The sequence below is a fragment of the Plectrocnemia conspersa genome, unplaced genomic scaffold (assembly GCF_051122295.1).
Source record: "Plectrocnemia conspersa isolate PC_06_02 unplaced genomic scaffold, ASM5112229v1 ptg000012l, whole genome shotgun sequence".
Classification (NCBI taxonomy): domain Eukaryota; kingdom Metazoa; phylum Arthropoda; class Insecta; order Trichoptera; family Polycentropodidae; genus Plectrocnemia; species Plectrocnemia conspersa.
Genome location: NW_028277176.1, coordinates 28,380,280 through 28,452,368, shown reverse-complemented (window position 1 = coordinate 28,452,368; position 72,089 = coordinate 28,380,280). Strand labels below are relative to the sequence as shown.

Genomic DNA, 72,089 nt, shown 5'->3' with positions numbered 1-72,089 from the left:
CTAATAAATAAAAAAAATTATAATTTTTTAATATTTCTGAAACGAGCCTGATTTATTCATTCGTTAGGCATTCTTCGGTTTGACTCGGTCCAACTTTCGAAACCTATGTAATGAGATTAAGCGCAGATTCAGATTTTCAGTTTTAAAATAAAAATACAACTTTTTTTAAAAGGACATAATAAAAAAAACATATTCAATCGCGTTTTAGAATCTGATATTCAATATTTTATCAAGGGAAAAAATTGTTTAAATATAATGATCCAGATTTATGATCGGTAACCAAAGTATTGACGTATTGTCTAGTGCGCATCCTTATAATTCGGGATGGTTTTGTTATTAGGTGGTCCATGAAATATTTTAAGTTATTAACGCAACTGTTTGGTCACGACTTTTCCTTTCCATTGTTGTGAAAATACTGTGTGTAACCTAACTTTCTAAACTTGTTTTCGTTTGTTCGAAATGTTCGTTACAATGATTTTTAAATTATATTTAATAAATTGTGAAGGTGGTTTAAGCTCCAATCGTATTATAATTAGCGAAAAATGAATTATTTACGAAAGCCATCTGCACAATAGTGAGATAAAAAAGTAGGCAATAAATATGTTATGACCCACAAATTACTTTTATTAATTGTCAAGAAATCGACAAAACACACACATGTATGCTTCTCGACCAACAACATGGTTTCCGTAAATCTCGATCCACTGTCACTAATCTAGTGGTTTTGTCTAACTATGTTTCAAAATCATTGGACTCTGGTGTACAAGTGGACGTCATATACACAGACTTTGAAAAAGCATTTGATAAAGTTAACCATGCTTTACTTGTAAAAAAGTTATCTAATTTTGGGTTTTCTGAAGATCTCATAAATCTATTATCAAATTACTTGACCAATAGATATCAATTCGTCAAGTATAATAACTCTTTTTCAGAACGATATAAGACCCCTGCTGGAGTACCTCAAGGATCCAATTTGGGTCCATTGTTGTTTTTATTGTTCATTAATGACATAGAAACAGCAATAGAGCATTCAGATTTTTTATTATATGCAGATGACTTGAAAATTTACAAGAAAATGCATTCGATTTCTGATTCCCTCGACCTACAGGAGGATCTCAACTCTATATGGAAATGGGCTTGCTATAACCAATTGCCTTTCAGTGTAAAGAAATGTCACACAATTTCATTTTCAAGGTCGTTAACGCCGGCAAAATATTCATACCATCTAGGCGGATATTTTCTGGAAAGGTTTTCTTCAACTAAGGATTTAGGAGTGACTTTCGAAGAACGTTGGAAATTTAGCCAGCACATTGCAGAGACTCATAGCAAATCCTTAAAAATGCTCGGTTTTATCTTGAGAAATGCGCGTTACTTCAGGAATACTTTAGTATTGCGCACTCTTTATGATACTCTAGTCCGCAGCATACTAGAAACTAGCTCCATCATTTGGATTCCAGCGTAATGAATCAATGTAATGAATTGAAGCTGGAAAAAGTACAACGTAAATTTCTTCGATATTTATACTTGAAGGAATACGGGTATTATCCGTTCTTGTTTCCCAGTGCTTTTATTTTGGGAGCCCTGTGATACGTTTTTTTGTCGACTCGCAGAAGTGTTTATGTAATTAAACACTTCTGGAAATTGCTCAAGGGCATCGTAGACAATCCTTCAGTGCTCGAGCAGCTTCAAATGTGGGCTCCTGAAGGTGGATATAGTTCTCGGTCGCGTCCACTATTCTTGCCTGTTAAGTGTAGAACTGGAGCACTTGCCAACTCTTCTCTGGCCAAGGCCATTTATCTGCTCAATTCTGTCCATAGTAATATTGACATTTTCTCTTGCACTTATGGAGTTTTGGTTCAATTCGTATGGGACAATGCACACCTGTTGAGGTGATTTGTGTCTGTTGTTTTGTCTTGTTTATATTTGTATGTATTATGATGTATTAGTACTTTTGACTATCGTGACGCATTAGGTTTGCCTGTCAGGTCACGATGGTTATAATTTTAATAAATAAATAAATAAATAATAAATAAATAACTGCGACATCTGATCCCCGCACCAGGCAATTTAAAAGGTCCAATTCTTTTTCACAACAAATCGCTACTACACATCGCACGATTCGCGCTTTTAAATTTAATGCAATATGGCCTTATCCACAATATTCAGAAAATGTTTACCAATATATTTAAATATTCTCTTACAGTGTAAGGCCACTGAATTTTATTAACTTCAAAACTTTAAGCCAGCAGAATAAATCAACTTATAATTAATTGAAATTATTATTGTCAGTTTTTTATAAGATTAGTGTACTGAAACTTTCCAGTCATAATTTATTTACCTAATCACCTGGTTTTCACACAATATACAAAACAATTGCACAACTGCAGTAGACTCGCGCATTAAAGTTAAACTCGATACCATTACGCTCGTATGACGTTACCCACATAACCGACAAACATCGGTTGGAATTGTTAGAATAACCTGAAGCACGTTTTCGCGTTTAGGGACCCGGACGATAGTTTAGCTTCCAACCGGATTATCTTTATGCAGCAACTTCCTTCCCGTCACTCTCATTTATATTCCTTTGCGAGACGACCTGCGTACCCCCGAAGTTTTCGCCCTTGATATCACGTTATCTCCAGTTTTACGGTGTTACGCTTAAACTCCTGCCAGGATTTACGCCTAAGCCGGCGCAAAGTTTCGGTTTTACCCGCCGAAGTCGACTTTGGGAATAAAGATCCGCGAATAGTCATAAACTCTTCTTATCTATTATAAGCGCCTGAAATCGAGGCGTTTCGATGCCGGAGCTTAGAGATTTTATTTTTGTTTTCTAAGGACTAATACAACCTGTATACCTTTTTATAACTTTAGAAATTAACCAGTTATTTGTATCCTTTGTTTTAATTATATTTTACATAGACATCTTAGGTAAATAAAAAATGACAAAATTGCATGAGATTACTAGAATTTATAAAATAAATTTATTGAATTATTTAGTAATATCAACTATAAGTTGTAGAAGTTGATGACTAACATCTAAAAGAGTTTGGTTCAGATCTCAATTGAACTTTAGTGTTTTCAATCATGTCTGCAGATTAAAATCAGTGATTATTTTTATCATTATAATTCTTGTTGACCATCATATACTTCATTAGCTTTTTCTAATCTTACGGATGAATATAGTAATATATAAATATTCTTATAAGGTGCATAGAGAAAATTACATTAAAAAATAATAAATAATATTTATCAACATTATATAGCGGCAATCATAAACTAAATAAATGTACTAACAAAATAAAAATGTCCTCTGGATGATAATTATATCACTCATTAATGAACTTAGCACAGCAAATTCTAAAAAATATGGCAGATAGTCGCAAAAGCCGAAATACAAACAGTGTATTTAAGTGAGAATAATAAAATTTAGAGACCCTTCAAAAATATCTTGTAAAAAATCGTTGATATACTTAGAGGCAGACGCAATCCCTAATTTGTTGCAAATCCAATTTTTATCCTCTTGCTCAGATTTGTCTCAATTTTCAAAAAATCCAATCGAAAAATAACAATTTTCACGCGGATCATCCCCTATAAATCACAATCGCTAAGATTTAAAATTCCATTATGACGCGCACCCTTATATATATATTCATATACATATGTACGATTATTTTTTTATCTCGGAGTAAAATACTCACTCCTCGAAGGCTGTTTACACAGGCATGTTTATTTACGAAGAATCAATAGAGGGATGTTTAAATAGAAAACTTCCGCTCGGGAGGGCAAATAAACGGATTTCATCCCCCTTTCAATTAGGTATTTTATTTTGAACGTTTGAAATATTATGCAAACAAAACGCGCATTTGTCGAATCGGTGCTCGTTTGTGCTGCCATCATCCCCCGGCATGGGGATGAATTTTTCAACCCTTTTATGTGTTGAAAATATTCCACTTCATTAGTTTTTTAAATTTTTTATAATTCAATGCGTTTTTAAATTTGTTTTGCGTAGAAACCACTACCCCTAATTTGTATCCTGAATAATGTGTAAAAGTATTACTTATCTGCTACAACAAGTTTAAATGATAAAACGATAGTACTATTATTTTAAAACAGAATACAAAAATGGGTGTTAATATTTATATGTAGTAGATAGTCGTACATATTTCTTTTTATGGTATTTTATAAATATGTAAATCATTTTTATAATAAATAGAGAAAAAAATCTATATACTTTTCTGTAATAAGGAATACTTGGAGCTAGCTCTGCTTTATTCGGTGTAAATAAAAATCAATACAATATTTAAAAGATACAGAGACAGTAAATTGGTAAATCTTTAGAGGGAAAATATAATTGTCCATCTCATATAATTTTCAAGATCGCATATTAACTGTAACGCTGCCATTATAAAATCACTTCCTACTAATAATAAACAAGAGTTTAGCCTGAACTCGAATCCAGTGGAGCTCACGCAAAATCGACATAGACAACAACTAAACAATCTTGAAAAAAACAGTGTCTTTCATTTCAATCGTCAGCTCTGGTTTAGCCAAGCAATCATCTTAAAACACTAAGAGCTGAATCTTTGAGACATCAGTACAAATAAGAGTTTGGCATGTCTATAAAGTCTAGAACATCCTTGAGTTATAGTTTTAGTTATAGATTTTATCACTAATATCTAAATTTATTATTGTTTTTTTATAAATGTGAGTGTATGTATGCAAAAATAATTAAATATTTTTATTATAAAAATTTAGTAAATTTTTAATATATTTTTATAAGAGACCATATTTTTACCCACGCAATATTTTATTTGGAAAGTTAAAATCACGTTTTTATAATACATAATATTCGAGCAGTTTCTGAATATTTATAATTTATTTTTTTATAATTAAATATATATTCTATTCATTAATATTTTATTATACATATATAATTATTATAGAAAACCGAGTTTATCCATCTTTAAAAAAACATTTAATACAATTTTTATACACAAATTTATTAAATTATATGTCATTGAGATCCTTTTATTATTACTTACTTAAATACACCTACATTTTCTGTCCAGGTATGTGATAAATTATACAACATATTTGTACATTAATCATCAGTTTTTTCCGGCATCTAACTGGCTTCAAAAGTCACATAAAATGCATACCTTCTAGCCAGGCTGCTAAAACGCCGTTTTTTTACAATATTAAATACATTTTACATATGTATTTTCAGTACAAAGAATATTAAATATGGACAAAATGTTATTTATAATCCAATCTTACTATGAGTAATTTTAAAAAAATTCAGCTCTATGGAAACCACAAAAATACCTAAATATTAATATTTAAATATATTTATTATTTTTCCAGCTTTGTGGAAATAAGTATTAAAAAAAACGACTTTTGTTCTGACACAATAAAAAATCATATCAATAAAAATCGCTTTAAATTAACTTTCATTCACATAATGTATCATAAAAACTTTTACGATCTGCAAGTTCTTTGCTCTTTCTAAAATGCTGTGTACTTTTTTAAGCTTTCTAGACGTACACAAAATAATAACGAATCAAAAGTCTATTTGGATGCTAAATACGTATGTTTCTGAAAAATGCAATCCTTAGCGTTTCTTGTAAAGGATTTTTTCGATTGTAGCAAAATTTCGCTCGTTTTTTCTTCGCCGAAGCGGAAAATTCACCAAACAAATCTGTTTTACGTCGCCGGTGAAGGAAAAATAAATTTGTTTTTCGCTATGAAAATTTCACTTCACTTGAGCGAAATTAATAAATAATAAAACACAAATATTCAAATGGCAATTTCGCAATTTTGTGGGAATTGTTTCAAACATTTCTCAGCGGAATTGTGTATATTAAATATGAAAATTTATAAAATATATAATAATCCTTAAATATTTAATTTATTTAAGTTAAAATGAAATATTGAAGTACATACTTAGATTTTTTTAAATGATTAACATATAATGAGAAAATATTTCTGCATTAATCAAAATTCGTTTCGTAACTTTTGTATTTTTAATGTATAATATACAACCTGTTTAGCGTGTGATGATTACCGTATTATATTATTTAATAACCACTTTTTACTGTATAAATACTTAAATAAAATCAAGGTAGCATATTTTTCAACCAGTGTCGCCTCTCTGTAACTCGACTTACTAATTCTCAAGTTTCTAAACTTCGTATCAAAGCCTTCAATACGCATAATTAACAACAAGTTAGTTTTTATTAGCCTTTTTTAACTTCATTGTTACTTTCGAGTCTGACCGATCGAACAAAATACAATTCCATTTAAGAAGTCGCATCGAATTGATTTCCCAGAGCAATAGTTAAATTTATCGACTCACAATACTTTCGGATTGTAGTCGTACAACTATTGCTTATTCTGTTTGCAGTCGACGTAGAATGTGTTCTTTGCTATAAACATAAAATTGTCTTACATCGAACAATACGTCTGTTGTTTTCATTTTGTGTGTATATAGTTTGCTTATACAATTCTGGCGAGATATACAGAATTTAATATATAAACATTTCATAATTTTAAACTCTAAAATTGCATTGCATAGTTTGATTGTGTTCCATCTACGAAACTGACTGAAAGCCGCAAATTAAGTAACTTATCAACTCAGAAATCTGTCTGAAGTTGTATGAATTTGCCAAAGCTAGTTACACTACAGTGATTAAATGTTCTATTTTGAACGCAATCATTTTAATAGATCTTCAAATAAGATTAAAATTGTATAATTGTATATTGCTTTACTTTGTAACAGCTGGTAATAATAGCGACGCAAATCAAACATGCAAAGCATCTATAACCTGCCCTTTCATTTAATGGTCGTATGTCAAAGTTTAACGTACATATGTATATATATATATATATATATATATATATATATATATATATATATATATATATATATATATATATATATATATATATATATATATATATATATATATATATATATATATATATATATATATATATATATATATATATATATATATATATATATATATATATATATATATATATATATATATATATATATATATATATATATATATATATATATATATATATATATATATATATATATATATAGTATATCTTGCAAGAATATTCTTTAAATATTGACATAAACTTCACTCGTTAGAAAAAATGTGACTACAGAAAATAATACGTATCTAGTTTCAACCATTATTATTCAATAATTTGTTTTTCTATTGTATAAGAGATTAATGAAACAATCAAAGTCTCATAATGGTTATGACAATAAAATTATTTTTTTAGTTTATACACAGATGGGTCCTAAGTTTTTGCACTTTTAAAAATTCAATAAAAGAAAACTACATGTCGTATTTTAATGAATGTTTATTTTACTGTGTAATCGATAGTGAGCACGAAACAGACGCTGAACAATCACATATGAATCACTGTTTTTATAAAACTATTTTAAGCGCTTTGTTCCCTCGTGAAGAGATCCATTGCAACCAAATTTCCAAGGAATAAACTCCCGCGCGCACCTCCTTCGCGCAGTTTTCTCTCAGAAACGGTTTAGAAAGTGCAAAACTTAGGACTCACAATAGAACTTTTAAGGTATTAATTTTTAAAAGTCGACTATAGGAAAAATGCATTAAGCGCATATAATAACTAATGACATTGTCCATTAAGAAATTATTATATAGTATTTCTTACGCTGCGTCGTAAGATCTTAGAGTCGTTATAAAAATAAGCTCTTACCGTTTTAAGATGTGTAGTCTGTGTCGTTTTGGCTAAAGCTCCACAGGACTTTAAAGCTCAGGCTAAGCTCTTGCTCATTTCTAATAAAAAATAACTTACAATGGAAGCGTTACTGCTTATATTCGATCGTGAAAATGTGGCGAGAACTACTGGAAGATTTTTAATAAAACTGACGTCACTGTTTTCATATTTTATTTTTTACTTAAGGTCTTTTAACTTGGTATTCTAACAAAAAATCAAACATATTTTTATCGTTTTTAATCTTCGTTACTATCTATGGTTCTAGGTTTTCATTTATAACTCCAATTTGTTATTATGTTTGTAATCTTTGCTCTCGCACAGAAATGAAGATGTTTCTTTTAAAAAAGCCCAAAATTTGGTGCCTGGATATTTCTAATAAACCCACTCTAGTTTTGTGGTGATGGTTAATTGGATCAGCATCATAAAAATGTACCGTTCCAATTGTGAACACCTTTGTCCATCCACAGTTGCATCAGCCTCCAAGATTCGAGCCCCCGCCTTCGTATTTACATCGCAAAATAGAAGCGCAAGAACGGAGCAACTTTGCCAGTTCCGCCCGGGGCAAACGCCTTTTGTACTCAGCTGTTGCGACTCTTGTGTGACGCCCTTTTTATGGACAAACTTGCCACTGTACGCTGTTTTCCCCCTCAGTGTGACTTTCTAGAGAAAGCCGCATGAAAGCATATGAAATTCTATTGCCCCATACCTTACTTACATTTTATTTATAAAATCGTTACAATTTAATTATTAAAATAATTTTTAATAAGAATATGAAACAATAAATCAAACTTTTTTGTCATAATTGTTCAGAATATTTTGTGTCCAGCAATATTATGTTCAACTGTGTGTTACTTGCTCGAAATTGCTCTCTGAAGATAATTCTGCATATTAAGTGACTCTGTATCGTTATATTGGAGGCAATATGAAATCAATTAATAATTAAAGCAACTGAATGCGAAATGGTAAATTATTATTTTTATATCATATGAATCTATGAAATTGCTTATTGTGTGAAACAAGCAAAAGTGTCTAAAGGAAGTGATTCAGTATAGATATTTTCCGCTTAAAAAATAATAGTTTATCGTCACTTCCAGTTTTCGATTGTCTGACTAATATGATAATTTTGAGCGAAGCCAGATTATTTGTTATTGACTGATACGTATATTTGTATACATTATTCATATATATGCGTAACGGTGCTTTAAAATCAGCGAAATTTGGCAACGTTATCATTCTATGAAATGTGAATCCGGGGATTCGTGATACCTGTTCGGCAAAAATATGCATAAATCTATCTTTTTTCAACAAGTTTAATTTTACACTGACAATAAAACTCTTTTAGCGGCTTATTTTATCGCAACGATTACGAGTGATCGCGCTACAATAATTAAATTTAATTAATTAAAAACAATCTTTCTTTGTCCATTATGATTTTAAAATAAAAACATGTTTTTGTCGACTTTTGTGTCGATTAGCTTAAGTGTGAATTATCTTCGAAGCTATTTGCTTCAAATATTTATATAATTATTAAAATAATATTGCAAGCTTATGATCCATATTATGTTTTTTTAAATTGATTTAATTTTAATATTATCTTGCTTTAGAATATATATATAATAATTCACTGCGAAAGTAAAGTTGTTAATCGCTAAAGCTTTTTATTATTTTTTGCAATGTTGATTTGGATAGACGAGCATAAAAAACTTTTTTAATTATATATATAAATCTTGTTTATTGCACAGCAAATTCTATTAAAAGCTATTTTTAGTTGAAAATTTGTTTGCATAAATTTGAAGCCGCGATATACGAGTGGTATTAGTCTACGACTATTGACCTGAATAACCTGGGCTTAATCTCATATGAAGCTTAGTGTTTTTATCATATCTAGGAGATTGAAATTAATAATTATTATATAATTATAATTCCGATCGATAATCACACACGAACTTTACCTAGATATATATTAGGTAAGTCATATATATTAGGTATTGGAAGTTCTCTAATAGTGAGCAAATTTCAGAAGTTTTTAAACAATCTTCCTTACATTCAGGTACTTCTACAAATACTTTACATGCCGATTTTTTATTGCTTTGTCAACTAGAACTAACAAAAATCAATAAGACGACTGTGTATAAAAACAATATAATATATAATATAGTCGGTTAAATTATTTTTTAAAATACGGGCAGCAAATCATTTTTTTTAACAATAAAGGAGCATAATAACATAAACTTTGGAACCACTCTTTTAAATAATAACAGTTAATCTTATTATTTGATTTTAACATGTTTAATTTTGTTTTTGATTTAGCCTTTTAGTTTGTTCTGAACCATATTTCATGAGAGTGCAATCGCAGATATTTTTGATTAATTGCCCGGGTTATATTTTTAATAAAACATATTTGACTACAATTTCATTTAAAACTTTTATACATTACACACACCCATACATGAAAGTTTGTATATAAAATTTGCGCATATTAAAAACGTATACCCGCCGCGATTTCGCGATTTATTGCAAATTCCTTTGCTAGGAAGATGGGTGCAGATGTGCAGACGGCAGGTATTTGCGCCTGCTGTCAGCTGCGGTGCGGTCTCTCAGGACACCCTATCCCGGTTCTTATCCCCGTGAAAAGCTGGTGTGTCTCCCATCGTGAATCCCGTGTGCAGAACGTAACCAGAATAACAAAGTCGAAATTCGCGAGCCGATAAAGCGACGCGTCTCTTCTGCGGCTTTGCATCGAAAAATCTGCTGTAAAAAGACCAAACAATTTCATCCGACCCTCAAGGATCCCTTGCACATGTTTGCATCCTTGGCTTATGGGATTTGCAAAATAAATCTAGGTGTATTGCGATGCAAATTGCTTTACCTTTGCATTTATTGTATATGTTTAGGAATTAATTAATTTTTACATTATTATTTTTTTATCTGTAAAAAAATATTTATAAGATTCCGAGGACAGCTTTTTCCAGTTGGCCACTCAATGATCATTTATTATTTCGATACAATTAAGATTCATAGTATTTCATTAAGTGACATGCATTTTTTTAGCCAAATTCAAGATAGGGGCAAATGCCTCAACCTGCCTTCTCTTCCATAAATGAATTGTTTAGAGTTCACGTCAAAATCAATAAAATCGTGCCATTGTTGTTTAAACTCTCGGTTATCTAACGTTCATATTATGACTTTTTAGTTAAATAAAGCATATTTAAACCGAATTTTGGATAATAGGAGAACGCAAAAAACAATTATTCCTTCTCAGAAGTCAAAAATCCACGTCAAAAGCAATAAAATTGTGCCGTCGCCGTTGCTGTGGGAACGCTCGTTTCCACTGCAACGGCGCCGACACGATTTTATTGCTGTTGACGTGAATTTTTAACTTCTTAGAAGTGATAATTGTTTTTGCGCTCTTCTATTGACTAAAATTTGGTTTTAAAATACTTTGATCAGCCCATTTATATTAGAAGTCCATAGTAATATCGGTAAGGATAGCTATCATATCTCTAAAACATAGTGTAATATCGTAATACAAACAAATTACGGAGCAATATGTGAGATGCGATGGCTATCTACTTACACTTCCGCTTATTTTTCTCTGAGGGATGAGTTGGCTTAGTTTGTAGTTTGGATTTGTCCTAATGAAATTTCAAAAAATTTTATTAATTTTAGAACTTTCATTACGTTAGGTTTGGATTTGAATAGCAAATTTACGTTTCGCAACTGTCAAATTGAGTTTCATAGCCATTTTAGCGCAGCAAATAATTTTCAGTTAAATTATATTTTTGCAAGTAAAAATATGTATTTGATGGTGAAAATGTATTTGGACTTCACTAGTGAAAATATAACTTCACTGAAAATTGCATGTAAATAAATAATGATAATTATGTAAATGTGTGTATATGTATATCTACCAGAGAAAGTGTATTCAAATATGATTTTACTAAAATGAATTAAAAAAAATATTTTCGGGATAGATTCGAGACTTTTAGTGGTTGTTTTTTTAACATTTTGTTTTCATTAAGATTCATAGTATTTCAATAAATAATATGAATTTTTGGCCAAATTTAAGATGCCTCCCCCAAATTACGTCTCTGAAGAATCCAACGTATACAATGTAGTCGTTATTGATCCATTTGAATAACCGATTTAGAATATGCCAGGGATTTTTATTATGCAAGAAACAGTTTACACTAATCCATTTTGGTTAACGGAGCCATTTTCTTAGAACAATGGCCGCGTATCTCATGCAAACTCGCACGCTTTCACGTTTTTTTCTCGAACGTAGACGTCTGGTAAAAAAGTTTTTTTGCCGATTCCACCCGGGCAAAAAGACATCTTTTCGCCCGGGGCTAACTCGAAAATAATGAGCAGGCAGAGTGCGCGCGTATAAAGCCGGTACGTGGCAGAACGTTTGACTAATATCGGGGCATATTTTTTCCTCTCTCCCGGCCAATTCTTGTGTGTGAACGAGGCAAAAAGGCTTTATGTCTTGCGGAGCGCTTCTATTGTCGAGTAAGCGCTCTATCAAAACTTTGTCCCTTTTTTCGCGGACCCCTCCTAAGCGATTTTTTATGAACGCGACCGTAATTTCGACATTATCCCACTGTACTACCCACACCCCTATGTATATACTTTTACGTGCGCGACGATAATAAAACGCGGGCCCAGTCGAAACGAAAATGTGTCGTTTTCATAAGTAATAACCACCCTGTGTATATTTGAAAACTTGCATATCTATATATTATTACCTATACACTTACGTGCCAACATATGTTACAGATCTTCAAAGAGTCCAGTACATAAGATGTGTCTTTCAAATATTGTACCATATTTCATTCATTCAGCAAACAAATCAGGTTGATTATATTATGCTAACCTCTGTATTCTAATGTTAATCTTTGTTGATTCTGCGTAGCTTCGCTTGCTGCTTGTTCAGCTAAACTCTCGTTTATGTTCTGAGTGAAGTTTTTGACCAAAGTACTTAAAGGAAGTGATTCTTTATGGCAATGTTCTGACAAAGGCTCTCAATTACTTATTGTTTTTGACTATTCAGATATTGAATAAAAAATGAATGAAGTATTTTCGAATATTTAAATACATTCGTAATTTACCCAAAAAATATATTTTAATTAATCATTTATTACCTTCATATTTATTAATCTTTTTGAGATTTATAAAATAAGCATACCACAATATTGTGCGAATTAATGATCAGTAAGGACGTCAAAAGAAAAACGTTTAATTTATTATTACATACTTATGGCATCATTCATTTCAGATTTTTAAAATCAGCAGAATTAATATCAGCTGCAATTGAATTTTTCGATTTTTATGCCCATGCTGGTGTGAATTTTATTTGCTTATATTACTTATTGCGACAGACTATGATATGCGAGATTTTTCTCCGAGAAGTGGTGGAGAAGCTGGCGCAGGGATGATGTCCGTGGTAGATTCCTAGAGTTCTGTTTGCTATTGTGGAGGTTGATCTCTCTTTTTTGCGATGCTCGTATGGTTGGCTTCATCTCTCTCTGGTGCAAGCTCCCATGACACTATCTCTTTGAGTGTCTGCCGGAGTCTGACAAGTGACTGCCCTCTCTTCATCCAGGCTTAAGTATTCAAATACCGACCACGTACACAAATTAAATCAGCAAAATTGATTAAATTTATTGTGTCCATAAATATGAGAGGTTTTAAATAAATTATTTTTTTTAAATTATAAATCTTATCGATTTTTTTTCAATTCATAATAAAGTAAACATTCAGACAACTCATATCTTAAAAATAAATGCGTTGCAAACATTGCTCAAATCTGGACCTTAAATTTGTGTAAAAAATAAATATTAACTCGCTGACACATTGCACGTGAAATGGCAGTCATTTGTTTTCCAATATGATCCTTAAATTAGACTGTCGTAGCTACTTTGTTGTTGTAAAACTGACTATTTATTCAGTTTTACAACAGCATTAACTATTTTTTAATTATAACGGCACAGTCCACTGCGGAATTTTACCACTATTCTTACGGTTAATGCAGTTTTACAACGTTCGCGTGAGGCAATCCAAAAAAGATGGCTAAAATTGTGAGCAAATAACTCCATTGTAGTAATTTTTGTTCAAAAACTACACCGTCGTGATTAACTAAATATACCCCTGCAACTTTTCTCTATTCCCGTAGATAAAAAAACATTGATATGACTCGTTTTACAACAATAGAGGAGATTCAAACAATATTTCAGAATGAGTTTGCTAATTTAATAATGATTGGCAACCGCTTTAATCAATTGTGAATGTGTGTCATCATCACAACTTGTAACTATCAAATTGCGAGGCTGAACAAATTGTCATAAATTGGATCAGAGATCGCACAAGCATTTGCTAGTCGAAAATTATGTTGAATAATTGCATTTGTATTGTTCGCAAAACGCACCATTCCTAATTTAAATATGAAATCCTTTAACCAATTCTTTTTTTTTTTGCTTCGATGCTTTACTTATAAATCGATATATACGTTTCAGCAAAATATAAATCATTTGCAAATTTCATACATTCGAGTGGGTGTATTGTTGAAAGCATGGGCGAAATTGCGAGCCTCGAGTGTAACCAGTGTATAAAGCCGTGTCAAAATATTTCCGTGTCGAGGGCTCAGTATCAATACATACATTCCATATACGTATTTCAGCAAAATCAACATTTTTTTATTCTCCATCACTCCACAAAGCTCCAATCCATCAATATGTAATATGGAGGATTTAAATTTTAAGCCGAATTTCACTCATTCGTTGTATGTAGAGCTTTTCATCTGTCGCTGCCGTTATGAATAGGCACTAAAAAATACGTGAATGATTTAGCGATGTTTAATACCTCGTCAGAAACATGGTTGATTTATGTACGTGTGGTTGATTGAAATTGTGACACTTTAAAAGGGCTTTCGATTTTTTTCGTGACAGGCGTGTCGCACAATGCTAAGACGTTCCTTGTTGTAAATAATATTTTATATTTTGAGTTATATTTTGTGACGAAATTACCTGCAAAACGCTTATTTATTTTATGGAACATAACTTGGCATAATTTCGTATTACGACTCGTTCGTTGAAATCTTTATGGCTTTTGGGAGGTGGCTGTAAAAATCCTTTCACATAAATATGAAATTTGAATTTCACATACTTGCAAGTTTATATATATTACATTATGTTAATTATCAACAAATGGCTCACAACAAATGATATTTGTTACTAGTATTCGTTAAATCAACAATGAAGAATACATAAAAGAAGTAAACAATAATTAAAATATGTATATTTATATACATATTTTAAAAATTATTAAAAATATCTTCTCTTAATATTTACCTGATAATTAGTCGTGTTTTCTTTGCTGCTCAGTGTTGCTATATAGTAAATTTCCGGTCCAGGTCAAAATTAATAAAATCGTGCCCCCACACGATTTTATTGCTTTTTATAAATATATTCTTACTATGATTATTTCCATAGTTGGGTTAAAAATATTCGATATTTTTTATAAATCATTATCAGATTATTTCTACGATCCCAGTAAGAACATTTTGGCTGAAGAAACTTCCACTAAATATTGAGAATCACTTTCTAAAGCATGTAGAGATTGTCTCTATACCAGGGCAGACCAATCTTTTTGTAGTTGTGATCTATTTCTTTCCATAAAAAATCTTTCCAATCTGCCAACATGCCAACATGCAGGGGAGAAATAATAATATATAATTTAACGTTAAAATGTTTATTAAACATTTCAGTAGAAAATATAATCATATAAAAATGTATTATATTTTTTTGTATATTGCAATAATACTATGTGTTGTTTTTTGGCCATCAAGACGCATTAAGATAACCTTTTAAATCTCTATGGTCTTAATTTAATTTTAATAAATAAAAATAAATGTATTATAACCTGCATTTATTTTTATGATTAATTAAAAATAATAAATAGCAATTTAATTTAAAAATAAGACAAATATAAACCTAATTTTAAAATATTTCAAGTCTTTCATTACATATTTTTATAGTGTATGTTCTCTTTCACGTCACATTTATTTATTGAGAAGTCAATTTGTCTGGTCGTATAGAATTTTTGCTTGTGTGGAATTTTTCAATGTATACTTTGTACGAAAAGAGTGGCAAGTTCCAGTTAGGCTTGGGCAAAATGAGATAATGTCATTCGATGTTCCGCCACGTGGCTAATCCAATTAGCCTTACATTATATTCGCGACGCGACCAAACGGAAAGATTATTTGTCCCACAATTTGCCTTTCAGCTTGGCCAGTGGACAATGAAAAAATAAAATGTCCACTGAGTTGACAGGACGATTAAATGACCGACTGTTATTACTGTCGCCGTGAAAATTATTACAAAGTTGAATAGGTTGCATATTCAAATGTATAATATTCGATAGCGGTGCGAGCGTAGAAGCTGTGGAAGCGACGCTTCTTCTGCGTATACGCTGCTTTACTTTTTGTTCGAAATTATATAATATACCATTTTATAAATCTTAACATCAGTATGCACTTTTAAATAAACTAAATTATGAATTACACATTTTAATTATATAGTCTAGTACAGCCTATATTTAGTTAGTAACAAAAAATAACACTGCACTAATTTCAAATGAACTTTGTTTTAATAAACATACATTTTACGCAAAATTTTCAAATGCGTTTTTTATTTAAATATATCTATCGAGACTTACTTATTGCTAATGCTTAATATTGTGCGGACTATTTGGGTAATAAGTACTGAATGGAGATGAAAATGTACAAATAATAGAAAGAACTTCGTGTATGCAATACACTTCGCTAGCCATCCCTATCATAAAAAAGCCGCAGCGGCACGGTTATTTCTCTGTTATACAACATAACTAGGAATATTTTGAAACAACCATCCGCATACATTCCGATCGATACTCATCATTCGCAATTATGCTATTTTTATTTACATTTAACTACTAATAATGATCACCATACGCGTCTGAGAAAGGCGCTGCTGTATAGCAGTGCCTTTCTCAGACGCGTATGGTGAGATACTTTTCCTTTCTCTAGCTTGCGTGTTAAGTGATGAGAGTGAGTGAGAGATAAGGACATGCGGAATGCATGTAACGCAAGCCCTTATCTCTCAATAACTTTTAACACACGAGCTAACGAAAGAGAAAGTATCTCACAATACGCACGTTGTTGTGATACGATTCGATGAGTTCTCGCAAAAAGTTGTGCGTCACTAAATATTTCATCGAACTACTAAAAGTTTCTGTTGACAATAAAATATTCTCGAGGAATTTGATTTTCGGGCTTAATGTCAGCTACGAGGAGCTGTTTTTATTCGTATCATTTTTTTTATATTATAATAATACAATGTATTGTATTTCACCATAGTGACGCATTGGGATAACCTGGTCACAATGTTTTTAATTTAATTTAAGTAAATCAATTAATATATATGTTCTTTATCTACGTTTAAGTATGATAAAACAAAACCCAACTAATGTCCAATAATTGCGGTCAAGGTGATCTATAATCTTGAGGGATGATAAAGGAAATGTGATTATGCCTCTCATCCTATGTTTTCTGGCAGATTCGCATCGTTCCATGATTGATTGTCAAACAAAAGGAAACGAAGGTTTGACACTTGACGCTTTCCCTCTTGGCCAAACGGGTATATTTTATTTGACAGTATACATACACGCATTGAAAATGAGTAATGATATATGACACGTGTGTTTGTTCCGAATTTAATTAATTACTGTTTTTATCCGGAAATCGGTAAAACGTGTAATTTAATACCGAGTGGTCAATATGTTGTAATACAATGCGCTATTGCGTTTTCAATGTGATGACATATAACACGACAACAGTTTTTTCACGTTGCGATACAGCAGCATGAGTTATTTTTTAATGCAACTTATTGCAAAAAGTATTCATATTTTATCTACAGGCCGTATAATAAAATATTTTACATGAAACCGGTAAAAAATAAAATGTTTTAGATAATGATCTGATTATCACTTGCATTTATTATAGGACCATTTTATTTTTAAAGATTATAGCAAGATATGAACTATCATTTTCTTGATACAAAAAATTAAATATATTCAAATTGGCTCCCGATACGTACGCAATTCATAAACTTGTAAAATACGTTCACGTTGTGTTTTAAATATACATACAATAAAAAAGTTGTTATATCACAACCCGGCAGCATCTCCGCCGTGGAAAACTTTGCCAAGATTTTCATAAAGGAATGCCACGACAGTAACTATTTACGACGCGAAATTTATGGCCGCAAAAGTAGCTGTAATCAGAAATTTTTCAGCCGAATAAAATAACAAGAAAAAACACAACTTTATATTTTGCGTGTTAATTTTGAGAGACTCTTCTTAGGGTAGAAGATTTAATACCATTTTTAATACAGTGAAATCATGTGAACATAATTATAATGAAACGTGTGTATTATATTAAAACGTGTTTGATGTTTGTCGCTCTTATGTATTAATATTATATATTTGCGGTGTAACATTTCACTTTTGACTGGATCATATTTCAACACCTACATTATTTATTATGTAATATTAAAATTATTAATGAGATTTTTAATAGGTTTTTCTGTGAATATAATCATTATATATGATAAATGTGATTTATTAAAAATACCAATAAAAAAATCTTATTTCAATTGACATTTCTTAGAAACAAATAAATCAATAAGAGCAAATATTTTTAAAGGAATTCTTGCATGGTATTCTGGGATATGAATTTCTTGAGCCACATCAACGTATACCTTGCAAATAATTTTATAATATATATATATATATATATATATATATATATATATATATATATATATATATATATATATATATATATATATATATATATATATATATAAATATATATGTGGTTGAATGCGTTTTCGCGGAGAAATATTTGGTTAATATTTCTAGGAGTCGGATTACTCCGCGTACTTTTTTGATTCCGTGTGGAATCATGGTCCCTACGTTTCGGCCAGATTCGCCCGGCCATCCTCAGGGGAAAATTGAGAATATGAACATCCGGTGTGGGCAAAGCCCAGCATGTGATTGTTCAGATCTGAACAACCACGTGCTGGGCTTTGCCCACACCGGATGTTCATATTCTCAATTTTCCCCTGAGGATGGCCGGGCGAATCTGGCCGAAACGTAGGGACCATGATTCCACACGGAATCAAAAAAGTACGCGGAGTAATCCGACTCCTAGAAATATTAACCATATATATATATATATATATATATATATATATATATATATATATATATATATATATATATATATATATATATATATATATATATATATATATATATATATATATATATATATATATATATATATATATATATATATATATATATATATATATATATATATATATATATATATATATATATATATATATATATATATATATATATATATATATATATATAAACAAATCAATTAAATTTATAAATATTAATTTAATTAGATTTCATCGTGTACTTATTTCCCCACCAAGCACTCCTAAATCTCTAAGTCACTCCTAACAATGAATTGCTTTAAGTCTAATTGTTCTCATAAATATGTGACGCTCGCTGCCCAGGGCTCGTTTCTAAGACCGCGCGGGCGTAGATAATATTTTAATGGTATAATTTTTCACTTTATACTTACATTTTTTCGTAGAATGAGAAAGAGAGAGAGAGAGTGCTTTTATTTCTCACCTCGGGGCCCGTTTAAATAAAAGCCTCATTACGAGAAAACCGCTTTCGGGTAACGGCGTCGCAATAAATTACGATAATAATATGAAAAAAGAGTGGTGGGTCTCGGACGATTCTATCGGCTTCCGTAGCCCGACCCCTGAATACAAAACGCTGCGACTTTTTTACCACCTTTTACAAACTTATTTTGTCCCTTTTATATCAGTATCGAGATTTGGAACGGACGCTCCTTTTGTATTAATATCAGCCATAGCATTTTCGACCCTTGCCCGGCCGGTATTTTATCATCGCAAAAAATGGACTATGCTTTATACAATTATATGTTTATATATACTGATTGAGGTCCAAAACGATAGAGGAAAAAACTAGTAGAATTTTGCTTTGAAATTTTTTTTTGTAATGAATTTTAAAAAAAAAAAATTTAACTAGTTCCCTATTTGTTAATTGATAGATAATTATGATTTTTGGGTGTGATACATTTTTATAATATTAAGTACATAGCCTTAATCTACTAAATTTTAATTTTCTTAATATTATTATCATAGTCTAGAATATTAGGCTCATGATTTATATTTGAAAAGTTGACAAAACAATTTTTTTAAATAGGTAATAATTTTCATACCAATTACAGTGAGTCATCGGAAAGGATTCTAAGTTAAATTTTTAGCGCCCGCTTTCCAATGTGCTGGTGGAAGCCAGGAATAAGTGAGGCGCGAATTAGATTTTCGTGTTCAGATCACGTCGGGATCACCACTTTTGCGCCGTGACTCCAAACTTGAATTAATTTCCTTCAAAGTACACTCCTTGGCTAGCGATGTGCTTATCCCAGCGTTGATTCCATGCTTAGAAGCATTTTTGGAAGGATTCTTTCGGAAGGGCCTTCAGTTGCTTCGTCATGGCCCTCTCAATTAACATTATTGGTTAAAATGCTTTGCACGTACCCATACGAGATGTTCAGTTTTTTTAGTAAGCTTTCGAATAATCAATCGCCTGTTTGAACGAATCATTTTTGAAACTTTTTGCACGCTTTCGTTTGTTTTTGAGATCAAAAGACGTCCTGGCCATTACTCATTTTCAACCGACTCAATTCCGCTTTTAAATCACTCATACCACTTGTAAACAGTCTTCAGAGTCACCACATTATCGCCATACACTGTTTTAAACATTTCATGAGCTTCTTTGGCACTTTTTTGCAACTTAAAACAAAACTTAATGTTAACGCGTTGTTCGAAATCCATGATGCGCTACAGATACGATAAACATGACCTCACTCTTCTGCCTCTGGAAGCCAGCTAACAAGTCACAACTTGTTCAAACTTGACACTGACTAATTCAATCAGACTATCGGACTTTTTACTTCAATTGAACGTAGCGTTTTATGTTTTAATTGCTCTGAATTTATTTCGAATATGATCAGTCAGTTTTTTTAATAATGTTTTTAATTGCGGAGTTTTGTACCACTACTTTATCTTTTTTTAATTTTAATTATTTTAATAGTAAATGTAGTAAGTTCAATATAATTGTTTATTTTTACACAAAAAATTGTTTTTAATAATGAATATCATCATCGACGGGACTCGACAATACTCTTGAAACCCTTCCAATCAACATTGTTATAATCAAAGACAATTTTATTCACAACCTGGACCTCGCTCTTCAGTGTAAAAAACACAAGAAAGTGATCCGAGGACAGAGCCTGTATGCATTGCATATCTGGAATCTGAGCATTATCCTTAAATAACACTTATCTAAAATTGACGGCATCATGCCGTTGGTAGAGTAATGCGTAGGTGATTTTATATTTTTTTAAATCGTATCTGTGTTATGCAAGTAGTTAAAAAGTGTTGTCCCGGATCATTTCACGCCGGAACAGTTCCAATGCACGTTGAGATCTCTGGTTAAAATCACTGAACTGCATCGAGATTGCGATAGGTTAATTTACATTCTGGATAACTGTGAGAAAAATTTTCTTATTGCAATTCAAAAGTCATTGCAATTATAGTCTCTCAATAAGAAATATTCTTTACGTGATCCTTGACAAAAAAATGCGCATAATACAACAACTTTTACCATCTGAGAGAGCAAAGCGGACTTTCACATCAAATTTCCAACCTCTTAAAACACCAAACTAGACACGCTCATGAAATAAATCTGCCTTTTTCGTTCTCGCCGTTTACGTGCATAACATTCATAACAATAGTTTATATCATTTTCTCTCTGGATTGTTAAATAAGAATGTATGAATCGCGAAAAAGGATCATAACTCTCCATACGCGAACATCAGAAGCAGGTCCCAATCGTCGATTTTCCTCAACGTCCTCCATACGTGCCACCAGGTGCATTAACGTTCCCAGTCCGGCATTATTTTGCTTTTATGGTATCGTTTCATCCCCAATTTTGCCCGAGTCGGCACATCTCGAGCGCGCCCAGAATCCACGTACGATTCGCGGATGTGATTTATCTTACGGCGCAATACCTATAACTGCCCCCATTTTTCATTTATCACCATGACAATGATAGCTTTATATTCGCGGAAATTTTCTATTACGCAATACTAAAACGAATGTCTCGTGCGTGCGAGTGATGAGTGTATATTATTTTAGTTAATACATTGCTATAAATTATAAATATTTGAGATGAGACAGTGGATTTTGATAATGGACTAAAATTCCCGTTTGAGGCTTTTTAACAGTTGAATAAATCATTTGCTTTCTAATGAACTTGTTTTTATAAGTATATGAAGATGAGCTATGTATTAAATACGTCCTGATATATTTATGTTAACAAATATCTATAAAAAAGTAAACTTTCTTAAAAAAATTATATCCAATCTATCAATACTATTGTGACATTAAGTAAACATTTTGACATAGGAAAAATAGTCATAAAACTAAATAGTCCAATGGTTAATCAGCTATTTAAATTTTTCTGGTATATCATTGAGTTTGTATTTTTGTTTGGTTTGGATGTACATCACACATAAGTAAATTATTGTTTCATTGTTTTTTTCGTAAATCAGTGTGTAGTACTTTGTTTAGAATGTACCAAGCAGGCGCGTACGGTGAGATACATTCCCTTTTCACTCGCTACACTTGTCAAGTGACGAGCGTGAGTGAGAGATAAGGGCGTGCACGTCCACTTCTTCTCACTCACTCTCGTCAGTAAGCACGCTGTACGCGCCTGGTACCAAGAGGTATTTCTGATAAAATGCAGGACAGGCAACCCAAAGTTGAACCACGTAGGTTCAGATCTGTTTTAGTATTGCTTTGTAGATCAATAGTTTATTAGTAAGTGATAGTTTGAATTCTCGGCCAAGGAGTTAATACTTTTCTCCTAGTTGTTTTCGTTTGCCTAAGTGCATCCCCAAATATTTCTCCGAGTTCTCTTGAGGTAGTGTCTGACTATTTTGCCCAGGGATCCTTAAACTTTTTAGGCTGAGGAGCAAATTTTATACAAAAGTAAAAATATACATATTTTTCTATATATTATTTAAAAAATTTGAACTACATAATTAAATCCAATAATAAGCAAGTAAATTTTATTAAAAATAAAATGTACGTAAAATAATATATATAATAATAATAAATAAAAATTATTGCGTTTTTTGGTGGCAACCATATAGTCGATATTTGGCAATTTTTTTTAATACATCATTTAAATGAGAGTGTAGTTCGCGAACGTGTTTTTAATTTGATATATATTATTCTAGAGAAAGCTTGTTCTTGTACTTCTAAACACTGAAATGAAATTATATTTTGAGCAAAATACTTTGTTTTTTAACTATTTTCTAGTAAGAGTGACTTTTCACTGAGTCATCTGTTATTTCTCTTCACTGGTCAGTATTTCTTTCTAAAAATAAATATAAAATACTCTATTACTGATAAATGAAGCTAGTACAATAATCTTTATTAATTAAAAATATATAATTTGTAAGTAATTCGTTAACTTGTTTTAAAAAATGAATTAATAAAAAAAAATTAAGGCGTTTAAGTGGTTAAAAGCATTAATTGCGCCAGAAAGAAAATTTATAACGTCATAGTGTAGTGATAAGGCAAGTGAGACTCGACTTATTTTTCCGGACATATAAGATATTCTCTATGAGCTGTATTAGCTCATTATTAGAGAAGTTTCAATACCAGATATATACAACCTAGCTCAATTTTAATTAATCACCACGATATTCATCCGTGAGATTAAGAAATCTAGGTATACCTAATCTTATGATGAACGATCGGAATTATAATTATATAATAATTACTAATTCCGATCTCCCAGACACGATTGAAATTTAAAAAATACTGAGGTTCGTATGGGATTTGAACCCATGTCTTTTAGGTCAATAGTCAGAGACTTATACCACTCATCTATGGTGTCGGTTGTGTTGTATATCTTGTCAGAGAAATAAGAAAGTAACGAAACTCTACCGTTTGGTAATCTTTTCACTTCTCACTTGGTTTCGTTGTTACAATAATTATCGTAATTATTACAATATTCGTAACACGATACATTAAATTTATTGTTTCATAATTAAAGTACTTTTTCAAAATTTTGAACGCGTAAAAGTGCCAGAGATAACAATAAATATTTGTTTTTAAAGCGTTATTTGCGTTGGAAGGAAAATTTTAACGTCATATCGCATTTATTATTTCTTTGAGAACAAATACCGTTTTGCTTATTTATTAACGATATATAATGATCATATTGCTACTAGCAAAAAATTATATTCATAACAGTAAAATAAAATATTTATTTTCTGCTTAATTATTAATTTTTATCTCTACATTGTATAATACATGAATTATTATATTAGGAATTATTAAAACAGTTATTTTATTTATTATCCAAAAAATATATTTAAATTATGAGTTTATACATATTTTTTTCCTATTAATTAAATTGTATTGCTTATATTACCATTATTACTAACAAATTTTTAAAAATGATATGGTTTGAGTTCAAGTATGTAAACATTAAAAAAGTATTATTTAATTAAACATTTAGCAATAATAATATAACTTAAATATAATGCCTTACTAATTTCAATTAACTAAGACTATGACTACGTTGCATTGATTAATATTTTTGTTATATATTTTTGTAATTACTATTTTATTAAAATAAAACATAACCATCATGTATATTTGATATTAATATTTATTAATAAGCGTGTTTTTGTGTAAAATACATTTCGTGCTGTAAACAATTATTTTTCCAGCTTGGTACAATACTATTATAAATTTATACGTAATTTGAGTAATAAATAATTCAGAAAATGTAGATGAGCTAAAGCATATTCATAAACAATATATTTAAATAATGTATAATATTTGCATTTTATGTAAAAGGCTGTAGATTTGTAAATATATATATAAATATAAATATATATTTATATATATATATATATATATATATATATATATATATATATATATATATATATATATATATATATATATATATATATATATATATATATATATATATATATATATATATATATATATATATATATATATATATATATATATATATATATATATATATATATATATATATATATATATATATATATATATATATATATATATATATATATATATGGAATCATGGTCCCTACGTTTCGGCCAGATTCGCCCGGCCATCCTCAGGGGAAAATTGAGAATATGAACATTCGGTGTGGGCAAAGCCCAGCATGTGGTTGTTCAGACCAGAATCTGGCCGAAACGTAGGGACCATGATTCCACACGGAATCAAAAAAGTACGCGGAGTAATCCGACTCCTAGAAATATTAACCAAATATTTCTCCGCGAAAACGCATTCAACCACACATATATATATATATATATATATATATATATATATATATATATATATATATATATATATATATATATATATATATATATATATATATATATATATATATATATATATATATATATATATATATATATATATAAATATATATATATATAAATATATTATATCTCAGAGCCTCTCGATCACACGCGTGTTAATTGACGGGAATGAATGAGAGATAAGGGCGTGCTAACCGCATGCTCTTATCTCTCTCACTCTCGAAAGGAAAAATGATTGATTCAATAATTCAAAGAGATCACCCTTTAATTATAAGTCTAATACTAGTCGCAATTACTCATTAAAAGCTAATTAAATCTAGTAGTTGCAAATAGTTACGATTTGCAGAACAAGGTTATTGGTCACGCCGACGTTAAAAAGCGTAGGTGACTATTAGCGATTTTAACATAATAGGACAACTTTCATATGAATTTTTCAAGTGCAAATGTTTGGTTGTAACTACCTGCACTTATATAAAAATAAATAAATAACATGATCCTCAGATTATCAATCGCTGCGCACTTGTATTAAGTAACAATTGATTTTGAAACAGTAAAAATACCGTAAAAAAGGTGTCGGAACGCCATTCCACCGCATTACATGACAAGAAAGCCTTTTATTTATCTAATACATTATGCTTTCAGGTTTTTAGAATGAGCTTCTATATATATATAGAATGTTAACAAATATTTCAAATAAAATTCCATTTAGTTCTGCTTTAGATAGTTCGTAATTTGTATTTTTTAATTTCTTCTTCTTAAAACCACACGCCGGACTCGCAATACAGAAGTTGCTCAAAGGCATACTGTCGGTGAGATACACCGGTGAATTTCGAGAAACCAAAGGGCAAAGAACTGATACAGCTGTCCCTAATGGAAATATCGCAAGTTGGCGCCGTATTCACGTCGAGTCGCCCGTAAGCAACGTAACAAATGAGCCCGAGAGGGAAAACTTTCCAGAAAATGCGTTCGATACGGCAATAGAACCTCAATATACACACACGCGAGAAAAGGAAATATGTTCGGCTCATATTGGGTTTTCCGAACACGAAATGAATAAAGAATTCTTACTTATTTCCCTTCGGCGGAGTAGGTGCGTTCGATACTACCCCACGCTCTCGCGTGTCGATCTGTTGGCGCTGAGATAAATTCGCACAGTGTGCATCGTATTATCTCAAACAAAGAGATGAAAAATTCAATATAACGCTAGCAATTATTTAGAGTGGATAAATGATGCATATCTTGCTGTATCGTATTTTATAATAAATATTTTCATTAGAACTTGCTACCAATCATGTAGCCAATAATTTTCCTTTCTTTTCACAAAATATATTAAAACAATTTTTAATTGCAGAAATACCTAAATATTGTAGTATTGCTCTTTTTTTAAACACTGTCAAAGTTTTTATTATTATACCAGCTGCACTTATTATTTGTATCTCGCCCTGATGATTTTACTCAGGATACCTAGCTCCTCTTGACACCAATTCGACTGAACTCTCGTTAAACTAAGGTGGAAGCAAAGTGGTGCTGAAGCCCTAAAAGAATAAATTAAGTACGGCAGTGTTATAGTTTATACATTATCGAGAAATGTGGGAAGTCTAACTTCACATCCAGTCCTCCACGTTGCCCAGTGCTGATGAATGTTTTGCGTGAAAAAATCTCAGGTCTTATTATTTCCATTTTGGTGACGACAACTGACCGTCAATGTTATGCGATTGCTTTTTTTGTGAGGTTACACTAAAATTCGTTTCTACGCTGACAAGCCCAAAACGTTTGAGCACATAAAAACCAACATCCGCCAAATAATAACCGAGATTCCGCCCGAAATGTACGAAAATTACTTTAAAAGGATTAGCTGCTGCAAAAGATCCAGATGCGGCTACTTAATTAATATTTTGTTTTTAATTACATAATTACATACATCAAATACTTTATTATTAAAAAAATCCGAAGATATCCCTAAATGTATGTTTTTTTTTAAATTCGGAAATTTGGATCAACCTTTAGAAAACATATACAATAAAGCATCACAGATGTTGGGATTTGTCTACGCCGACAAACGCAAATCGTGGAGCACCTAAAAACCAACATTTGCTGAGATACTGCCCGAAATATACAAAAAAGTCAAAAGGAGAATAATATTTTATTTGATAACGATTAAATTTAATTATTAAACTATTCCTAGCTACAAAATTATATCTATTGATTTAAAATTAAAATATTTTATAGTTTATAATTAATTATGCAGATGTCACCGATTCCCAAATTTTCAGTCTAGTGTTTTAATTTTTAATTTACTCGTAGGTTTTGCATTGATTGACTCAGTTCGTACTTGTTTACCCCGTTGTAACGCATTGGGTTTACGCCTGTAAGATCACAATGGAAAATTTAAAAATATGTTTTTAGAACAAACCTTTAGTTAAATCTAGATATTTATAACATTTAATAACCGAAACAGACATTTAAAAAACATAATCGTTACTTACCGTAACCAAATTTTCTTAACCGTTTGTTATTACTAAGCACCAAGTTCTTATATAAATAATTGCGATTCTTGAAATAAAACGTATTGTTTTATTTAATGAATAGGTGTTGTTGTTTATCGTTTTTAGTATGGTAATCAGAGATTAACCACAATACATTCACATATAAAGTGCCACCCGAGAGATTAATGTATATATTACAGTGAATATATATTTTCATTGGTTTAAGTATAATTTATTGAATCGTTTTAGTGAAATCATATCCGATTTTTTTATTGCAAATCTTAAAATACGAAGACATCCGTGTGCTTGGTATGCTCGTTGAGAAGCTGTTTGGGTCGTGCAAGCGAAGCATTCTCAAGCGCTGACATACTGGCCGCAACGGGAAAGAATAAAGGACGCAATCGCGACTTTTTATGGGCACTCTAAAATTCGCACTCGAAAGTCTCTTAGCAATTTTATAAGTACTTCATTGAGTAGACGCTTCGCAAAGAATGCTATGAATTGTAACTGTCTTTAATCTAATACTACATTCATACACGATTGGTTTATATTGTCGTATCTATATAGCATTAGAATCAGTTTTAATGGCTAAGATTGTTTTCCATATACATACATATATGTCACAGTTTATCTAGCAGTATAAATATAAATAAGACCATATCATCCAAAATAGATTAAATCTGTGTAATTTGCAAATAAACAGATATAATTTGTTTCCGTAGAACTTTCTATTCCTGTAACTTCCATCGATTCATTAACTCTTCTTGTCTTTTAGAAGAACGGTTTATTCACAGAAAATTTAACCTTATTTAATAAATTAAAATAAATGTGTTGTAATACAAATTAAACAAATATTTTATTGATTATCTTACAATCCAAGTTCTATGTGTTTTAAAGAAATAGGCAGACAAAATTATTATGAAACCATAATTTATTTAGTCAATTTTGCCAAATAATGTTTTTGACATTCGTTGTTTTTCTATCAAGCTACAGACATACGAACATAGTGAAATTTAATCTGGTTCGTCTCTATTATATTCACCTTGACTCACCCTATCTATTCGTATCTGGCGAAACATTATCAGTTTAATTAATAACAATTAACGGCATTGATATGCTTTGTGTTTGACCTTATTATCTGACAGCAAGAAGACGTCTATTATGTGAAGTATATCCGGAATGCTATAATTGAAATGCTTAATATAATGAAATTGTAAGGAAAACCATATACGTATATAATACAGAAACTAGAAAATAAACAGCATATTTTTTCCGTTATCGGATATTGTTTACCAATTGAAAGGTCATAGATTAAATCAATATTTTTTTAATATAATTATGGAATGATTCCATCTGTATGTATATTTATTAATACGTTTTATATTTTTATTCAATAAGATATTATATTAGAATAACATGGATTTGGAAATATTTAGTCAAAATTATCGATATTTAAATATACTTTGCCAAAATATTATTTTTAATTACATTTATGATCATGTCACCTAAATTTATGTTACAATTTGTTGTATACAAATATACATTGCTAAAATATCTGTATATTCATTATTTAAATTAAATTAAGACCAGCGTGTCCTGGCAGATTACTCTCAATGCGTCACTTTGGTCAAAATAAATGTTTTATTAATATATGCAATTTTTATATGTATACCTAAACTGAATCATCATTATTTTAATAATGCAAAAAATCCATTAAATTACACCGTATTTATAATAACATAAAATCGTTGCTTCAGATCTATACAAAGTGAAAATCGATTGTATTATATCGTAAAACCGTTTTCTAGACAGTTAAATGTTCGGAGTTAATTTTTTCCGGTATTACTTCCGCGTTATTTATAGTTTACGTCTTATTTTACGGCCTACGAACGAGTGGTCATAAATAAGAACAAGACAGTAAATATCATGTAATGTAATTGCTAGACACCGGATCTGTTTTCGTTAAATTCGTATTCCGTCATTCTGCTGAAGCTATTGTCTTATATAATATTTAATAATAACATTTTTATATGTAATATTATACATAGAGATATGATTACACGTGTGACATTCTTTGTAACAAAACAAAAGTAATAAATGTATTTTTTGGAGTGCATTAAGATGTTCAGTATTTTTATTTTCACGTTATTGAAACATATTGCAATAATTTTGCCACAAAAATATTATCTATAGATTTTTTTGTTTTAAATTTAGTTACTGATTTTACCATTATCTGTTAATGTTTTTAGCTGAACCAATACTGATGGTCATATTAAAAAGCGGCTGCTTTCTTAGGCTTCTACTGGTCATATTGGTCGGCTTGGCGTAACTCCGCTTGATTCGAGTTTAACTGAACTTTGAAAAAGTAAAAACTCAAAATTATTTCAGATTTCTAGTTAATACATTTTAGTCTTCGTTTTTTAGACTCTTTAATGTTGTCTAATACATATATTATTAGACTTTTTGGTAGATATAACGGCGTACGGTAGATTTAAAATAGATCAAAATTGCCAATGTCGTTATTTTATGGAACGTTTAATCCAGTGTTTCGGTGTCCTTTTGCAACTCATTTCTTCGCATTTGGCACCGACCTTTTAGTGCACTTATTTGGGTAAAATCCACGACTTTTAACGTAAGTACTTGCACGAATCGTTATTTGACGTCAGCTCAGGTCCGCAATATCGTTTTGTCAATGATAAAAACTCATCAATAAGTCGGCCATTTGACTGTCGAACTTTTTTTAATCGGTCAAATTGGACAAAAGTTTGAAAAGTCGTCATAAACAAAAAGTTAACTGAGAAAAGACTGAAAATTATTACCAAATATTTATAACGTAACCAATTCGACAGATTCCAACTGAGAAAAGGCTCGCAATAAATATTTTTTGCATCTGTGTTAGATCATTATAATGTTGAAATATTAATATATTTTGCCAACTAAAATTTTACAAAGTAGTCTATAAATATTTGTGACAAATATTTGCAAAAAATGTATTATCAATTTTAAACAAAAAAATATATGCAAACTGAATTTATACTAATTTCTAAATTTTTAAATGAGTCAAATATGTTTGATTTACAATTTTTACGCCTAAAAAATAGTCAGAAGCAATTAAAACACATTAACGTAAGCTTTGAACACTTATAATAATTATCAAAATAAAACCTGAAGCCCATAAATATTATGTAATATTTTCTTAATATATACATACATATATGTTTTTAAATTATCAAACGGCAATTGCTCGGCTCTTTAGTATATACTAAATGTCTAAAGAACGCCCAAAATTGCACAATAGCCAAGCACTCTTCAGAACCATTATTAACGTTCAATAGCAATTAAATATCAGAAACACACCTGAATTACTTTTCTATGTGAGCTTCGAAATTCAAATACACTTATAGTTCCGCATTGAGGAAACATTGACGGTCGCTGATCTTTTACAGATAACACGGTTTAACCCCTTAAGTAGTGAGTTAATTTATACACATTTGTTAATTTGCTAATATACACCTTGAAATGAGTTAATTTTCCGTATTTTTCCATGATTATTTCATTTGTTATTTATTTATTATTATTTTATATTGCATTTATAGTAAATTATAAAAAAAAGTCAGGTATTTACAACATTTTATTGCTTTTTTTAATAATTTATTCTAACGTTTATTTATTTTACACCTTTTTATATATATTATTCGGTTTTTGTGGATTATTTTTATATCAATTCAGAAGATCTCAATATTTTTCATAAAATTAATACAAAATAATTTTTATTACAATCGTACCTTTGATTTATTGGTATTATTTTCAATTAAAATTTACATTTAATCGAATTTTAAAAATATTATAGAAATATTTTTTTTTATTTAATATTTCTTCAGATATATTTGTAAATATATTACTATCTGGGGTACCTCAAAATAGTGAAAGATCGACCGCCGTACATGTATGGCGATCCTCCTCAAAGATTTAAAGGTAGAATTGGACCTTTATGCAATTGGCATTTAATTGGATTTTGGAAGTACAACCAGATAATGGATATTACTCGATGAACGGCTTCACTTAAACTACAGATATAGGTTAATACTAATATTTTTTTATTTCTACATTCCAAATCTAAATAGTTCTTACAGAAAATAATAATTTCACTATTATAATTAAGTAAATTGCTATGTAACTGTCGAATGAATTTGCAAATGATTCAGCACTCATCACTAAGTATTATGTGTCGAGACAACCCAAAAATACCCAATTTTTATGCCGTATCGTGTCCCAGGACTTTAAAAAATATCCTGAGGCTTGAGACTACAACACTTTAATAACTAGAAATATTCAGAGAGCTGAAATCAAAAAATAAGCAGATTATTACTATAATTCATTTTTAATTGTGAAAACTATTTTCTATGTTGCTCCCAGAAAATTAATTTAAAAATAATAGATTAATTAGAATGACTTTCTTTAAAATCGGTTACTAAATAAATTATTAAGGAGTATAATTATTTATATGAAGTTGACTATTGATTAAAAATAAACAAACAACTAGTAATCCAATAGAATATTTATCCGGTAAAAAAGTCGCGCACATAAAAACCAACATCCGCTAAGTTATAATCGAGATTTCGCCTGAAATGTACGAAAATTTATTTGACAGGATCGGCTGCTGCGAAAGATCCATAGGCGGCCATTTAATTAATTAAATATAGCAAATATTTTATTATAACACCGAAGATATCCTTAAACTTGTATGTTTCTTTTTAATTCGGAAACTGAAGTTGAATCTACCTATGCAATAAAGCATCACAGATACGCGCATCATTTGAGGAGCTCGAAGACACTGTATACCTCATATAATTAACTGGTATGCAGTTTCCTCAAACATCTTTTTCTGGTCTGGTTGCCAAATAATGTAACCAACTCACTTTTAATAAAAAATGTTTCTTGAATAAGTGTAAATGAAGAAATAAAAATATTATTAATTTTTATTTCTCAAAAAATTATATGCTTGGATATGATTCCCTTGAGTCGCATCGACAAGTATACTTGAAAAGGCATTTCTTTAATCTGCTGGTAGAGAATATCTAATAACTGAATGCTTGCATTCTCGAGTATTGTTTGCACAGCTATCCCACTTTTTATTATTCTATCGGTTAATATTGATTTGTTTTTTATCTAAGTACTCACAGTTGGTGGATACATTGTGATCTAGCTATGAATGTATTTAATTTAATCTAATTATTTCTGTTAATATATGTTGTTATATCTTTGCATGGTGCATTGGCGCTATGCACATGAACTAAATAAAATAAACGCTAACTTGAAAACTTCAAAATGCCAAAAACTTTAATTAAACTAGCGACAAGAATTAATATATTACATCAAGTTTTGGAAAATTAGGACACGGCGGGTGGTTGGTTTACGCGCAGCACGTGCTCTCCGTACCATGGCGAGTAGTCACAGGAAGCACTGGCGGGAGTTGTCAATTACCAGTTGGTGCATCCAGGGCCGGATTTGCCGGGCTGCAGACACTGCCCGTCGACCCAGAATAAACTAATTGAACGTCCAAATTCTGACGGTCGTAACGACACGAGTCAATAGTGTGTTACTCACGGTGCTTGGGCGGACATGAAGCCGACGACCACAAACACAGGCATGTCACATACACATTTACACCACACAGGGGCTACGTTCATCCGTCTGAACAAGTGTAGCTTACTGAAAATCTGACGCCGCTTCATGGTGATTTACTTCGTATTGGCGAGTGAAGCGAAAGGTGCGCATTGGGGCAAAAAAATAATTGGGTCTCATTCCAGCACCAGGTTTCTCATTAGCGGATTTAACGCCGTGGAGTAATAGTCATTTAATAATGAGCACCTTCCACCTAACTACTACGATTTTTTTAACATCAACCTATGAGAGTGGGTGTATTGTAAAAAATGGGCCGTTCACCTACTTTCAGAAATTCAAATTTATTTTAAATCCATTCCTTGTTTTCGATACTTGTATTTTAAATACTCGCAATGATTGATTTCCGATGGAAGGTATTTATTATTGCCATGATACGTGTCTAAATTCAAAAGAACATATTAAACAATGCGTCATTTTGGATAATATTTAGCAAAAATAGAAATAGCATTGGTGTCATATACTTCTTGTTCTGCAATATTTCAGTATAAACAGTCTTCAAGCAGGTAGCAAAACCTACTAAAAATGGCTGGTATATATTTTCACAAATTATCGGTTGTATTATAAGATTGTTTCTGAACTGAAACAATCTTATAATACAAAAATAGCGATTCAAATATCGCCTTATGAATAAAAAAAAATCAGAGAAGATGCCTAATTGTTCATCTTCTTTCATTTTTTAAAGATTATATAAGCTAAAATGTCACCCTAAGTAACTTACTTACATAAAACACCCTAGAGTTCACTTATGCCAAATGGAAACTGTTGACCCAGAAAAGGGCTAGACCTTCAAATTGAAAGAAGGTATCCAAGCGGCTTTTCCATTTCAATCGTCAGATTGGTCCAACTAGACTGTCACCTTTAAATCACCAGTAATTAACTATAGTTTCGAGACAACCTGAAGATTTTATGAATGAATTATCATGTATCTATATCTAAATATCAATGTATTGAACAAATCTGTAAGGCCATAGATATAAACCGTTATAGCATAAAAATAATTGATTGTATTTATATTTATCTGAGTTTTGGAACATTCTAATCTATTATGTTCTATATTGAATATGCGACAGAGATTTAAGGCTTCTTATGTGCATTTGTGTCGCATGCTTTGACTGCCACCAATTTGCTTCGAATAGTTATTTCACTTATAAGGTTTTCCTTTCCAATACCATTACCTCAAGAATATCAAATACCATAATACTGGTATTGAAAGAAAGCAAGACTATTAAATAACAATTTTAAATTCGTCACATTTCGTCGTCGAGTTGTATGTGAATCCAAGTATCACTCCTTTATCTTTTCTCACTTTGAGCTTGCATCGAAATCACTCATCTTTTTTGAAATTACCATAGGGACGTGTCATTGAAAGTAGGAAAAAAAGTCGGCCATAACAAATTTCGCATGGAAAAATATTTTAGAGTGGAATATTCGCTGAAGTTTTTAATATAAGAAATAAAGCGATTGGAAAGTATATTTGCATTCATATAAAGATATTTTAATATAAAATCGTGGGTCGTAAAAAGTTTCAAAATATGAAAAATTTAAGTATAGTAATTATTTTATAAGTATAGTTTACTATAACATTTGTGTTTTTATTATTTAATAATATGATATAACTCTAGAATATAATTATGATTTTTTCAATTAGAATGGTCCTAATTTAGACCCATGTGGTACACCGTAAGATATTAATTTCTTTTTGGAAAATGCATAATTTATTTTATCTTTTTGATTCCTTTTTCAAATTATTAATAAACCATCTTATCAATAAATATAATTATGAGAGATCTCTCTGGTTTTGATTTCTTCCAGGAATTTTTCAATAAACAATAAATTATTTTTCTAGCTAATTAATTGCCGTTCATGTTTATAACGACAATATTATTTGGTATTATTTTTCGCTCAATTGTAGGCGAGCGACTGTCACACTTTGATAGATAGCACCAACGAATAACTAATCCCTTCACCGGAAATGTATTACTGAAAATATTTCAGGATTAATGTGAAAAATAAACGGTATTTGTCAGGATATTGCTGAAATTGGATCGCTTTAGGCGAATGGTATCAGAAGAACAAAAGTATAGCCTCATTTACAACGTTTAGTTGCACAAACAAGCACGTACGATGGTGGAAATTGGTACCATTCGTACAAAAGTTAGCGGTCATGGAAAAAGTTATTTTTTAGTGGAGTTTTATCGTGTCCTATGTGTCAGTGACCATAAGTTTGGGCAAACTTTTAATATTTACGACAGAGCTCCCGTTATGTGTTTTTTACTGTTATAATATTCATATAAATCTGTTATAAAAATAATAAATGACCAGCATTTATTTTTTCTAGGTTTTAGATGATCAGTACAATATATATAATAGATATATGATATATATGTACATATGTATAAAGCTAATGTGTGTTTTTTTTAAGTCACAAAGGAAAATAACTAAAATCATTAAATGTTTTTCTTAGAATCTATTTTATTTTTCCTATTTTTATTTCTTATTTTCCAAAAATATAAAACATTGGAAGATAGGAAAACCTACCTTTTTTTATTTTAAATTCCTTCGACTAATTTAGTCGAATCCATCTAGAAGGACCTGACAATAATGTTTATTTTATACACTACAATGAAATTTTATATACGAATATACAAAATAAGTTGTGAATTTTACAACAATTTATTTTAAACAAATAATTTTAATTAGTTTATTTTCTGCTTTTAATAATTATGTGACTTACATTGATATTAGCCGAAGAATGAAATACATTTCATATATAAAATAATTTTATTAAAAAAAAATTGGTGTCTTATTTCGTGTTTTAATGGTAATTCTTGGAAAACCGTTGTAGGAATTCTGTTTGCGCGTTTCAATAAATAGATATAATTTTCTCAGAAAGGTGCTTTGAGGAATGGATAATAATATTATGGATAAAGTATACTCGCTCACCTAAATATAGAGCTTAAATCTCTGTTTTAGTTATTATGACCTGAATTGCATATATAAATATAATATAATATAAATATTTTTATTTTTTTACATAACCTTTTTATCAGCGCTAAAAGGAAATTTTTATTAATTTAATATATAAAGATTAGCTTAAAAAAATGAAATATAAAGACTTAAAGAAATAATACATACATTTTATTTAAAATAATATTCGTTTTAACTGATTTTTATATCTATTTACACGTGCATATTTACTTTGGCATATTCCGTACTACGTGGAGTTACGCTGAAATGTTTACACTTTGCAGCAACCTGTTTATCCAACACTCCTTGGACATATACAATATAGTATATACCGTAGAAACTCCACTGTCTGGTATCGGATGCATTTAATTTTCACTCAGAAACCAGAAAAGTTAGAAGTCGGGTCTATTTTCTTTTCCGTAAATCTATCGATATGGGAGAAAATACTACACCTCTCTTCGTCAATGGTTTGTAAAAAAAATAGATTTATTAGCTTTTCAGCAACCCACATAACATTAAAAAACAAGACGCTAATGACACTTCACATAACCTCACAAAAATAATTGTGTGTCTAGTGACTCTTCTTTTGAAAATGTTTTTAAATATAAACCCTTCCTTTAGACATAGCATTCTCGTAAAAGCTCTCTCCAATATTCATTTTTAAAATAATAAAATGCGTCGCAAATATTTAACTGTCAAACACAAACTTATCTGAAAGGCGAATAGCACATGAATTCTCAAAAGTGGCATTATATATTTTAATTCCTTGCCTTTGTGTCATTGTTTTAAGTGTTTATTTCGATTCGACCAAATATATATTAAATATTATTATGCAACAATTTGAATTACGTTTACGTACAATTTGTACAGTTTAGTTATTGTAATATAAGCGAAGACGTCTTTCTGTAAGTCGTCTACGAAGTGGGTTAAACAATGAATTCAGGACGTTGTGCTAAACCAGAATTTTCCGTGAAGAGAGAAGCAGTTGCTTTTTGACCTAACTTGACTTTAAAAACAAGTTCAAGTTAAATAACTCGATTGAAGTCTTGACGTGAGGTCTAAAATAATGGAATAATCAGCCTTTTTTTCGCCCATTTTTTTATCCCTTGGTTCGGATATTACCGTTGCGTTGTTTTGTCATAATCTTAAGCAACCGCCAAAATGTAACAATTACGATACGAATCGTGCTCGTGCGGCATGATAATGATCTCAAACTGGGTGCGTGTTGTTTTACATTAATGTATTGTCATTTACGCTAAGCCTTGGTTTTTATGGCAGATAATCTAAAGGCTCTTTTGGCCGGTATAATAAAAGAGACCTGCCGATGTTTATGACTTAATAATGTAATATCTAGTTTCTCACAAAGGTGCATAAGTTTTTCTCAAAAATATTTAAACCTCAAATCGATTTAATTCTTCTATTGCAAGTGCATATAAATTATGCTTACTATCTTTGTTTTAAAACCTGGTTTGAACCATAATATTTGTTTGAAGAGTCAATGCAATGTTTCAAGTGAATAGTCTGCATAGAACAACTACAGACAAAAATATTCTTAATGAAGTTGAGAAAACATTAACAACGTATATTCTAAAGTGAAATTCACTGGAATGTGTCACATACGATGGAGGTAAAAATACAGGCATAACAGGTTAAGACTTAGTTGAAAAAAATTATGCTTGAGAAAATTCAAGGCGTTCAAAACTGATTATTCATAGTATTATTTAGCAGCAGTACTTTGTAGGAAGCATCTTAATCTATCATGATTTCTTGCACCAGTTGTATCAGTGGTGAATTTTCTTCGCTATCATGAACTTAACCAAAGTTAGTTTCATGACTTTTTTTATCAGAAATGAAAGCCGAATATCCTGCTTTTCTATTGCTCAAGTTTTAGAAAGATTTTTTGAACTCAAAGGAGTGATTTAAATTTATCTCAGCTATTATTATCAACTACTAAATGGGTTTGTAAATTAGCTCTTGCTGCAAATATCAACGGATTTCTTAATGAATTTAACTTCCAAAAAAGTGTTCATATATGAAAGGTACTTACTTTCTATTGAAGATTGCTTTAATTTTGCTTCTTGGTCCGCCGAGTCTAAAATATTTACAATCTTGCCCTTCACAAAATAAGTTTTCCGACCCATGACCTAGTCAATCGTTGCCTGACATTCTGATTGAAAAATCATATTTTTAGTGTAACAGAATTACAAACTGCGATCAATATAGTATTGATTTCATTATGAACAGAGCAAACAACTTAAATATATTAATTAGATTAATTAACGGTAAAAAATAAAAGATTTCCACAGCAACATTTATTTTCGGCATGTTTTTCTTTTTTCCTTCCTTTCTGCCTTTGCTTCTGACAGGTAAGTGGGTAATTGGATTTTTTTATGTCGGTCGTATAATTTTTTCCTTTGAACCGCGTACATTTGTTTAAGAGTATTGCGGCCGCGTTTTATTCCAACTTTCCTGTCTTGATTTATTAATTTTGATGAAAGCTTATTTATTATACACGTGTACCCAGTAGGGCTGGTTATATTTATAATCTAAAACAAATAGCACACCCTCAAACATCGACACGTGTCAAACTTTAGCAATACCGTGCTTCATACAAATAATTTGAAAAAAAACTTAATAATATTTATATTTTATATAAGACGCAGCTTAGTCGCTGTAAAAGATTCATTGAAAAATCATAATTACATGAATTAAAGAAACTAATAATTGCATTGCGTCCTCCCGTCGCGTCGGCAAACGAAGCTGTTTCTTATGCCGCACAAACTTCAAATAAATCTTAACATGTAATTTTCCTTAACTTACTGATGAATATCGTGATGCATAGATTTCGCGCTTAAGTTTTATAGTTACGATTTTAGGATTTCAGAGAGACCACTAGTTTCTTTTAAAAACTGAGTGATACTTTTTTAAAGTAATGTTCAGTACAATATAATACTACCTATGCTTATTCTGACCGAAGGCAATTTACTCTTGTGCACACACAAAAGGCAACGATTTTATGCAATATAAGGACGCGTACTCAAAACTACCGTCCCAAAAAAGGCAATTCCAAATTACAATTTTTTCCAAAAATCATAAAATTCCAATTCCTCCTCAAATCATTCTAATTGGTAAAGGGGACTCTGATCTCCTCCCTTTCTCCGGTCACATATAGTCCAAATTTTTAGATCGTTTGCACTACCACTTACGACTTGAACTCGAATAAAACAATCGATAGATGGGAAGTATATCACTTTTACCAGAAATATATTTTATATAAAATTACTTCAGACACTTCAGTCAAAATTTGACACAAAACTACCATATCGCTTGCGACTTGAAATAATTTAAGATTCATATAAACTGCTTGCCAAAAGCGGATCTAAGCCGAATGGGCGCATATGTCCATTGAAAGCAGCCGCTTCCACTTTGGTCGTCTAAGTAGTCCAGTCATGAAATGAACTTAAACCTTCAAGTATTCAACTATATCATTGGGATGCCTTAAAGACTTCTTTGACGCAGCACCATCCAATCAACATAACACCTATCTATAATATATAATATATAAATATATATATCAATTTTACTACAGTGACTTAAAGATAATTTAAAATCCTTAAACATAAATATGAAAACCATAGCTGCGAGTGAAATAATAAATATTTTATTATTGGTTTTACACTTGGATAAATTTATTCAATAACTATTTTAACATTTCATTATGTCCATAGATGTCTTAATTTGTATATAAATAGTAAAACAAATATATTTGATATTGATATATGTATAGATCTATACATTTACAATAAATAATATTTATAATGATAAACAAACATGTGTTCTCTGTTAATTTTCCATTGGGTACGGTTCCAACTCTTTCTAAATATAATTGACTCAAACTGGCCATGACTATAGCAGACTAGATTTAGCCAAGGTCATATCCAGTTAATTAGTTCTAACAAATAATTAATCTGCATCGTTCAAATTACGTAACCATGAATTGTACAGTAAAGTTGTAAAATGAAGCTCCCAGAAACATTAATATCAATTATTGATGGTAAATCTAGGCAATCTATCTTATTACATATTCAATTTTAATACATGTAATATCTAAAATAGTATATATTATTATAAAAAAATAACGTAGTGTTTCTGTGGTATTTTGATAACATTTGTTTTGTACCAAATAATCGTTTAGAGATTTCTCCGTAAGAATCACATAGCTGGGGAAATTCCAAATTTAATTATTGTGGATCATAGTTCATATAGTGATATTTGCTTTTTTTCCACTTCATCGATTTGCTCCGAGTAGCAGACCTCAGTGTGTAAAATATCTTGGCGTAAACAACACGCACGATGCGGTAAATATTGTAAACGCAAATAATTTATAATTATATAGTAAAATTTATATTTTTTTCGTCAATTTAGGTTTTATATATGCATACCCTTGTTCTTATTTGCTCTTCAAATCGGCACTGGCAATTGTAAGCCGTCAAATTCATTGATCTTGTATGAACCTTCTGAATACCAAGTTAGTATAACACACAATGATCTATAAGTCACTTTACCATTTAAAATTAAAATTATTACACAGTCAGTTCGAAAGCTATCCATTTCATCATTATTCATGATTGAGAAAGAGGTGGCAAATTTGGGTTTACACCCTTACTATTAACTCTAAAGCACATGATACGGATATACGTTTGATATACTTATCATTACTGCTATTTATATTTTGAACAAATTTATAGATATTAAAATCATTACTATATTTTTTTATATTTAGCAATCAATCGGAGTAATGATAAGTATATCGAACATATATCCGTATCGTGTGCTATAGAGCTAATAGTAGGAGCGTAAGCCCAAACTTTTCATCTCTTTCTCAATTATGAATAATGATGAAATGGATAGCTCTCAACTGATTGTGTAAACGCAGATAGAGAACTACGAAGTGTGATCAAACAATACGGTGAATAAGCTTAAGATAAAATTTGAATTATTCTCCTTGGCTAACGATGCACTGATCCCAGCGTTGATTTCATGATTGGAAGCATTTCTGGAAGGCTTCTTTCAAAGAGCTTTTAGTTGCTTAGTCGTGGCCTTCTTAATGTCGGGAATGATGGCAAAACTTTTTTTTAGCCCGGTTTCTATTTTTGGGTTGAGCCAGAAGCCGCATGGTTCTAAATCCTGAGAGAAAGTTTAATGTAGACAGACAGGAACTTTTTTGTTGCTAAAAATTCGTGGATCAGAAGCAAAATGTGACACGGCGCGTTATCGTGATGAAGGAGGAAGCCATTGACTCAATTTTTGGTCTTTTTCTCCATACATCATTTTGCAAACGTTACAGTACGCCCTTGTAATATGCGGAGTTTACAGTGGAACGAACTCTGATCGCACTATGCCCTCACTATCGAAAAAAACAATTAGCATGAAGTTGAGGTTCAACTTTGACTGACATGTCTTCAGAACGAGGAGAGCCATTGGTTTTTCCCGGGAATCCTACATTTTCGTCTCAGGGTCATACCCATACACCCAACTTTCATCTCCAGTTATGATTTTGACCGTGAAGTCCAGATCTGCATCAAGACGATCCTTCAATTCCGTGCAAACTGACACACGATTTTCTTTCTCTTCGTCAAGCAAAAGTCTGGGAACAAATTTCACGCTCACTCGTCTCATTTGCAAATTATCAGTTAAAATGCTTTGCACGGACTTGTACGAGAAGTTCAGTTCTTCCTTAAGCTCTCGAATAGTTCATCGCCTATTTGAACAAATCATTTTTGAACCTTTTTGCACGTTTTCTTCTGTTTTTGAGGTCGAAGAACGTCCCGACCGTTGCTCGTCTTCAACTGACTCATTTCCACTTTTAATATCACTTATAAACAGTCTTCAGAGTCACCACATTATTGCTATACACTAATCTTAACATTTCATGAGCATTTTTTGCATTCTTATGCAACTTAAAACAAAACTTAATATTAACGCGTTATTCGTAATCCATTATGCGAGACAAACACGGTAAATACGACACTTGTTCAAATTTGACACTGACTATCTCAACGGATCAGACTATCGGATGAAGCGTCGTCAGTTGCTGCTAAATTTATTTACCATATTTTTTATCACATCAATGTTGACGTCCTTCTTTGAGAAGGATTTTTTCCTCAAAATGTTTGTTCTACTTTGTCCTTGGTTGTTCCTCCTTGAACAAAAAGGTCCGAGGTTACCTTATTTTAACTTACGCAGCATCCTGAAATAAACAAAAAAAATCTTATATAAACTTTCTTATTAAATTTATTATTCCAAGATGGAATTTTTAATTTTAGTGTCATCTTTTGATATTTTCAAAATCTGGCCACCTCACTGAACATGATTCGTAAATCTTCTTGTAAGCATACTATATTATTGTGTTATAATATAAGCATTTTGTTAATTAGTTTGCATGCCTTTACAACATAACTTGTCTACGCATTAATACATACAATTATTATACACGTAATGAAGAAATTGCAATGTTTTGTATTAATCTTGTTAATTAATAATTTAACACAATGTATTGCTTATAACACATGTATATCGTTAATCGAGTTATTGTCGAATTGAGAAAGATTGATTATTCATGTAAATGTCGTAATTGTATATCTCGTGTTATAATAACCTGATAAATCTCACGAGATAAGTAATAATTACATTGATGACCCGAATAATGAACTTAGCATGATATTTGATTAGAAAAATCGAAGTAAATGAACTAATCTAACGATATAAATCGATTTCGTGCGTCATTAATGATGGTATGAATTTTTGCTAAGATTGCTAAATTTTTGGAAGATCTTAATAAAATTATTGATTATATCAATATATTAAAACATATACTTTTAATAATTAATAAAATGTGAAACAAACAATTTTTTTATAAAAAAAAACAAAAGATGAAATTAGATTTTTAGTATTTTTTATAAAAATCTTTCGTTGAAACTTTAGCATATGGATATTTGGCAACACTACACTTGTCTTTCCGTATTCTAACTTTCAGTATTTCATCATTTTGCGTGAAGGCACCGAGCAGCCGTTGTTGCTGGTCAATTTGGGAATAAAAATTACGATCGTCACTTCCATCAACATAACAAGACTTTTAAATTTTTTTTTATTTTTTAAATAAAATATAAAACCTTACCATGTTGAACACGGCTCCCGTGTCCATACACACATTAAGCCATCCGTTGAACTCGGGAGCCGTGTTCATTTATATTGTATGTTGTACGTGACTCTTCTTTAGCGTCGCTAATATTGGTTATATTTAAACTCGAAGAGCTTAAAATACTTGAGTTTCAATTTAAACCATCTATTGTTATCCATCGCTTGATGGATAGCTCTCTAGCAAGATATGTGAACAATTTTTTTTAATACTCTTATACAATTTTGATAGCAGTTACACAGAATAAACTCTTTGATAACCTAATTAATATTTATTATCGATTTATAAGTAATAAAAAATATTTATTCTTTATTTTTGGAAATATAGAAAGAGCAAATTCTGCTTGTACAATTAGGTGATTCATAAATAGAATATTATAAATTTGTATTTAAAACTTTATATTGCTTTCAAGTTTACAATGCAGCACTTATTTGCATTTCATAAACTTTCTGTTCTTTTTATGCCTGTTTTATTAAACACATTTTTGCTGCCAACAATATGTTCGGATGGGTGAGCCCTTTCACGTGTTTTTACGATAAGCAAATACATTAAAATTATCCTACGCTCACAGACAAAAGCAAAACAAGAGTGTTTCTGAAGTATTTATTTGCCATTTTTTCTATCTTACTTTGGTTTTATCACAAAATTGAATCTTGTCTGTGGAATTTATATGTATTTAAAATTTGCGAAATTCGTCATTCTCTCATGAATGTCGCAATAATTTGTACACAGTGAACGTGTTAACATGTGACTTTAAAGATACTCTGTATTATTTAATATGAGCTAATTTAAGTTTAGCATATTTAGAAATCGTACACATTGAATAAAACGAGTACATATGATAATAAACCTTATATAAAATAAAAATATATATATACAAAGTGTTAATCTAATCACGAAAACTTATGAACTGCTAAGACAAAACATTGTTTTATTTTTATAAAAATTTATAAAGCTAATTATCGTTAGTTTAATTAAACATACTATTTTCATTATTTAGCTAATATAGCTAATTGTTTATACACTAAACAAATATAATCAAAACATATTTATAAACAACTCTATTATATTTTTATAATAGAGTTATCTATAACTATTGTTGTTTTATTATCTAACATATTTTTTATAATTAATAAAAAATTAGTTTTATTCGCGTTTAGTTTAGGTACATTAATTTTTAAACATATTTCTATTATACTTATCTACAACTTATTTAATATTATCACATATGCAATATATTAAAGTGTCGTCCACAAATTAGTGTATTTTACATTCTTAATTATATCATTAACATATATTATAAATTTTAAGCACATTTTAAGCCATATTTATATTGAATACACAACACTTTAATAAAATTAAATTATTTTCTAAAAAATTAGACTAGTTAAATTTGCTTCTGAGGAAAAAGTTTCATAACACATGTATCTGGGGACGCAGACTCTAGGCGACGCGACTCTGTTGTCACAGTGTTGATGCAGCGTAAGAATGCCCTAAATAGAGCGGAATCATTGCTGGGGTAGACTGGCTAAGGACAAGAACTTGGCTAAAATAGAAGCCCGCTATGTTGCGGCTTACTATGATAACTGCAATGTTGGTCTGGCAAGCCAAAGATTTGAAGAAATCCAATAATCTGCACTGTTCGACGACTGTTGCTATCCCTGGTGTCTAACAAAATAATGGGGTGTTTTTGAAAGGTCTTATTACGATAAGCTCTATAGAAGTAGTTGCGAGAAACGTTCAAAATTCCAAGAAACTGTCAATATAAAATTAGATTATGAGATTACATTCTTTCAAAAGTGCATTCCTTTTATGTTCGTTGATAAAGTAAAGTATTATAGATTCGTAAGCAACTTTCTTGAAAAAAATATTATTTTAAATATAAATTTACATCGCTCCAAGATGTATTTTTATAGAATACGTTTAAGGAAAATTAAATATTTATACTAATAAAATAGTTACTTTTTTATGGTAAAGTGAATTTTGGAACAATCTTCACGTTATTTAATATATTACTATTAATTTAATGAACTTAAATTTTTTTAGAAACAAAATGAACACATCATTCATAGGCCAAAAAGGGACGTATCACATAAAAGCACAAAAATTACATCAATGAAGGTAAAGAGCGACGTTTCTTTGAGATACGCAAACACTTTAATAACTGCCGAAGTTATTAACTCTGATACGACCGCTAATGAAGCCCAATTCAGCGTTATTCTGCCAGAAACTGCTTACATATCTAAGTTTATCATGTACGTATCCAGCTTATTTTATATTTATTTATGTTTAATATTTTATTTAATTTATGTGCTAACATCTTAGGGAAATAGACGGTAAAGAATATGTTGCGTATGTCAAGGAAAAAGAAGAAGCAAAAAGAATTTATAACACTGCCGTTGCTAGCGGACAAGCTGCTGCTCACGTAGAGTAATTAAAACATATAAATATTCTAGACATTCCATATAAATATTCCGCTGGTTTTAATAATATTTTTGTTATTTTATTTTCTCAGAACGCGAGACTCAAATCACTTTACGGTATCTGTTAACCTTGAACCTATGAAGAAAGCAACTTTCAAGTTAAATTACGAAGAACTGTTAGTGAGAAGAGATGGCATCTATAATCTTGTAATCAATCTTAACCCTGGACAATTACTGGATGAAATGATCGTAGACGTCGACATAAATGAACTGAATCCCATATCATTTCTTCTGGTTCCGGAATTTAGAAGTGGAAATGAAATAGAAGATTTTGATATCAGTGCCACTGGTGGTTAGTATAATAACAAATAGACCCATGAACATGGCCACAAAATTTGATTCCATCATACATCCTAATTTGATTCCATCATACAGTCTTTATGCAATATTTTTGAGGCTCATCATAGATTTGGTAAGTCCTCTGTATGTAAGTTGTGAGTTGACAGTCTAGGTAGGAGGTCGGGCCTAGCCTTAGTCCGCGCAATGTACTGAAGTGAAGCTCGACAGTCCCATTTTTCAATGGACCAAAAGTTCTGAGCCTTATGTAACTACTGAAATAGGGCTGGTTGATCCTTGGACGAAGTCTAGACAATAATAGAGAACGCCAATATATGACTAATAGCATCATTACTTAGCTTCGTTTTGTGTACATCTTTGTTAAAGCGTAAAACTTTTGGGTGACCATTTAGTAATAGCAAAATAAAGTACAATAAGTATATTAGGTGCTCAAGCTCATGAGTATTTTTTCAGGCGTGAGGTTCAAAGCTCATAAATAAAATGATTAATGTTTATTGTAAGCAAAATCATGAGTGCTTCTAAATTACGATTCTACTCGTATTTTGTATAGCTGAGACTTTAGTTTTTTCTAGCTTTTTAAAAGACTCTTGGTAAAACCTCTACACTAGCAAAAATATATTTTCTTAATATGTAGCAATTATTTTTAAAATTAGTAAAAATGAAACCTAAAAGTTAAATATTTTATATATGCTTATCGCAAATTATTGTTATTTCTCTAAAAACTGCCATCGTATTAAAAATTTAAAATAATTGCTACTTAATAAATAAATTATTGTTGCTCAGATATTAGATTTTCTGTGAAAATATTTTCCACTTAAAGATTAGAATAAAGTTTTAAGAACAATTCTTAAAAAATAATTATTTAATTATTATATTGTTTATATAATATATTTCTTAAATAAAATATTTTTATTTCGTTTTTTGCAAAGATAATATATTTAGATTTATGTGTGAGGTTGAATTGTAACTAATTTACTTTAAAAATCACTATTATTAAAATATAAAATAAATTTTTAAGATAAATTCAGAGGAAAACATTATTTAATATTTTTATTATTTAAAGTACATATTTTTATCACTTTTTTATAAAATTATAAATCGCTTTTAATATGTAAAATTAAATTATGATTTTATCTCTAAATTAATTTTTAGAGGTTGACTATTTTTTTTTATCATTTTTTTTCTTTAAAAATTGCTACCACTAAAAGATAAATTTTAAATAAAGCGTTGTTTAATCGTTGTAAAGATTATAAAATATATTTCATAAATAAAATACTTTTAATGCACTTTTTCCGCAATGATAATAAACTTCAATTTATGCGTATAAAATTTAAATTGTGATTTAATCTATATTTCAGTTTTTAGAGATTGTATAATTTATTTTTCTAAATTACTACTTTTGCACATCAAAAATTGCTATATAATATATTTCGTAAATAAAATATTAATTCTGCATTTTTTCCAAAAATAAAATATATTAAGATTTATGTGTGAAATTGAATTGTTGACATTATTTAAGCGTTGTATTGCTTATATAATATATTTCTTAAAAGCACCTTTTCCACAATAATAATAAACTTCAATTTATGTTTTTAGAAATTGTTTATTTTATTTTTATAAATTATTTTTTTTACATCAAAAATTGCTACCACTAAAAGATAGAAAATATGTTTTAAGATCAATTTATAAGAAAAGATTATTTCTTAAATAAAATATTATAAACATACTTTTTAACAAAAATGTCATATTTTGATTTATGTGTGCAGTAGAATTCTTATTTTATCTGAATCTCAGTTTTTAGAGATTGTATATATATTATTTTTAATTTTAACTTATTTACTTTAAAACTCACTGCCATTAAAAGATAAAAATAATATAATATATTCCTTAAATTTTTAATGCACTTTTTCGATATAGATAATAAATTTACCTGTGAAATTAAATCATTGTTTTTTCTTTATCTCAGTTTTTAAAAATTGTAGATATTTTTTTTTCACTTAAAAAATCGCTACATAAAATTATTACTTTTAATCTATTTCTTTTTTTGTGTAATTTCTTATCTTATTTCTGATTTAAATTTTACATGTAAATATTTAAATTATATATTCAAAGGAAAACAGACGTTTATCGGTTAAAATCGGGAGAAAAGGACGATAATTTTTGCGCTACAATGTTTAAAATTTTGCTTTGTTCTGTTTAGAGCAAGAATCACTTTTACTAATTCAAAATAGTCTACCGATTTAAAAATAAACTAAAGCATAAAGCATTGAATAACACATTCTGGTTATAATATGCTACATTTTGACTTTTTTTGTTCTAAGGCCACCCGAAGCAAGAACTTTTCAAATTAATTTACAGCAAGGAATAAATAAAATTGATGTCTTTAAAAAATATTGACATAACTAAAGTAAATTTATAAATTATTTTAATATTTTATATTTGTTGTAAAATATTGTTATGTTGTAACAAAATTTGGATTCAGGCATATGACGGAATAATTTTTTTGGCTATTTAATCCCAGATTTCAATAATAAGTTAGCTCTTATGTGTTACATCTCACCCAATACAGGTAGCGACTTTTTGTCTATCACTAGTATGCATTTTTATTGTTATTTGCTTATCTATTGTTTCAAACTTTCTGCTCGCTTCAAAATTTGTTTTTCACTAATAAAATAGCTTAAATCAATAAAAATTATATTATAATACGATTAACTGATTTAATAACTTACTCGCGAAAGTCTTTCAATAAGTACCACTCATTAAATATAAACTATATATATATAGTACTTATAATTTATATCAACAACATTTCTTCGATATCATACGTTACAGTATTTGTTCGAAATCACGCATTTGTGAACGCAATTTAAGCAAACAAATTTGTAATAGTTTCAATAGCAATAATGGCGGTATCGCTTCGAACAGTTCGGGTGCAGTATAACACATAAGAAGCCATTAATTAACTATTACTTAAAAAATAGGTAATCAATTCGCTACCAAGAGCTATTATAACAACAACCATGGCGTAAAAATACACTTCGCTCCAGATAAAACCCAGCAGGCGCAACTTATAAGAGCATTCCAGGTAATTATTTTAAAATGGAAAATTTATAGTTGTTTTACTGCATAAAATATTTTGTTTTTAAAAAACTAAACAGGAAAAAGTAAAATACTCAACAAGTTCCCCGGTGCGTAATCCGTTCGATCATTCCACAACACAAACAGACGCTGAGGGTATCTCGGGTCAATTTGTGGTCCAATATGACATCGAATTGGACGTAGAAGGTCAAATTTTGGTAAGTCGATAAAATATATTTGGCAAGACTATGTATTATTATGTTTATATGTGAAAATCATTATCTGTTTGCGTAATTTAAATTATTTAATGTTGCGGACTTTAGATCAACGATGGCTATTTCGTACATTTTTTTGCACCAACCACCCTACAGCCCATGAGTAAATATGTAGTCTTCGTCTTGGACACTTCAGGGTCAATGTCAGGTACTAAGATTCATCAACTAAGAGAAGCAATGCTGCACATAATCGAAGATCTTAAGCCTAGAGATTTATTCAACATCGTTACTTTCGATTATGGCAATAAGGTATATAAATTGAATTCAGATCATAAAATTATTGTTAATACAAAAATATACAAAGGTCGAATTTTGTAGGTGTTGGAAATTGATCCTGAAACTCCAAATAAGCCAACACAAGTCAATCCAACTACCATTTCAAGCGCAAAAACTATCATAAGTGCCCTTCAAGCTCCTGGAGGAGGTTCGTAAAAAATATTACAATTATAAAATTTCATAAAGAGTGAGACAATGACAAATCTTATCGCCAATTCAGTGCAATGTTGACCTTAAATATAAAACATTTATAAGCAGCATGAATGTATTATGCAGATGACTTAGATAAAATATATAGTTCAAAAATTGTTTATTTACAAATTAAGTTTATGTGACTATTCTCAGTTGATCTGTTTGAATGCGAGATGTAGTCTAAAGTAAAGTTTTTGAAAAGCTGATGTTTTACTGCTTGAAGTTCAAGAGTGTGGGCTGCTTCGATGAATGGTGAGCGGGTTTATTTTGACCAAATAACCCACATGGTTAATCTCACCCTAGTTCATCTGACGCATGATTTTCTATGACGTATAAGTGCGTGCATTATGTAATGGTATTACGGATTTAATGAGGGCAATAGTCTTTTTCTTGAACATATTTGAATTATTTATTATCGAATGATACTGGGATGCATAACACCAAAAAATAGGACAAATATGATTGATATGAAAATTGGAATAGTTAGATGCTTAAGAACTTTTATTTTTAAAATTAGCTACAAAATAATTTGCATTGCATAAAAAATAGCAATAAAAAGAATATTTTTTGTTTTATTTTCCAATTAGTTATTAGTTAGTAATCATTTATAAATACAAATGTGCTTGTTGATAACCTTATATTATTATAAATAAATATATTTTCAGCTACCAATATGGAAAGTGGACTAAGGGCTGGTTTTACACTAATAAACGAATTCAGAAGTACTCAAGGTTAAAATATATTTATTCAAATAAATTATCTAACGTTTTTATTATAATAAAAGTTTATCATTTTAGCTGAATCAAATCAAAATAGTCCAATAATGGTATTCTTAACCGACGGAGAAGTCAATATGGGAGCACATGGAGATGATCTATTGTCAATTGCCAGAGAACTGAATGTTCATAAAACCCCCATATTTACACTTGGATTTGGTGAGTAAAATCAATATTATATATGAATGCTTCCTTAATTGCACTTAAAATATTTTAAAATCACAGGAAGGGGTTCAGATAGGAAGCTCATGAACAAACTAGCGTTGCAAAACAACGGTTTTATGAAGCACATATACGAAGCAGCTGATGCTTCGAAGCAATTGAAAGACTTTTATCGTCAAATTTCGTCACCGTTACTAGTCGACGTACAATACACATATCCAAAAGACAAGGTATTTTACAATATGTTTAATATAATTTAAAAACTTATGTTACCTAATCTTACCAGATAAAAATTACACAGATGTTTTTTTAATATTGCTTATAAACAATATTTGTTTTTATTATAGATCATCGATAATTCTATAACAAACACAGACTTTAGTCGCTTATTCAACGGTTCAGACTTGGTAGTTACAGGAAAAATTAAAGTTGGACAAACACACACACAATCCGAATTCTGCTTTACAGGCAAAACTGAGAAGAAATTAATACAATTTATACCAAAAATGGTACTGATTTTGAATAATACGCATCGATTTGGTATAAGCGTTGTATAACATTACAATTTATTCATAGATTAGAATCGAAGATGAGCACAAGATGCCCATGGAACGTTTGTGGGCTTACTTAAATATAAAACAACTTTTGGAAGATATGGAAAAAGACGATGTGAATAAAACCAGTATAAAGAAAAAGGCGTTAGATTTAGCTTTAAAGGTAACATTTTGATTCGTTTTACTGTTTGACTTGAAATATATCTCTCTCTATGTATTTTTTTTTTCAGTATTCGTTTGTAACACCTGTTACTTCTTTAGTTGTTGTTAAACCAAACGTAACAACGGCAGTCAATTCGGAACCAATTGAATCTGGTGAGTAAAATGATATATCTTTAGTACATATAGTACACACAGTGCTGTAAATACTTTCATTGAAGAGATCAGATCAATTGTAAAACGCCACAACTCAAAAACAATATTTTCAGTATTATTAAAAATGTATTTAAGGTCTATAACTAAACAACGTTCAAGACCCAAAAGTCATATAATTCAACCAAATGTTCTTTATCTAACCCAGAGGTTAGTAAACTTTTTTTCTGAAGGACCAGAACGGATATATTTTAGGGTCATCGAGAAAAAATTAAATGGGCTTTAAAAAACGACAAATTTTAGCTTTATTTTAATAGATAATCTATTCAAATAAATATATTAAAAATTTTAGCATCTATCGTAAATTTCTCAAAATACGCATATCTAGTATTATGTAATATAGAAAATAATGTCATTGATTTTTTTGAGATAACATTTAATCAAAATAGTGTTCAAAGTTTGTCACTTTCTATCTTCAAAATTTATTGCAAATGCTGACCTGAAATTGTGATTTTATGTACTTCATCTTTAAAAATGTTTTTTCACATAAGTGCTGCCAAATACAAATATAAATTTCCAACCATATTTCTCACCTAAAACATTGAGAGAATTCTTTTAAGTTTCCTTATTTAGAATTATCATTTTAGCATATCATCACTCTCCAGAATAATCACTTCATAATTTTAAAATCAGAATGATTTTAAAAAACTGAAATACATTCTACACTTGAATGCATCTGAACTAAACTACATATGTTTGAGATGTATGTACTGATGTATTTCAGGTATAAGTTCCTTCAGCCCTTTTTATACATACAAGAAATAAAAGGAGCGGATAGGTAGAGCTAGGTAGAACTTTCACAATAAACATTATTATTCAAAAGGACAGATTGCAGTTTTATAACGCGTGGAGTATTCTATATGTAGTAATATATATTATTTATTTACATCTGATGTATAAATGTTACAGAGAATGTGTATTTTTTGGTGAATTTATATTTTCACTAGTAAAGTCCAAATACATACATTTTCCCCAGTAGATATATATTTCCACTAGAAAAATATAATTTAACTGATACGTCCATTCGCTGTTCAAACCCAAACCTAACCCAATGAAAATTCTGGAACATTTATTAGATCAAGTCCAAATATAAAATGTCTTAAAAATATGTTAGCTATTATTATGGACTTCTAATATATGACGGCTGAATAAAATATTTTCACACAGAATTTTGGTCAGTAGGAGAGCGCAAAAACTATTATCACTTCTCAGAGGCAAAAATTTACGTCAAAAGCAATAAAGTTCCCACTGCAAGGGCGACGGCGCTTGCAGTGGGAACTTTATTGCTTTTGTAATTGTAATTTGCGCTCAATTTTGCGTTTAATTCTATTTTGCGCTTTTCTATTAGTCAAAATTTGGTTTAGATGCACTTTATTCGATTCTCACTCGTAATATTGTTATAAAGTCTTAATATAAACGCTTGATAATCGAGCGGTTTCACCGTGATGGCACGATTTTATTTCTTTTGACCTGGACTGAAAACTACTACTCTGTGTAACAAAAGAAAATCAGTAAAAATAATTTTCCTTGCTGTTCAATTGCCTATTGATGTTACTCACAATGTGCTTAACTCATTTAGCAATACTCTATGAAAAAATCATACACATTTTTGTTTAAACCTTATTTGATCACTTATTAAATGAGCAACTCGTAAACTGACTTCAGTTACAGCCTAGTTTTTCTTATTTTATTTTCGCGAAAAAATACGTTGTGGTAAAAAAAAACGTTTTAAAGTTTCTGATCGTTGCTTTTCTGCAAGTTGAGATTATCGTATCGAGTGCTTAATCTTGGTATGATGACGTATATTTTACTATTTTAGTACAGAAATAATATCATCGCATAATAAATAATGTTTTGTCATCTAATTCGATAACAAAATTTATATTCACTCCACTTTTCTCTAAAAACATAACATTTGAAGTCCGCTTGCCAATGACAAGACGAATATCCACGCGTAATAAAATATCAAAAATAGTATAATATTAAACATGGCACTGAAGACGCTGTCGAATTATAACTACGTAACGTCACGGTGAAATGCAAAGCAATAGGAACACCAAATACGGTCATATCTCGCTACTTAAAAAATGCATCAGCTTCTAAAGATATGATATAAATATGTTTTTCCTTATTATTTGTTTATTAAGAACGTATAAAATAAACAAAATAATTAAAATAAAATATAATTCAAGCAATATTTTTTTTTAATTTTAAATTTTAAAACATCATGATGCAAAAAATTATTTTTATTTTTCTTATTATTACTAATAAACGGTGAATACGTAAAATAGGATTATTATGTATATTTTGTTTTCATCTTGACTGCATTGATCAAATTTAAAAAAAATATTGCCTATTTTCACCTTATGACAGGAAAGAATTGAGCATACGTTCATTTTTAAGACAATTTTAATCACTGTCGATGAAGTGTATACCTTCCATTCTGGAATAAAAGAAGCACCCCGGAATCATTTGCCTTCAGAATATCACACAGTTGCCTAGCGACATTTTTCGCTGTATCTTACATTAATGTAGTACAGAGAGAGCGTTATATTTTCTCAATCCAAAACAGTTTAGCTTATATGTCAACTCTCCTGCGTAACTCAAAACTTTAAAAATAGGGGTTTTACAAAATCACGATTTCTATAGCTCTTAAAGAGAAATTTTTAAGTGGTTCTGGGAAACGTTGTTATCTCGTTTTAAACGGTCGCTACAAAAGTATAACATTTTGCGATTATAGAGGATATTAAGGAATAATTGCTGATGTGTTGAGGGAGTTACTAATAGTGAATGCATGGATTGAAAAAAACGGTGAATTATAATTATAAAAAAAAGATAATATTACTTATCACACAAACATATTATATCGCTTATCACACAAGAATAAATAGACGTTGGTATTTTTTCATCACAACTCGTTTTTAATATATTCTAAGATGCGTATTAATTTAATAACAGTATTATTTTAATTATTCGATATAATATACATATATACAAAATCAATTATTGGAATCATTTTACTTAATCAATAGCTTTTAAATATTAATTCCCCATAATCCTTTAATATAAAATTCACAGGTCTATACGGAGGATTTCCAGTTTTACATTCAATGGGAATGGCTGTAAGTATATAATAAGATTACACATTGATTTAATGATACTAAATATAAAACAAATAGTATACCATATGTTATGGATTTTCAGGCACGAATTGGAATTGGACCAAGTACGATTTTATCATTATTTATTTTTATTTTAAAAATATACATTATTTAATTATTTATCATTTAAAAAATCCTGCCTTGTTTTTCTAATGAAACTAATTTTTATTCTGCATGCTTATTTTATTCATACATTTAGTTATTTATTTCTACCTATTCATCGTTGTCTCTACTGATATTACTTATCTTAATCCATGATCAGTTGTATAGAGAGCTAATTCACTCGGGTTTCTGTACACTCCTTTTGCTTTGCTCAAATTTATAATAGCTGATTAATTGTTTAAAATTTATTCTAAATGTTCCGTTTTAACGATGTCAACACAATCAATTACTACTAAATATCTAGTTGGACACTAAACAAAAATCAAAGTCTATAAATCAATGACATATATTTTATTAAGAATAAACTATTATTACAGCTTATAAACTATGCATGACCTAGTTTGATTTTATTTTATTTATTTATCGCGATATTGCTCTGTGAGATTTATAAAAACTAGCCAAATCTAATATGTGGTTATCAATCAAAATTATAATAATAATCACTAATTCTAATTACTCAGGCACGATATAAATTGAAAAAGTATTTTAGTTATTAGCAACCGACTTATACCACTGGTATATCGTGCTGATGAATATAAAAGCTAAGTAAGGATTAGATCAGTGAAAATTTTCACTAGAATTAAACGCTAATACATTTGAACAGTATTATTTTTGTTATTACTAAAATATGAAAATATATTTAACTATTATTTCATAGTATCATTAGCCGTACCTCAGCATCATAGTGCTGCTTTAGAAGTACAAAGAAGTATTATATCAATGCCAGTGAATAGAAAAAGTAAGATTATTTACTAAGCTTACACTTCAAACTTAAATGACATAATTTCGCAGATGTCGTGCATTAGATTGAAGATTCGCCTCTTCTTTGAGGTATTATAAATTAATTTTAATTATTAGATATTAAGCAACCATATATTATGTAATGCGTTTAGTTACTATAATGCAAATGAAATAATAAATATTTTATAAATTTATTGTTGTCTAAATGTGTTCACTAATTATTCAATAATTTTGGAACAACCTTATCACCAACTAACACATACCAAAAAATACAATTCAATTATCTTAAGAATGCCTCTTCATCCCTTCAAATGTTGTCTCATTAAAGATGAAAGTTTTTATTGATCGCTTTTTTTACTCCCTCTGACAAATGGCGTTTTTGGGTTGCGACGTTATTGTAGTCGAAGTGTGATATGATGTTTAATACATATAATTTTATTAATACCACGAACGTAATATTGCGCGACATACAGCCAATTAAAAATATGATAATATTAGCATGTATTTATAAAATTGGCTGAAACAAGTATATTCATATATTATATTTATAAGCGAATAATAATCATACATTAATGCTATTTTAGGGACACACAACTTTCGTAAGCATAATCATATGATGATGTCTGGTTCTTCCGGTCAATCCGGTTCTTCCGGTGTATCCTATAATCGGCCAATGATGGCGGCAAGCTATCCTGGTTCTTACGGTTATTCCGTTTCTTCCGGTGCATCCCATCACCTGCCAATGATGCCAAGCTATCCTAGTTCTTCCGGTCATTCCAGTTCTTTCGGTGCATCCCATCATCGGCCAATGATGCCAAGCTATCCTGGTTCTTACGGTGGCTACGCACTGCAGAGTGCTCCTGCTTCTGGTTATTACATACCACGGCCTATTCCTGCTCCCGGTGTATACCCAAATAGTGCTATTAGTACTTCCAATTTCAAAAGACCTATGCCATACCCTTTGCCATCTCCAAATATGGCAGATAGTTTAAATACTGGCATTCTGATGACTACACAAATTCCGCCTTCCATTATTCCTATAACAAGGCGCTCTATATTCGATTTGGAAAGTTACCCTTGGATCGAGCAATACATTCCAGATGTAGAACATGTTATGAATATACCTCTACACGAAGATGGCCATCTCACTACTTTAAGATTAAAGGCAAATATGGTATGTAACGTTGCACTTTTTCTCTTTTATATTGTATTATATTATTGATGCTACAAATTTTATTTTAAAGGCACTGTGGAATGTAACACTTCTTTCTGAGACATGTAATAACGCAATCGGCGGTGGTACAGGCAGTTGTGTGTACCTGACTACTTGCAAAAATCTGAGCGATGGATTTAAAGATCTGGCAACTTATAAGAACTTCTACTGCATCAATAAAATGTTTGTTTATTTATTATATATACATACCAATCAATATAACACATGTTTTATTTTATACTTATTGTTTTTAGGTATGCTGGGATTTGTTGCAAAAATTTATAAAATAAAATTTATACACATGTGATTCTTAAAATAAAATAAAATTATTTTTAAAACCTGTCTTTTACCTAATCATTTACCTAGTCACTTGGCACTTGACCTGGCGGGTATTTGGGCTATCTCCTGTTTGCCTCAGCTTCTGTAGTATAAATTTTGATGATATAATTTTATTTTGCAATTTTATAATTGATTATTAGTATGTAAAATAATTTTATTTTTGTTTTGTGCACCACTGCCTTGGCGTCCCATATTCTTGACCGTCAGCACATGAGAAAATTCCCATCCAGCTTTTCAACAAGCTTGTCAAATTATAATGGTTAGATTTGTAATAAATAAATAGCTTTTAATTCCCACCATATATCATAATTTAATAAAAATAATTACAAAACTGTGATTAGCGAAAAATCTCTCAACAACTATTAAATTTTTCGATGTAATTAGGAATTTTACGCCGATTTTTGGTTTCTAACTTATTTGAGACAATATAATTGAATATGTACGACAATATATAGCATATAATTACTTTTAAAAAGTAACATTTTCATATACATCATGATTTAGATTGCAACGGAAAAACCATTGTTGTTAAAAACATAAAACCCCTAAGAGTTATATGGTTTATTTTGCCTCTATAAGCCAATTTGCTCTATTTATGTTAGCATTTATAATTTACAGTTTGCGTTTAAATTGCTTTCAACTAAACATTGATTAATATTCTTAATAAAAAGAGTAACCTGCAAAAAATAAACTCATAGTGGAAAAATTCGTTGAACGCTCATAAAGCGTTTTTTTAACCGAGATTCTTAACAATTTTCGCCTGAAATTAAAATTAACTGTCATTCCCAGTAAAATTCCACCTTACAAGATAATATAATATTAAATAACAACAATAGGCGAGAGGACAGCATATTTAATCGTTTTTTTATAATTTAATATTATATGTTACGTATACATCTAGCGAGTAACTAAAATTTCAAAGCGCTTCACACATATTATATTATTTAAGGGTACCAGATTTTGAAAATATCAAAGGACACTAAAAATAAAAAGGTCTTGTCGAAAATTTATGTTCAAGGAGGGCAAATTGCTGCGGAAAATAAAAAAAATTGCGTTTTAGAAATTTTTGCTCGAGGAGAACAAATTTCTACAAGAGCTAAAAATAAAGGTCATTTCGTAAATATTTGTTCACTTAAGGATGTTGCGGAGCTAAATAAAATGACAAAAAATTTGAGAAAAACGTCTGTCACCTTATATTATTTATATATGTATTACACCGTGATACATAAATAATATCTTTAAAAATATATTTTATAATTGCATTCTTCAATATTTTTTTAGATTTTTCTTTAGCTACAAAACTAAACAAAAGTGATTGATCCTGGTGTTACCTTAAAGTCAATGCGTAAGATGAGAGCTGTAAATTTAGAGGTTGTATGCGATTTTTTAAACAGACAGATTAGGTAGCGATTAGCTTATGGCAAGTCACAGATGAATATGTTGTATATTATTAGAAGAGAAATAATATGTTTATAAATATATTACAACATTTTCCATAATGAATTTTGCCAAAAATTACGAAAGATTTTAAATTTAATTTATGTTATTATACTAAAACCAGAATCATTTCCTTGAGCTGAAAAGATCTAACAACTTCCATTTCCCAGACGAAACTGATTTTATTGAATTTTAAATACGTAATCAACATACTTGTGCCCATCTGAGCTCCAGGAGCGTTTTGAATAAAGAGATTTGCATACGCAAATTCCCTTATTTAGCAAAGTTGTTTTTTAAAAGCACCGCCGTGATACATAGCGAAAAATACCTTACCGATCGCAATCGTTAGCTTTTCTTTTCGGATAATATTCCAAGATCTATTAATTACTAACACGAATATCATTATTAATACAGAAAAATTCTTTGTGAACCTTTTTATAAAAAAATGACACTTGAAAATCTATGAAGTAAATTATGGTGCGCTTGGAATTCTTTGAAAATCTGTATTCCGTTTATTTTCTCCGGAGAGATTAGTTGGCTTAGTTTGTATTTTAGATTTAACCTGATAAAAGTTCTAAAACTTTAATTAGTTTTAGAAATTTCACTATCCTCCTCCTCACTATCCTCCTCCAGCAGCTCCTATCAGTTAAAATATATTTTCGCTAGAAAAAATATATATCTACTGGTGAAAATGTATTTCGATATTATTTTACTGAAACGACAAATGAAGTGCACAAAAAAAGGCTTAATTAAAACTTTACACGTGTATTGATTATTCTTATTTATCCGATTAGAAAGAAAAAAATGTTTAGTTAATTTTTTTAATATTCCTGAAAAAAAATTGCTAATTAAAGGATTGCTAATTTATAAACAATAAATTAAATAAATATTCTTCATCTCATATGTAATAAAGTACTGCTTTAATTACTACCAGTCTATGATTTTTAAAGACCGTTCTCACATTCAGGACGAAAGCAGTCGTCATTTATAAGTAAGTTCGCACAATAAACTTTTATCAAAAGTTTGTTGAGCGAGCGAGGACGAGAATGTTGTTAATTAAAACTTTCACCTTTTTCACTGCATTAAATATTTACCGCATTTGAAAATATTTTAAAGTTTTACTCTCGACGACCTCCACCCCCAACCTTTCGCCCCATCCGGGCATGTCGCGCTTAATGCCATTAGGCTTTGCAGTTTTAAGGAAGTCAGTGGGTGGCAAAGGTCCCGTCTACTTAGGGACTTAAACCGACCCGAGAGACTTCCACTAGGTTCGTGATAGGGTGACTATCATTATCGAACATTAGTCCAGAAATGAACACTGAAAAAACGCTTCTTTGTATAAAAAAAATACGTTTAAAATACTTTACCAACTGCTTGTATAAAACCAATTTTAAAAAAATCGAGTAGAAAATATTAAAGATCTATATAAAATCAGAGTAGAATAGCTCGATGATAATGATACTAAATATGATAATGTGAATAACGGATACGGCAATAAAAATCATAGATATTCGAATGCGAAAAACAATTACAAGTATTCATAAGATTGTTAAAGAATTTAAAATATCCTTAGTTAGAAATAGTGCATTACAAAAAGGTAAACATAAATAATATAATTAATTAATATTTTACTTTAAAAAAAACTTACCAATATTATAATGAAAGTCACACTAAATATGGATAAAACTTGTAGCTTTTCTATTTTGGATAATGGTATATATGTTAATCTATACAATAATAATTAGATTATGTCGGGTCTTTATTCAATAAAAAAGAGTGTGAAATATAATTTTTTCATCGTTTAACCAAATTATTTAAAATGATTTCCCGAAATTGGTTCTACTCTGCATGGTTCCCATATACGACGGAAATATTAATTGCATCCTCGTAATCGCTGAGCGATGGAAACTTTCAGCATAGAGAGATGGGGACTGGCTATTTATTGCCTGCATCCAGTGTGCATATTAACGTGAATAATGTAGAACGGCGTCCGAAAAGGAAACGGCGTTGTAAAGCGGAAGTTTATATTGGGAGACCGTCGTAAAAAGTGCCGCGCAAGAGGAAGCGCTTCCGGAAAAACAAACGACACTAGAAGAGAGGGGAGGCTCTTAAACGAACGACCACATAGGCATTTCCTGTTATGTCTTTTCTTGAGAAAATGAGTTACTGATGTGATGTAATATATTTTTTTTATAATTATAAAAAAACAATAACTAAATTAAAAAATGTTTTAACGATTTATCCACATTATATTTTTTATTGGGTTTTATTATTTTGTTACTTTTATATATACTTATTCAGCTCTCTTATTTTAATCATCATCATCATCAAACACAAATATTTTTATTTTGTGTAGATTTTTGTTTAAGAAGCTTTTTCACAGCTTCATTAAGAGCAGGTAGTATTAAAAGGGGCAGGGATTTCAGGCAAGCTCATAAACTATTATCCTCAGCGTGATTATCTATAGTATTTTGCTATAATACAAAATATTAATTAATTATTTACTTATTAAAGAATAGTGTATAAAGCTACAATACGAAATAAAATTTACAAAAAATAGTTTATTTTGCAAAAATTAGTTTTGTATTAAATTCGTTTAGCTGTCATACAAACTAATATTAAAATTTCGATTTTTCAGTGTTTTTTTTATAAAATAGACCTCGTTAATATCTCGACTTAGCACAGTAAAAAATAAAAATAAATCATTTTGTTGCAAAATTATGGCAAATAATTTTAAAAATCTTTAATATCTTAAGTAAAATGCATATAAGCAACTAAAAATCATTCTGCATTTATTTGTTACAAATTAGGCATATAAACAAAACTTTTTTAACAACTTTATTTTGTAGAACTTGAAATAACCCTGTGTTTGTTGATCAAGTAACTCTTTTCAACCCTTTGGACGCGGAAATCGACTAAAGTCGCCCAATTGATTTTTTTTATCTCTTTACACAAAAATCAGTAAAAAAAAATGTTTACAAAAAAAAAATTGTGAATATACATAAAATATTATTTTAAATAAATAAAAAATAAAAATTAGAACATTTAAATACAATATCAAGGTAAAATTTTTATTTTTAAAAAAAAAAATTTTATATTAATTTTTGATTAACGCGTCCAAAGGGTTAAATAAATAAAAGTGTACGAAAAAATAAACAATTAGTGATTAATTAACAGAAAATGTTAATCACATCTTTAAAGCTCTACAACAAAGCAGACAAAGCTTTTTAGTTGCTTGTTTGTTTGTTACTAGCCTAATACTAATTTAACTAATAATAATGACATTTTATATGCTTAAAATCATTATATATGTATTTTATGTAGTATAAATTTTATTAAATTATTTTATATGCTTCAAGTCATTTTTATGCTTTAAGTCGTTAAAATTAAATCTGTGTAATATCAATATTATTACAGAAAGTCTTACATAATTAAATAGCGTAATTTTTACCAAGGGCGCTTCACAAACAAATAGTGCTTTTTCTCAAGAATTTATCGAGAAATTCAGCGCAGGTAGTGAGAAAAGGGGCAGAGATTACCGATTAACATTCCGACAACGTTATTTAACAAATTTTTATGACCGACTAACAATTACGATTAGCATGTTAAATCATTTATGTATAGATGAAATACCCAAGGACCCAAAATAGAACCCTGTGGAATTCCACACCATCTCACATTCACTTTTTGTACCATATTATTTAAATGGCTTTTTAATAAATTTAGCGTTGGTTCTACTATTTTATCATATTTTAATTTCTCTAATAATACGTTATGATCTATCAAGTCAAAATCTTTTTTTAAGTCTTTAAATAATGCTGAAGCTTTAGTTTTGTCGTATTTTATTAATTAAATCAAAAGCGGCATATTTTGTATTGGATTTGTTTCTAAATCCGTATTGTAAATTAATTTATTCTATTGGCTAGATTATCAATAGCAAGGACCAAAGAATCAATGACAAATAGCAAAAATACTCCTGGCTAAAAATAAAATGTGTGCGTTTTTTTTTTAAAAATGCCGCATATAAGATGTTTTATAAAACTTCTTTAGATTATGATGCCGACTTCCATATTTTAGACCTTTCATCCAAAATAATACCAACAGTATTTCCTTACTTCCATTGTACTGTACCTGCAGATAAATAACAACAGAAAAATTTAAAGATATGACAGATTTGCTATAATATATTCCACCAATTTAGCATTAATATTTTTAAAATCTTAAAACACAAAACCCTACTTCCAGAGAATAAAAAAATATGTTATAATCAAATACTTGAAGCATTATTAAAAATGTTAATTAGCATAGCTAATAAAAAATTATTTTAAATGAAAAAAAAAATTTATTGGGTTAAGTCAATTTTAAGACGTTCGGTTAATTTTGAAAACGTCATTTAAACCTTAAATTTTTATGTTTCCTTATCAGTTATATACATGCAAAATATATATGTCAAAATAAATTATAAATCTAGTAGATTATATAAATTTTAAAACATTGCGTAGCGTAATATAAAAATATTTTTTTATTAATTCAAATGCATACCTTTAAATATTTCGAAAAGAAAGAAACATGACTTAGTCCACTGTCATAATTATAGGCTCATACATGTGGTATTTATATGCCTAATAAAATAAATTGTTAAATAAATACATGTATGCTGTAAATATAAATACATGCTGTATATTAAATATGTATATATCATATGGCAATTGCTCATTTTTCAAGAAATAAAAAACAGTACAAACAAACCTCTGAGAGAAATCATTATACCACGACAAACTTTCATAAACCATGCAACAACAACTATCGTAACCAAAAATGATTTAACCTGTTGCTATCACTGAGAATAAGTATCATAACTATTACTTGTTCTTGAGCTTCTTTAAGATTTGTGGCCACCGGGAAGCAACCATAATTGTTTTATTTATAGAGGGGCACTCGGGAGACATAATTTTGCGTACACTAAAAATTCATCCAAGTTTTTGTTAGAAAATATGTTAGAGTCTCAAAACTTAAAAATGAAACACAGAGAGAAAGACACGCCTCTAAACACACTCACGCATTTCTCGAGAGATGAACATATTCTCTTTAATGTCATACATAACAAAAGAATAAACTCTAGTTCTTGCCAAATAATTGTATAACAAAAAGATTGAAATCATATCGCTCCCTCAATATTTATAAAATTACTTTGAGATGGATCACATGAAATATTCTACAGACTTACATTTGTGAGTCACGGTTCACATCATTATGGCAACAATAAGGTATAAGAAAGGAAGCATATTGAATAATTTTAATTTTTGTCTATAAAGAACACACAAATTTTGCATCTTTTATCATTGTAATTTAACCTGCGCATAAAGAGCGGTTATGGCGCCGCTTCACAAAACGGTCGCCATTAAAGTGCGCGTATTTTTTCTTAACGACACCACTCTCCCTTTGCACACACAACTTTACGATCAGGTTATAACGATTTAATTTTACGATGTTTGCGATGCGCATATTAAACGTGTACGAATTATGCGATAATTCACGGCCGCCGAATAACTCGCCGCTTAACCGCGCGCGGTTAATGCTTTATTGCTAAATTTAACTTGACGAATTGCAGTTTGCGAAACGTAATTCGGCTCGTAGAGAATCTGTAGCGTAATATAACGTACGATTATGTGCTCGCCGTAGTATTATTTTCACGTGCCATGTATTTATATGGCTTGCACAATGCGCGACTTAGTTAAATTCATAGTTTTACGCTGTTTGAACCAAACGTGAATTGTTGAGGCGAGCTTTATGCGAATTTGTGTAAAACTTATTAATACTGAATTAAAGGTTGGCTGAAAATAATGTTAAATGTTCATTCTTACAAAGACTAGAACTACACTGGGTGCTCGCTACCAACTATGGCACAACCATTACTCAAAAATCACTCGATACATAATTAAATGAAATCTTTTTAATCATTTAAATATGTATGATTTTTTAACGAGAGCGCAGATTGTGAATGCATATCGCAGTTGACGCTTTAAGAAGAATATCTTCAGATATAAATCAAAATTCAAGGTAAACTCGGTGCAAATTTGCATTTCATTTAAAACAATTTTATCTGATGAATATTCAAACGGAATCGTCGACACCTGGAAAGTTGTGGTGGGAAATAGGGGGGAATAAGTGTATAGGTTGATTTGAGGGAGAAAAAGTTCAAAGATCCACTCCGACTCGGTAAATCTGCGATTGAAGTTGAGATTAAGGGATTGCTAAATTCGTTTTAATACTTTTTTGCTCTTATGTAGGAAATAATATTACATTGTATTATGTATTGAACAGATTTGGGCTTTTTGCGGCGGCGTTATACTTTATACAGAATGGTCCATTAGCTGCCTCAGTATTTTATACGTAAATAAAGTATTTACTGACAAATTCTCATATATCTGTGGCTTAAAACAATTGTCATGTTCTTGTAAAAAAATGCTTTAGATGAATATGATATTATAATATTTGTATACTGATTTTACGAACATTTTTAAATGCAATTTTAAAAACAAGCCGTGGTTTTTATCTAATAAATTCACAGCTGCATTCAGAACAGGTGGTTTGAAAAGAGACAGGGATTTCCAAATAACACTCCAAAAACATTGTTTGAAAATATAACTTTTATGACTGAATTTAGTTAAGTGAAATAATTAAATTAATACTAGCTCCATTTATGGCTTAATACAATAACAACCGATATCTTTTTCTTGAAAAACTACGTTTTAGATGCATATGCTATATTATATGAAATTATATACTTTAATTACAATACCAACATATCAATAACAACATAAAATCAGGACCACCTATAGAGCAAATATATTAGTGTTATTTTTTAAGAATTTCCCGAAAAAAATTATGGTGTCTCGAGAACTTCACATTAATGTATACTAATATTTTTAGTTAGCTTACAACCGCTGCAATTTCGAAAACAAGTAGTCGTTAAATCCGCGAAATTTACAGCTTCATTCAGAGCAGGTAGTATTAAAAGAGACAGGGATTTCCGATTAGCACTTCAAAAATATTGTTTGCCAATATACATTTTATGATCGATTCCATAAATTACGATATTCCTTTCGACTTCCTCAAACATTTTTTTAACAGTAAATTAAGAATACAAGGCTTATGAATAATTAAATTATTAAGTTGTCTACAAAAAATAAATCGGCTTAATGAAACAAAATTGAATGTTTTTAAGTAAATTCTATATAAATGTGTCTAAATTTTTCTAGAAATTAAACTTGTAATTTTGCGCGAATTCAAAATATATCAAGAAATAAAGAACACAAACAAACCTTTGAAGGAAATTCATCAATCACACACTTAGCACATTATATGTTCTAAGTGTGTGACAATTTTATGAGCCAAGCGTAAACAATGACAACGACAAATTTACGAAAACCAATCAAATTATCATTTCTTAAGAGATAGAAAACATCATGAAATGAGAAACATTACAGAAGAATAAATTAGATAATAACATAATAGCTCCTCATTTTTTACACATTAAACTGACTTTTGGACCTTCTCGTATATTATATGATGGTATTATGAGACTTTCGCGTCGGGATCAAAAATCATACCTATCAGGAAAGTATCAGTGTCATCTAGAATATTGGACGTTTACGAGCGTATCTTCAAAGTGGTGCGGGACGACATCCTCCTTTTGGAATATGAGAGGACGTGGAAACGGTAAAAGTATAAATGGAGCCCATTTACTTCTGGGAAATTTACAACAATAACGTGAACGACGCTGGCCAAGAACGAAATTGCGAATTTTCAGATATTGTTTGGTCGTATTAGATTGTCAGAGTTTGCCATCAAAATATCTAATTTTTATATTAATTTAGTACATAAAAATCACAATATTTCATAAGATATGTACTAAGACTAACATATTAAGGATGTGCTAAAATTATAGACTTCTAATATATTTATGACATCCCATGTCACTATGGACTCCAATTCCAACTAATCTCACGCCTGCTTTCTAACCCGATAAGCTGATTTTACAGTAATTGTTTAATAAAAGAAAGTAGTTCTGAAAACATAACTTTGCTCATAATTTACTTAATCGATGGTTAAACGCAAATGAACAACTTTTCTTGAACTTACCCTTACTAACTTTCAACTTTACTAGATATTACTTTAAAAACAGTTTTTAGCTATTTATTACCAGTAGTTTTTTATTACATAGGTATATATTTCTACTAAAGACTAAAATACGTTCGATAATCGAATTATTTGAGAACATTCGATGACAATTGACGGATTTGGGAAGGAATACTCCATCACGTATGATATTGATAAATCCATATTTTAAAAAGCGGAATTATATCTTAAAATTAATAAAAAAAAAATTTAAACTAATAATAAGAAAACAATCCAAACAAATTATAATTACATAATGTCAAATAAACCTCTTTTGAACAGTTTTCTTTGGTTTCATTCCAACAAGACTATCACTTTCTATTGATGTAGAAGAAGAAGATTGGTAGTTCATTTTAAATTTTTAAAAAGTCACTATGAAAAATTGTGAGAGTATCGAATCCAAAGACAGTTTACTGTTAACTTATATATTAAAAATTCGTACTGCAATAGTGCATCAGTATTCTTTTTGTGAATGCATTGTTTACGTATACAAATGTATGCGAGAGAGAATATTCGTTGTCTTGCTTGTTCTTGTTGAAGCGGCAATGCTCATTTCAAGGTTTTACGTTTGTGTCACATCCGGCTATAAAAATAAATATTTCGACCCATTTCACACAAAATAAATAAAAAAATAATATATATGTAATATCACAGTAACTGGTTGTCAGCTTCTACAGTATGATTGTGTTAGTTCAGCGTGCGTATGTTTTGAATAAAAAGTGGAAGCCGTGACGTTCTCTGATATACAGTCTAATTAAAATCGTAAAATAGAGCAATGCTTATCTTGTTTATAGACCGCATTGTTCTTGATTGATATTCGCAACATATTTAATATATTTATAATCAATGATTGTCACATTTTGCGGCATTTTTGCTATTGAAATAAATATTAACACGTTTTTTGTCCCTGTTCAATAGATTAAATCAAATGCTTATATAAAATATGTAATGCGTTATTATTAAACAGCTTTACAAAAACTGGAATTTCATCTCGGAATATTAAAAAAGTTTACTTATATATTTAGACCACTCATCTTTATTACTTTCTTTATCGATAATAATCTACCCACTTTATATTTCAGAATATTTATTATATTATCCCAGCATTTGTTTTTTTAGTTATTTAGTGAATACTTCAATAACAAGTCCAAAGTACCGAATACAATATACGTAAGATATTTATTTATATCATATTTAACCAAGTAAGAAATGTTTCGTCATACAAAGTAGATAATAATGTAAGATTGACAAATAACAATTCCAATAGAGAAATCATTTGACTATGAATAATATGCCCAAAGCATCGAGTGTCTCGTTATTCAATTTTGTCCTAATTTTGGAATTCAAGCAACCTGCTGCTGAAAAAGTACGTTTTATTACGGATATGAGATTTGCCGAACAATATTAAACTTTCGATTCAGCTATCATCAACCTCCTTGTGATTGCATTGTATTCACCTTTCACTCCGTCGCTTCTTTCATCATCAATATTTACTATAAAAGAAACTGAGCGCTCAAATCTTAAACATGGCTTTAAGAAGTTGAAGACCTCGTTCTTCTGGGCCTGATTTAGATCCTGATTAAATTTGAAAGGTTAGTCAGTCTCGCTGTTTCTCTAAAACGAACTTTTGATCTGATTTTTCAAGACGTTACCATTTCCTGATCTTTGGAAATGCACGAAAGTCACCTCTATTTATAAAAAGAGTGACAAATTTTTCATAAAGAACTATGGAACAGTCGCAGTTTGAGCATCTTCTGCTAAATTTAAAATTACTATCCATAAATACATACATACTTCAATCACTTTCGTTGAACCAACAGCATTGATTTCATCCCGCCCGTTTCAGTGTCACTAATTTTCTGTGGTGACTACTGTTTACAGCAATGGTCATCACACTATCCACATTTTATCCAAAACACATATACGTTTTACTCACACAACTGCACTGTAGGAGTTGAGAACCAGTTACTGTGATATTACATATATATTATTTTGTGCGAAATAGACCAAAATATTTACTATTATAGCCGGATGTGACACAGGTGAAAATCCTTGACATGAGCATTGCCGCTTCAACAAGAACAAGCGAGACAACGAATATTCTTACGCGCATGTATCGCTTCTCTCCCGCATACATCTGTATACGTACACAACGCATTTACAAAATTATTGAAATGTTATTTTTTGAATTAAGTGCAGCGTAAATAAAAGTTATATGCTAGGTATACATTTCCTAGAAATACATAACCGAAATATAAGCAACCGATATTTAAAAAAAAAATATGGCCTGTGCTTACTTCAGAAAATTGACGCTCGAGTTTAAGGATGTTAATGGACACTAATAGGTGCTTTTCAAAGGGCTGCTCGTGCTTTAAAAAAATGCATTTATTTTTAATTTATTTTTTAATACAAACTATTTTTAGAAAATAATTATTCCAGATCACTAATTTAGATTCAGAAATCGCCATTGGGACTATAGAGCAAGTCCATAGGATTATATAAAAAAAATCAGTATCGATTTTGAGGACAAAATATTAAAATTCATAGATATCAGTCAGGCTTTTGACAAAGTCTGGCACAATGAACTGCTTTATAAGATAAAAGTAAACCTGCCGAACAAAATTTTAGAATCATACGAGATAGATACTTTCGCGTGAAAGTCAACGCGGAGTGCACGGAGCTGAAAGAAATCAAATCCGGATTTCCACAGGGAAGTGTATTGGGACCGTTACTCTATCTAATTTACAAAGCTGACCTCCCAAAGATAGGTTCAGCAACAATAGCGACATTTGCGGGCGATACAGCTGTGATTGCTCCTCATCATATCACATTGAAAGCGTCAGAATGGAAGCAGACACGATAAAAGCAACGCATATAACGTTCACATTTAATAAAAAGACATGCCCAAATGTTTCTCTAAATTGTCAAACATTAAAACAAAAAGAAGAGGTTAAATACCTGAGAGTATATCTGGACAGAATACTCACATCTTTACTAAAACGAAATGACTTGGAATTCTACTTCAAAAAATGCACTGGATGATGGGAAGAAGATCTCATATGACACTGGAAAACAAATTATTGTACTAATTAATGTTCAAGTCAAATTATCAAACCAGTATGAACATACCGGATTCAACTTTGAGGTAGTGCCTGTGCTTCCACCATCGCCATCATCCAGAGATTCCAAAACAAGGTTCTACGAATGACAGTCAACGCTCCCTGGAATGTTTTTAATGACGTAATATTAAACGACCATAGCATATAATTCATAAAAAATGAAATAACGAACAAATACACGATATACAAAGACAGACTAAAACTTCACCTAAGCAAAATGGTAACTGAACTACTTGACTGTAGATATGACACCAGACGACTTTCGATTTATATATATATATATATTATATATGCATAAACAAAAAATATTATAAACAGATTTCAAATAAATAAACAAAATATATATTAATATTTTTTTTCTTATTCATTCTCTTTTTTACTATGAATTTTATTTTGTGTATTGTTTTTATATATATATTTTTTGTCATATTTTTTTTAATTGAAAAGGATTGTAATTAGCATAGATATTGGAAATTTTGCGCGATCCTGGAATTGGATTCCATAGTTGTAACCTCACAATTAAAAATCGTTACTAACATGGGACGTTTCTCCATAACAATCTGTTAATTTTTAAATTGATTCGATTCTACTCTGTTGATTCTTTTTTTACTATATATGAGATGAGATTATTATCAATGTTTCTAGCCGCGCTGCTAGTTTATCACAGTTCTTTTGACTTTGCCTCAAAACAAAATTAATATACGGGCGCCATTTGTAACTTTTCTCTCAATCTCTGGAAAAGAGTTAATAAATCAAGCAGAGGATTAGGGCTCGAGTTTTGGAAAATATATGCAGCGTCTTTTATATGATTAAGAAAGTTGCCTAATCCGAACGGCGGTCATCTCCGAACAAAAGCTCGTACGGATCATAAGTTTATATTAATATGACCTTTTGTTGAGATTTTCCGGAAATCCTGGAAGCTCTCGCAAATCTGACTATGGGGCTGGGATAGTCAGGATGGCCGAGCGGTCTAAGGCGCTGCGTTCAGGTCGCAGTCCACTTCTGTGGGCGTGGGTTCGAATCCCACTTCTGACAATTTTTATTTTTTTATTTTTTGCTATCACCTTCTTTCATTCTACTGGATCTTACCGAATTTAAAATTATTTTAATAAATAACATATACTAAAATTTCTCAAGGCTAGAAATATGTTAGGTTTAGTTCTATCGTAAACTCTACATAAATAAAAAACTTTCAGTTTTGTCTGTGTGTCCGTGACTATTTTAAGAACTCTATTTTTTTTTATTTAATTAATCGGGATTCTCATTAGTAATGTGGTTAAAAAAGAAAGTACTTAAAATAAATGTATATTTAAGAAATATTTGATAATATAAATATTAGTAATTGTAAAACTTTACTAGTCTTTGTATTTCTTATTATTGACTGTATGGCAGCGGTCGGGGAACTTTTTTAACCATTACCCCAAAATATTTTTGCGTAAGTCGATATTACCCCCCCCCCCCCCCATTCTGAAAAGAAAACAATCAATGTTAATTTTAAATAAACATTATTTATTGAATTAATTTACATTTACATATTGTTTAAGTTTGTAAACATA

At 30.0% G+C, this 72,089-nt stretch overlaps 1 protein-coding gene and 1 non-coding gene across 4 annotated transcripts; both read left to right on the top strand.

Annotated features, from left to right (window-relative positions):
• Positions 1–40,834: 40,834 nt before the first annotated feature.
• LOC148228794 (inter-alpha-trypsin inhibitor heavy chain H4-like) lies at positions 40,835–57,795 on the top strand. 3 transcript variants are annotated; one of them, XM_088200668.1, is made up of 20 exons: positions 40,835–40,875; positions 40,943–41,045; positions 45,762–45,970; positions 46,041–46,145; positions 46,231–46,490; positions 49,477–49,580; positions 49,654–49,791; positions 49,897–50,097; positions 50,167–50,272; positions 50,982–51,047; positions 51,114–51,251; positions 51,318–51,484; positions 51,602–51,763; positions 51,831–51,971; positions 52,039–52,123; positions 55,259–55,302; positions 55,385–55,406; positions 56,829–57,418; positions 57,489–57,640; positions 57,712–57,795. In XM_088200668.1, the coding sequence occupies exons 1-20, from the start codon at positions 40,871–40,873 to the stop codon at positions 57,740–57,742; spliced, it is 2,829 nt and encodes a 942-aa protein (XP_088056794.1). In that variant the 5' UTR covers positions 40,835–40,870; the 3' UTR covers positions 57,743–57,795. The 3 variants fall into 3 exon arrangements, with proteins under 3 accessions (XP_088056794.1, XP_088056795.1, XP_088056796.1); XM_088200669.1 differs by lacking the exons at positions 55,259–55,302; positions 55,385–55,406; XM_088200670.1 differs by lacking the exons at positions 56,829–57,418; positions 57,489–57,640; positions 57,712–57,795 and adding an exon at positions 56,162–56,436.
• Positions 57,796–71,484: 13,689 nt separating this feature from the next.
• On the top strand, positions 71,485–71,568 carry TRNAL-CAG (transfer RNA leucine (anticodon CAG)). The gene has a single exon. It is a non-coding gene; the product is annotated as a tRNA-Leu (tRNA).
• The last annotated feature ends 521 nt before the right edge of the window (positions 71,569–72,089 follow it).

Excerpts from the sequence above, each read along its gene's own strand:
- LOC148228794 (XM_088200668.1), top strand. Across the intron at positions 50,098-50,166 it reads CTTTCGATTATGGCAATAAG|GTGTTGGAAATTGATCCTGA; the intron begins GTATATAAATTG and ends CGAATTTTGTAG. Across the intron at positions 57,419-57,488 it reads TAAGATTAAAGGCAAATATG|GCACTGTGGAATGTAACACT; the intron begins GTATGTAACGTT and ends TTTATTTTAAAG.